The 63,584-nt window shown below is 35.9% G+C and overlaps 1 long non-coding RNA gene and 29 other non-coding genes across 30 annotated transcripts; all 30 read right to left on the bottom strand.

The window, feature by feature from the left end:
- Positions 1-19,970: 19,970 nt before the first annotated feature.
- Positions 19,971-21,598, bottom strand: LOC149821924 (uncharacterized). Its single transcript, XR_016426195.1, has 3 exons — positions 21,498-21,598; positions 21,187-21,298; positions 19,971-20,085 (listed from the first exon to the last, which is right to left on the bottom strand). It is a non-coding gene; the product is annotated as an uncharacterized LOC149821924 (long non-coding RNA).
- LOC149821926 (small nucleolar RNA Z223) lies at positions 20,316-20,407 on the bottom strand. The gene has a single exon (XR_016426304.1). It is a non-coding gene; the product is annotated as a small nucleolar RNA Z223 (small nucleolar RNA).
- LOC149821925 (small nucleolar RNA U36a) lies at positions 20,755-20,839 on the bottom strand. The gene has a single exon (XR_016426294.1). It is a non-coding gene; the product is annotated as a small nucleolar RNA U36a (small nucleolar RNA).
- A 135-nt stretch (positions 21,599-21,733) lies between the features above and the next one.
- Positions 21,734-21,890, bottom strand: LOC149821923 (small nucleolar RNA snoR134). The gene has a single exon (XR_016426273.1). It is a non-coding gene; the product is annotated as a small nucleolar RNA snoR134 (small nucleolar RNA).
- Positions 21,891-22,359: 469 nt separating this feature from the next.
- On the bottom strand, positions 22,360-22,450 carry LOC149821922 (small nucleolar RNA Z223). Its single transcript, XR_016426310.1, has one exon. It is a non-coding gene; the product is annotated as a small nucleolar RNA Z223 (small nucleolar RNA).
- A 334-nt stretch (positions 22,451-22,784) lies between these two features.
- LOC149821921 (small nucleolar RNA U36a) lies at positions 22,785-22,869 on the bottom strand. Its single transcript, XR_016426291.1, has one exon. It is a non-coding gene; the product is annotated as a small nucleolar RNA U36a (small nucleolar RNA).
- Positions 22,870-23,722: 853 nt separating this feature from the next.
- LOC149821920 (small nucleolar RNA snoR134) lies at positions 23,723-23,879 on the bottom strand. Its single transcript, XR_016426275.1, has one exon. It is a non-coding gene; the product is annotated as a small nucleolar RNA snoR134 (small nucleolar RNA).
- A 4,251-nt stretch (positions 23,880-28,130) lies between these two features.
- Positions 28,131-28,221, bottom strand: LOC149821919 (small nucleolar RNA Z223). The gene has a single exon (XR_016426313.1). It is a non-coding gene; the product is annotated as a small nucleolar RNA Z223 (small nucleolar RNA).
- Positions 28,222-28,535: 314 nt separating this feature from the next.
- On the bottom strand, positions 28,536-28,621 carry LOC149821918 (small nucleolar RNA U36a). The gene has a single exon (XR_016426298.1). It is a non-coding gene; the product is annotated as a small nucleolar RNA U36a (small nucleolar RNA).
- Positions 28,622-29,584: 963 nt separating this feature from the next.
- Positions 29,585-29,741, bottom strand: LOC149821917 (small nucleolar RNA snoR134). Its single transcript, XR_016426282.1, has one exon. It is a non-coding gene; the product is annotated as a small nucleolar RNA snoR134 (small nucleolar RNA).
- A 473-nt stretch (positions 29,742-30,214) lies between these two features.
- Positions 30,215-30,305, bottom strand: LOC149821916 (small nucleolar RNA Z223). Its single transcript, XR_016426308.1, has one exon. It is a non-coding gene; the product is annotated as a small nucleolar RNA Z223 (small nucleolar RNA).
- A 335-nt stretch (positions 30,306-30,640) lies between these two features.
- Positions 30,641-30,725, bottom strand: LOC149821915 (small nucleolar RNA U36a). Its single transcript, XR_016426295.1, has one exon. It is a non-coding gene; the product is annotated as a small nucleolar RNA U36a (small nucleolar RNA).
- A 975-nt stretch (positions 30,726-31,700) lies between these two features.
- LOC149821914 (small nucleolar RNA snoR134) lies at positions 31,701-31,857 on the bottom strand. The gene has a single exon (XR_016426278.1). It is a non-coding gene; the product is annotated as a small nucleolar RNA snoR134 (small nucleolar RNA).
- A 472-nt stretch (positions 31,858-32,329) lies between these two features.
- LOC149821913 (small nucleolar RNA Z223) lies at positions 32,330-32,420 on the bottom strand. Its single transcript, XR_016426307.1, has one exon. It is a non-coding gene; the product is annotated as a small nucleolar RNA Z223 (small nucleolar RNA).
- A 348-nt stretch (positions 32,421-32,768) lies between these two features.
- Positions 32,769-32,853, bottom strand: LOC149821912 (small nucleolar RNA U36a). Its single transcript, XR_016426290.1, has one exon. It is a non-coding gene; the product is annotated as a small nucleolar RNA U36a (small nucleolar RNA).
- Positions 32,854-33,852: 999 nt separating this feature from the next.
- Positions 33,853-34,009, bottom strand: LOC149821911 (small nucleolar RNA snoR134). The gene has a single exon (XR_016426279.1). It is a non-coding gene; the product is annotated as a small nucleolar RNA snoR134 (small nucleolar RNA).
- Positions 34,010-36,121: 2,112 nt separating this feature from the next.
- LOC149821910 (small nucleolar RNA snoR134) lies at positions 36,122-36,278 on the bottom strand. Its single transcript, XR_016426280.1, has one exon. It is a non-coding gene; the product is annotated as a small nucleolar RNA snoR134 (small nucleolar RNA).
- A 467-nt stretch (positions 36,279-36,745) lies between these two features.
- Positions 36,746-36,836, bottom strand: LOC149821909 (small nucleolar RNA Z223). The gene has a single exon (XR_016426306.1). It is a non-coding gene; the product is annotated as a small nucleolar RNA Z223 (small nucleolar RNA).
- A 341-nt stretch (positions 36,837-37,177) lies between these two features.
- Positions 37,178-37,263, bottom strand: LOC149821908 (small nucleolar RNA U36a). The gene has a single exon (XR_016426300.1). It is a non-coding gene; the product is annotated as a small nucleolar RNA U36a (small nucleolar RNA).
- A 969-nt stretch (positions 37,264-38,232) lies between these two features.
- On the bottom strand, positions 38,233-38,389 carry LOC149821907 (small nucleolar RNA snoR134). The gene has a single exon (XR_016426283.1). It is a non-coding gene; the product is annotated as a small nucleolar RNA snoR134 (small nucleolar RNA).
- Positions 38,390-38,863: 474 nt separating this feature from the next.
- Positions 38,864-38,954, bottom strand: LOC149821906 (small nucleolar RNA Z223). Its single transcript, XR_016426311.1, has one exon. It is a non-coding gene; the product is annotated as a small nucleolar RNA Z223 (small nucleolar RNA).
- A 336-nt stretch (positions 38,955-39,290) lies between these two features.
- On the bottom strand, positions 39,291-39,375 carry LOC149821905 (small nucleolar RNA U36a). Its single transcript, XR_016426297.1, has one exon. It is a non-coding gene; the product is annotated as a small nucleolar RNA U36a (small nucleolar RNA).
- Positions 39,376-40,346: 971 nt separating this feature from the next.
- Positions 40,347-40,503, bottom strand: LOC149821904 (small nucleolar RNA snoR134). Its single transcript, XR_016426284.1, has one exon. It is a non-coding gene; the product is annotated as a small nucleolar RNA snoR134 (small nucleolar RNA).
- Positions 40,504-40,967: 464 nt separating this feature from the next.
- Positions 40,968-41,058, bottom strand: LOC149821903 (small nucleolar RNA Z223). Its single transcript, XR_016426305.1, has one exon. It is a non-coding gene; the product is annotated as a small nucleolar RNA Z223 (small nucleolar RNA).
- Positions 41,059-41,392: 334 nt separating this feature from the next.
- On the bottom strand, positions 41,393-41,477 carry LOC149821902 (small nucleolar RNA U36a). Its single transcript, XR_016426289.1, has one exon. It is a non-coding gene; the product is annotated as a small nucleolar RNA U36a (small nucleolar RNA).
- Positions 41,478-42,471: 994 nt separating this feature from the next.
- On the bottom strand, positions 42,472-42,628 carry LOC149821901 (small nucleolar RNA snoR134). Its single transcript, XR_016426277.1, has one exon. It is a non-coding gene; the product is annotated as a small nucleolar RNA snoR134 (small nucleolar RNA).
- Positions 42,629-43,029: 401 nt separating this feature from the next.
- On the bottom strand, positions 43,030-43,186 carry LOC149821900 (small nucleolar RNA snoR134). The gene has a single exon (XR_016426272.1). It is a non-coding gene; the product is annotated as a small nucleolar RNA snoR134 (small nucleolar RNA).
- Positions 43,187-43,657: 471 nt separating this feature from the next.
- Positions 43,658-43,748, bottom strand: LOC149821899 (small nucleolar RNA Z223). Its single transcript, XR_016426314.1, has one exon. It is a non-coding gene; the product is annotated as a small nucleolar RNA Z223 (small nucleolar RNA).
- Positions 43,749-44,085: 337 nt separating this feature from the next.
- Positions 44,086-44,170, bottom strand: LOC149821898 (small nucleolar RNA U36a). The gene has a single exon (XR_016426296.1). It is a non-coding gene; the product is annotated as a small nucleolar RNA U36a (small nucleolar RNA).
- Positions 44,171-45,119: 949 nt separating this feature from the next.
- LOC149821897 (small nucleolar RNA snoR134) lies at positions 45,120-45,276 on the bottom strand. Its single transcript, XR_016426276.1, has one exon. It is a non-coding gene; the product is annotated as a small nucleolar RNA snoR134 (small nucleolar RNA).
- Between the last annotated feature and the right edge of the window lie 18,308 nt (positions 45,277-63,584).

Genomic DNA, 63,584 nt, shown 5'->3' with positions numbered 1-63,584 from the left:
ATTTTAGTTTTTTTTAAATTAGTTTGGAAGCATCATAATCTATAAAAAAACGTGTTGACATCTATAACTGCTAAAAAACAAAATTGACCAGTCATTTGGTAGTGAGCTTGTTTTACAAGAAGGTTAACCATTGTGTCAATCCAAATTGGATTATGTTATAAATTGTAAAGGTCAATATAATAACCATTGATTACGTAGGAGGGACCCCAAAACCCAACCTGATGTTCAAAGTTCCAAAACTAGGGCTGTTTTTTTTATAATAAATATTCTACGCAAACAAAGTAAATATGGGTCAGTGACCTAGCCATGCTAGTTCACCACAAGGATGAGGGTCAATAGCGGTGACTCATTAAGGGTGATACAAAAAGTCGCCGCTATTACTGGAGCTGAATTGCTGCAATAACGGTGACTTTATATATTGTCGTTATAGATATGTCTATAAATGTGACTTTATATATCACCGTTAAAGATATGTCTCAAATGGCGATTAATAAATATCGTTGTTATAGATTGTCTTTAACGACGACATATGTGACCGTTAAAATACTTTTGACAACAATATTTAAAGGCCATTAAATGTCATCGTTATTGATCATGTGTGGCCGTTAAATGTTGTCGTTCAACCACTTTTACAACTATATTTAATGGCTACAGAATGTCATCGTTATAAGTTTTACTCTATAAAGATGACATTTAGGTGTCGTCGTTATAAGGTTTATAATTAGGGCATGGTATCAGACCCTAATTTGAACTATCTTTATCTCTCTCTCTCTCTATTACAAGATTGTCGTCGGACTGCCTCCTCCCTCCTCCCTCCTCCCTACTCGGGTGACACCGCCTGACAGAACATCTGATACGTCCACCAAGATTGCCTCCTCTAGTGGCTCAACCACAGCAACGCTCGACAATGCGAGGTAGGTGTTCGGATGATCGGACTCTGTTATATGCTTTCATTTTTTTCTTGATTGATCCACTTTTCTGTTGATAATCTTGGAATTTTCATTCTGAAACGATAGGTTTCTATTTCTTTGTTTTCTGATTTTAGTTGTGTTGTTGGGGTTTGCGTTATTTTTATACGTTTGTTTGTGATCGATCCTTGGTGTGATTATTAGGAGATTCATTCTTTAGGGGTTTTGATAGATCGATTCAATCATGTTACGAATGTAGCCAATCGAAAACCTTACAGGATGAGAGGCCAGATTGGTTAGGACTTGTTTTATTTTTTATTGTGCAGTTTGCTTTTGTTTTCATAGGGTGTTGTATGCACGTCTGATTGTTTAGAGAGTTCTTAATGAAATTTTGAGTAGGATTTATCATGTTTTAGATTATGCACTTGGATTTCGCTTCTTGAGGGTTGAAATTCATTTGATCGTCAGAGTTTTTTTTTGGGTGGGAATGTTTTGGCTTGGTTTTCTTTTTTGTTTTAAGTTGTGCATTTTTCTTTCTTTTATTCAAACTTATTCTTAGCACATTCCACGTTAGTTTTACATTTGTCGGTTTGAAATTTTCCCTTCAGTTTTTGAGCAAACAAGGCAATCTTTTCATGTTTTAACTTAAAATCAGAACTTCATTGTTTGTGAAGTTTCTGAAGCATATCTGGTTGTTTGCAATCTTTCTGAACTGTAGGGAAAATTGTGTTCTCTTTATCAGTTTTAACATTGTTGTTTTGTATCCTTGCATTCGTTCTAGCCGAATCTCTTTAATTGTGTCGTTGGTTTTCTTTTAGGAACCTTCGCTATTGATTAAGGATCTATATCTATTTTTTTTTTACAAAAATAACCTAAAGCATGACTCTGATAACTTTTTATTGCATACGCTAATTGTAGTCTAAGGAGGGTCATTTAGAGAATATGCTCTTTAACATTTGGAAAGCAGCTCATCCTCTAATGATTTCATGGTGGTGTTCAGCCATCTTTGACACAGGCACTCTAGTCCTCCCAAATTGTCTAGTTGACACATACATTATTTTACTTAGCATTATGACTTCATCGTTGTTGAAGATTCTACTATGGTATTTGCCAATAAGACCACCAAAACTCTTTGTAGTACTAGTGCGAAACAAAAGTTCTGTCAAGCTCTATAATAACACTCCTTCGAAAGATAAAAAAATTATAATGTGCCTTTATAGAATGTGTTAGAAGACTTATATATTAAAATTTGAAATTCATTATGGTTGTCTAGATTTGATATTCAAGAAGCATTATTCAAGTGAATTATTGGAAGGCTTTTGGGAAGGCATCTAACATTCCTATCTTCATACCCCTTCTTTGGGATTTCATTGATGCAAGTCATTTTAATGTAATCGGAGACCATAGATGTAATCTGCATTATTCATGTAGTAAAGATCGATATCTAAATTATTGAAATGCCACGTGTGTGCAGGATTTTTTAGCTATTAAAAAAATCAATAGCTGACAAAACACTCAATTTTATAATTTAAAACTTATATTTTTTAACAAAAAATTACGATCCACAACCCTCCACTTAGTTATAATTATGCTTAAACTTGTTTATGTGCACACACCACTTAGTTGCAGATACCTAAGGTTGTTATGATTGCTTATATTGATTGAATCGAAAAATATACACAGACCACTTAGTTGTGGATATCTAGGGCTGTTATGGTTGCTTATATTGGTTGAATTAAAAATTGTGCACACACCACTTAGTTTTGGATATGTAGGGTTGTTGCTTGCTTGCCTATGAGTTTAAATGTGATTTGCTAAGCAGGTTAAAAAAAATGTGATACTTAATGCTAAGTATCTAAATAATGAGGCAAAAAAGCCTAAGCGCATTACAAAAATGCAAGGAGTAAGGAGATCTTGTGAGTGCAAGATAGATTGTTTGAGAATATAAAGTGTATATATATATAAACTATGTAGCCAGGCTAAGCCTGGGGAATGTAAGAGTGGAGATAAGAAGTGTGTGTTGCAGATACCCTTAGGCAAGATTGCATTTTTATCATGTTGGCATATACATGTGAATGATGTTTGTGTAGTAAAATGTTATTTTTAAATTTACATCTTTCCTAAATTACTAATTAGAGGCAGTTTTTTTCTTTTAAAACAGTGCATTTGTGCCCACCCTAGTTTAGATTACTGACTCACCACTGTTGAAAGATTATCTTGTTGAATAAAGCGGGGTCACCATCTATGAATACGGATCAATCGTGGATACACGTTCACGATAAAAGTTCTAAACCTTATGTATCCGAAATTGATCAATTTCTAGAAGTGACATATGCTCATGTTGATGGAGTTGGTAGGGTGTGATGCCCATGTTGGGACTGCAAGAATACAAAATATAGACCCATAGATCACATCAAAATCCACTTGATTGCACGTAGTTCTACCATAGAATATATTCAGTCCTACGTGAGTGTGGCCCAAACCCACATAGATGCAATGCATGTATATATATATATATATATATATATATATATATATGTCATGATGAGAGCGAGGATACAATAGAGGATCATGATCAGGTTAATGAATTATTGGACGACGTTATTATGGGGACAACATTGGATGCAACTCCTGATGATGATAGCGAACACTAGCCCCTTCAAGACTTAATAGGTAATGCTCAAAGAGATCTATATTCAGGTTGTACAAAGTTAACAAAACTAGCTTTCATTCTCATGTTGTTACATATCAAAAGATTAAGTAATTAGAGTAATAGATCGTTTGACATGTTGATTGATTTATTGAAGGAGGTGTTGCTCGAGTGAAAAAGATCGTCAAACTCTCACCGTGAGGCGAATAAATTTGTGAATCACACTAGCTTTGATTACGTGAAGATAGATGCATGCATGAATGACTGCATGCTTTTCTATAAGCAGCATGAGAAGAACTAAACATGCCCAACGTGCAATGTTTCAAGATGAAAACCATACAAAAAAAATGAATGAAAGTTTATCAAAAGGTGTTACGATATTTTCTCATAAAGCCGAGGTTGTAACTCTTGTTTTTGACAATATAAACTATATTAGATATGAGGTGGCACAAGACCAGACGTGCATGCGATAAGAACATACTAAGTCATCCATCAGATTTTGTAGTGTGGAACGAGTTTAACAGAGAACATATATCATTCATGATTGAACCTCGTAATCTTCATCTCGGCTTGGCAAGTGATGGTTTTAATCCATTCGAAAATATGAGCCTGTCATACAGCTTATGACCCATACTATTATTGTCATATAATTTGCCTCCATTGAAGTGTATGAAAGATCCTTTCATACAAATTTCCCTACTCATCCTTGGACCAAAAGCACTTAGAAATGGAATAGATGTTTACATGCAGCCATTAATCAAAGATTTGCAAGAGTTATGGGATGAAAGCATTAGCATGTGTGACACATCAACTAAATATATATTTTGGATACGAGCAACTCTAATGTAGACTATTAGTGATTTTCTAGTATATGCGAACTTATAAGAGTGGTCTATGAAGGGAAGGTTGATGTGCCCAGTTTGCAATTTCCATATAAGGTCGGATAGGTTAAAGTTTGGCAAGAAGGCATGTTATATGACACACCACTGATTCTTACCACAAAAACACTCATGACATCATCAAAAGAAGGAGTTCGACGATAAAGCGAAGCTTAGAGGACCACCAAATGAATTATCTCAAGCTAAACTGGAGGAACAATTAAGTAACATTATCAATGATTTCATCAAAGTATGGGTTGGTGGAAAAAGAAAAAAATGTGCTGACAATCAACAATATCTAAATTGGACAAAGAAAAACATATTTTTCTGACTGCCATATTGCTCATCACTGAAGCTAAGATACAATTTAGATGTGATGCATATTGATAAGAACATATGTGGCAATATCTTATATACATTGCTCGATGTGAAGAATAAAACAAAGGACAATAATGCAACACAAGAAGACTTAAGAGACAGAAAAATACATCGTCACCTGCACTTAGACACAAGTGGTGCAACACCGAAGAAACCACATGCACAGTAAACATTTTTTAGTAAACATAAAAAGGAGTTTTTTGATTGGTTGAAGGATGTGAAGTTTCTCGATGGCTATACATCTAACATTGAGTGATGCATAAATATAAATGATGCTAAATTTTTGGGAATGAAGAGTCATGATAGCCATGTCTTCTTCTAGTGGCTACTTCCTATTGTAGTTCACGAATATCTAAAGAAAATAATCGCATTGTCTTTAATTCATCTGAGCGATATGTTAAGATTGTTGTGTGCAAGGACGTTGAGAAGAGATAAGTTAACGAAGATGAAGGAAAATATTTCAGTAATCTTATGCGCTTTGGAGAGGATATTTTCACCCGTATTTTTTACCATCATGGTTCACCTAGCCATTCATCTACCATATGAGGCCAAACTTGTTGGACCAGTATAATATCGTTAGATGTATTCGATCAAGAGATTCTTTGGTAGATTAAAGCGAACTGCGAGGAACCAAGCACAACCGGAAGCTTCCATTATTAAGACATATATTTTCACAGAGTGTACGACCTTTTGCTCACATTATCTTAGTGGTATTCATACTAGATTTAACCATTCAGATCCGCATGATGATGTGCCCAACATGACAACGACATCTTATTTGTTTCAGATTCAGAATATGCGAGAGCTCATTGGACAACTACGTTGAATGTGAGTCGTATCTAATGAAACACAAATAGATAATTCACAGCTTGTGCGACAATGTCCGGCAAGCTACAATATAACATGAAAGTGAATTCGCAAGTTGGTTTTTACAGAATAACGAGGATGCGTCTTCAGAATTACAAAGTCTAGTAAAATGACCTAAGCATGAATCACAGTATTATCAAACTTGCGAAGGGTTTTAGGTTTTATACATAGTCTCGAGGTCAAGACCGTAGTTCTTAGAACAGTGGGGTGATGCGCTCGTGTGAAGGCAATGTAGGGGAGCCTGATGTAGACTATTGCAATGTTCTAAAATATATTATCATCAATGATTGTACTAACTTGAACTTTTGTTTCTATTAATGGATATTAAAAGTTATTATATACATTTATTTGACTGTGTAATTGTAATTATAATTGTTTGAGTGATTTCATTTGCATTGTTATTGTTTGAATTTTGTTGAATGTAATGTTTGAATTGTTATTGTTGGAGTGATTCCATTTGCATTGTTGTTATTTGAATTTTGTTGAATAAAATGTTTGAATTGTTATTGTTTGAGTGATTTCATTTGCATTGTTATTGTTTGACTTTTATTGAATGTAATATTTGAATTGTTATTGTTTAAGTGATTCCATTTGCATTGTTATTGTTGAATTTTGTTGCATTGTTATTGTTTCATATGCAAATTTTGTATGCCAAAAAAAATTACAGTCTACTAATATAAAAAATTATTTTTGCAGGTTTAAGGCCTATAACTGTGACATTCCTATGTCGCCGTTATAGGTCTTAAACCCGTTATAGCCTATAACGATGACTATGAGATCATCGTTATATCATATAATAGTGACTTCATACTTGCCGTTATAAGCTATAATGGAATTTATTTCTCATTGTTATCTCCTATAACAGCGACTATAAAGTCATTGTTAAAGTCGTGTCACTGTTATAGGCTAAGTCATCGCTATTGGGATGTATCATTTAACAATAACCTATAATTGCCATTGTTATTACTCAACTGAGGTGAAAACTAGATGGCCACGTTTTGTCGCCGTTATAGGTCAATAACGGTGATAAATAGAGCAATAGCAGTGACTTTCATCGCCACTATTGACCCTCGTCCTTGTAGTGGTTTAACTTGCCAAGCTTACTAAATTACACCCTAATGCATAAAACTTATATGTTGGGCAAAAGGTGAGTGCATTTTAGGTAAAACTAGTTAACTTCAAAACTTATCCCACTCATGTTTGTGCAAAGATTTCAAACCACACAATTTTGAGAAATCGCACACACACAAGAGAACATGTTTTACATGGTTTGGTTTATCATAGCCTACGACCATGGAAAAATTAACTCTCTCTCTCTCTCTCTCTCTCTCTCTCTCTCTCTCTCTCTCTCTCTCTCTCTCTCTCTCTCTCTCTCTCTCCTTGATGCATTGAGGGAGATGCTACCTTTATTTAAATAACCACATGCAAGAGAGAGTTTTTTATTAGGTTTCTCATTAGTACAATCTAGCTTGGGAAGGACTCTACAATTCCTAAGTTCCTAGGAGTCCACACAAGATTGATTTTCTTGATGAAAATGAGTTTGATTGGGCGTCCCACCTCGGGGTGGCATCTTTTGGTCAGGAGTCTTCATATAAAGAGACCTCCTACTGCTGAGAATCCTTGTCTCTCTAGGATTCATCATATGGGCTTTGTACTCACGTTAGATCTTGGATCTGGACAAGAGTCTTTTGGATCAACTGAATGCAGGTTCACTTCCTTAACACACCCCTCAAGTTGATTTCTTTGAGATTGAGCTTGTCTCTAAATTGACTGAACTTGGTCATGACAGAGGTTTGGTGAAGATATCAATGACTTGATCTTGAGAAGGAATCACCTCTAGAAACCTTTTTCCAAACAAAGTGATTGTCAATTTCAATATATTTAGTTTGGCATGGAATACATGATTAGCAGCTAAATATATGGCACCCAGATTGTCTCACCATAAATTAGGTGCTTCTTCAGATGTCATGTTTAGCTCTGCCATCAATTGCTTGAGCCAACTAAGCTAAACAACTGCTACAGCCACGTCCTTATACTCAGATTCTGTACTAGATATGGCAATTGTGCGTCATTTGTTGGAGCCTCAAGAGAGTAAATTTGGTCTCATGAAGACCAAGTAACCATTGGTAGATTTGTGATCATATGGGCACCCTACCCAATAAACATCAAAATATGTAGACAAACAAAGAGATTCAGACTTCTGAGTTTGTAGACTCAAATTTAAGGTCCCTTTAAGATATCTCAAAATCCGTTTTACATGTGCCCAATGACCTTCAATAGGATCATGCATAAACTGACAAGCTTTATTAGCCGGGTAGGCTATATCTGGCTTGATGAAGGTGACGTATTGTAAGGCCCCAGTGATGCTTTTATACTAGGTTGCATCTTCTAATAGGGTACCATCATGCTTATAAAGAACCACATTAGGAGTGTCAGGAGTAATCACAAGTTTGTAGTTTGTCATGCATATTTTACCAATAAATCAAGAATATATTTTCTCTGGCACAACACTGTCTCTAAGAGCTCGTGAACCACCTCAATCCCAAGAAAGTAATGAAGATGGCTCAAGTCTTTGACAGAAAATTCATTGCCAAAATCATGGATAACCTATCTAGCATTCTTATATGAGTTCTCTGCAATAATAATATCATCAACATATACGAGAACAAATATATGAAAACTATTCTTATGACAAATAAACAGGGATGCATCAGCTTTGGACTCAATAAACCTTAGTATCTCTAAGTGCACACAAAGTCTCTCAAACCATGTTCGAGGACCCTATTTTAATCCATAGATGGCACGATTCAACTTACATACAAAATTAGGATGCCTCTTATCTTCAAAACCAGGTGGTTGACCCATATAAACTTATTCTTTTAAAATACCATGCAAAAAAAAATATTGTTAACATCTAACTGGTGAATGAGTCATCTCAAACTAACCACAACAGACAAAACCATCCAAACATACGAAGATTTAATGATAGGGCTGGAGGTTTCAAAATAATCAACCCCTGCTTGATTTATCTCTTGGCTACTAAGTGTGCCTTGTAGCAAGCTATGGTTTTATCTGAGTGTCTTTTAATCTTGTAGATCTACTTGCATCCAGTACGATTTGATACTTTATCAGGAGATACAAGGGTCCATATTTTATTTTGGTGAAGAGTTTTGATTTCTTCTTCTATTGCATGACACCACTTTAATTCAAAAACCGCCTAACCAAAGGAAGCCTGGGTTCTTGAATAATCGAGCATGCATCTTTAAAAGATGCAGGCTGAGAGGGGCAAGGGGTAAAACCCTCGCCACTCTCTCTCTCTCTCTCTCTCTCTCTCTCTCTCTCTCTCTCTCTCTCTCTCTCTCTCTCTCTCTCTCTCTCTCTCTCTCTCTCTCTCTCTCTCTCTCTCTCTCGTGTCTCTGACTCCCGTCTCCTCCCCTTTCTCCGCAGCCATCGACGATTGTGCTGATGACCTTCACCCGCAGCATCCCTCAGTGGAGCTCCGGTGAGCCACCCCTTTGCTGACAGGCCCCGTCGCTCCCTTCTCTCTGTGTTCGTTAGCATCCACCTCAGTGACCACCTGTGGCCGGTGGCAGGAAGACGCCAACGACAACATCGTCGTCCCCCTTCCTCTTCTTCTCTTTATCTCCCCCCCCCCCCCACACACACACACACACACCCCACACCCACCCACCCACCCGTGTTCGCTCTGCTAGCATCGACACCCTTCCGTCAGACACCCTAACCCCCCTTGCCCCTTTGTTGGGTATTTCTGTTGTCACCAACCACCCCCGATCTCCCTTTCCCCTTCTCTACTTTCGTTGGTGATCGGCGACAACATCGCCAACCTTCTTATATTGTCGTTTATCAGTAGTTCTTATTTAAAAATGCTATTGTTTTATTAATATTATATAATTTATTATTTTGATCATGAAGCTTATACTTCAACGCCTCAAGCCTTACGCCTTGTTTCGCCTTATCGCATTATACAACCTTGGTGGCAACAAAATTGACAAATGACCTGACTATCCTTCTGATCACACTGAGACATCCTCTGCCATTGCGATCACCATGGCCTAGGTCATACCCTTTTTTAGGGAAAAAAGTAGTGGCAGAAGATTCAACTACTTGAGCAGACTTCATAGTCATTATTTAAAGTCTCTTTTTCTGATTTAGAAATAAAAAATCTCAAAAAACTTAGGCAATTTATTAAGGGTGGATGTGGTAACTATTGTTATAAAACTTTCATAATCTTGGGAGGGACCATTCAGAGTCTATTGACCATGTTTCTATCAGTGAGAGGTTTATCAAATGTGCACAGAGAATCCGCAGGGAACTTAACATGATTCAAATATTTCAACATAGACTTTTTCTTATTTTTCACATTCTGGAAGTCACACTTCAACTAAAGAATATGAATACTCGTGAGATGCATAAGATTGTTCTAACACAATCCATGCTTTCCTAGCAAATAAAACATGTATAATCTGTCCCAAAATAACTTCTATAATTGTGGCTTTTATCCAACCCAATGAGAGTTGGCCAGACTATTTTCATGAAACAAATTTTGGATTTGGTTTTAATAGCTCACCATCTCTGATATACGAACTTGGTGCAGGAAAGAAATCATCCACATATTTGATAAGGTCCTAACTATACATCACGAACTCGATTTGAGAATGCCATAGAAAATAATTGTCCTTGTCCAACTTGATGGACACCAGAGAGAAAAACACCTTCCATTGAATTGCAAGGTGGAGACTTAGGAAAAATGAGCTTACTAGACTTGATGCCATATCAACCAATGACTAGAAGGGTACAGCACGATCACAGCTTCGCATGAGCTAGACTAGGCTCTGATACCATGTAAAGATTCAGACCACACAATTTTGAGAAAGCACACACACACATGAGAATACATTTTACGTGGTTTGGTCTATCGTGACCTATGCCTACGAAAACTCTCTCTCTCTCTCTCTCTCTCTCTCTCTCTCTCTCTCTCTCTCTCTCTCTCTCTCTCTACTTGACGCAAAGAGGGAGGATAATACATTTATTTAAATAACCACATATAAGAGAGTTTTTGATTGGGTCTCTCATTAGTACAATCCATCCTGAGAAGGACTCTACAATTCTTAAGCTTCTTAGAGTCCACACAAAATTTACTCCCTCATGGGAAAGAGTCTTAGACGTCCCACCTGGGGGTGTCGTCTTCTGGTTAGGAATCTTTGTATGAAGAGACCTCCTATTGCTGGGAATTCTTGTCTCTCTTGGATTCATCATATGGCTTTGTGCCCACGTTGATCCTAGATCTGGGCAGAAGTCTTCTGGATCAACTGAACACAGGTCCACTTTCTTAACAGTTTGCCCCCAAAAACTCACATGGAAATAAGTATCGGACATGTTTTCAAAATTTTGTCTACTTTGAAAATATCAAATGTTTATCGCTATATTAATAAAAAAAGAACACAATATAGGAAAATGGGTCCGTGCTAAACCAATTTGGTGCTAAACCCCGTGCTAAATGGTTTTTTCGGGCTTCTTCGGTGCTTTTTAGGTGGTTCTGGCTCCATAAATGTGTTGGTCATGGTCGATTTACTAAGAATTCACACCTGGATCATGTGTTTTAGATGGAAAAAATGATGTTTGGAGCCTTGAAAATTTACAACTATTTTGGACGGTTGATCTTTTGAACTTTATAAAAACCGACCAATGTGTTGGAATCAAACACTTTAAGAGCTGATCCCTCTAAAATCAAGTAAATAGATCACAACTGTACGGTCAGAATTTAAAAATAAAATGAAAATAGCCCGAAAAACCCATTTAGCACATGGTTTAGCACCAAATTGGTTTAGCACGGACCTATTACTCACACAATATATATGGACTTGGGATGGTGGATAGAAAGCTTTCTCCCTATTCCAAGTTCAAGTTCTCATATGAGCACTCCCTTTTAAAAGGTGAAGCAGGAAGTGCTCCTGTGGTTGAGGACAATGCGACCAGGTCTTTGATCTCGGATGCGGTTTCTCCATGTAATAAACTTACAAAAAAAACAAAAAATGAGTTCTTGACCAATAGGACTCATGTTCGATTCTCAAAAAGTCACAATGAATAATCGAAAGGATGAAAGCTAAATGACAGATATTTAAATGCTAAAATATCATGCTTGTTAATTTCATGAAATTAATTGTACAAAACAAGTTTATATTAGACACCAACAGGGCCTCCGCTTGTATGGTAGGAGCAGTTAGAGTACATCACCTTGTGTTGAGGACGTTGCAAGTTCAAAACCCAATGGTATAGTTGTATAACTGTTGGGGTATGCCTAACCCCGTCTTGCCTATAAAAAAAAGTATTATATTAGACATAGTAACATGAGGAAAGTAGTTGGCGCTGCTAGATTCATAAAAAAAGATTATAGTTATATGTGTTTTTTTTGCGAAAATTGAACCAGTTGGTGCATTTATTATAGTTTACTTGGTAAAAAGAAGCATTAGGTTAGGTATTTTTGTGGATCAGGTGTGTTTCTTGAAAAGATAAAAAAGTCACCAACTCATATCGCAAAAAACTTAATAATAGAAGATTTTCAAAAAAAAAATTTGTTGAATGGCTCAATAACAAGCATTGTTAATCATTTGATTCTTATCCGGTGTAGGAGTGCCTTTCACTGGTGGGCTTCATAAGGGTGTGAGTATCGATGACCCTACCCGGAGATTACTTGCTTCAGCAGGAAACTTCATCACAAAAAAATATTGTTAATCATATTTATAAGTTCAGATTAGCGAAAAAAACACTTGTAATTATGATTTTTTTGAAAACACCTAACAAAAAGGGATCGTAATAATCTCATTATGCCATTAACCTAAACATAAACAAGTGAAATGATGCAAAAATACAATAGACAAAGTGACAAACGCGTAAGTGAGGGTGGTTGGGTCTCACCTGGAGTTTTCCTGGCTTCTAAGAGAATTCCTTGTCATAAAAAAAAAAGACAAACTACCAACAGGGCTTCGCTTGTCTGGTAGGAGCAGTTAGTGCACGTCGCCTTGTGTTGGGACGTTGCAAATTCGAACCCCAACTGGTATGATTGTATAACTGGTAGGGGTCAGACTAACCCCAGTTTTCTCTGTCGAAAAAAAAGGAGAAAAAAAAAAGACAAACAATATGTGTTGTAATGGTTCTCCATCATATATCATAACCGTGAGGCCTCGGTCTGAATACTAGAGGGCCAAAAACAAAAAAGTTGCGTCATTAGCATAGTGACCAAAGTCGGACCTGTAAAGAGACCAATGAGGCTTGGGCCTCAGAGCCCCTGGGCCCAAAAAAATTTTAGGGGCCCATTTTTAAGGCCTGAGCTCCCCATTTGTTTAGAAAAGGTTCGGGTAATGGATTAGACCCAGATCCTTTACCTGACCTGGATCCGATTAAACATTAAAAACTCATGCGCCCCCTCGTCTTCTTCAATCTAAAACCCCTGCGCCCTCTCATCTTCTTCAATCTAAAACACCTACGTTGGCCTCTCTTCTTCTTCAATCTAATTCTCCTGCACCAGCCTCTCTTCTTCTTTAATCTAATTCAGATTCGACCAACTCCACACCGATTCAAAGCTCACCCAAACAAAATTAACATCGGAGTTTCGGCTTTCGATGCCACCTGGATTTGATTTCAAATTTAGAACTTCTTTCTTGCTTGATTTCTTACCAGAGTAGTGGCAGCAGAGGTCACTAGATCGACTGAGGTATCTCCCAAAATCTTCATTTGTTTCTTTTTCTGGATTCGTCATTCCATCTGGACTGGTGGAGATTTGGAATTGAACATTTTCTAATACATTCACAAAATCACAGTCAGTCCCACCTGAGCCTTCTCTCCTCGAAATAGTGTGTTTGTTTTCTTTGCTGATAGCAGCTGCCAGTGCCATGCCCAGCTACCTCTTGTTGTCTTGCAAGTTGCAACCTGCATATTGAATATCCCGCACTTCCATGTTCTCTTCTCCGCTGTCATCTCTTTCAGTGCATTGGAGTTGTGATTCTACATAAGGGATTCCACAATCAAGTTTCTTTTCTAATATTTTTCCTATTGCCATAACTTGGATTACTCTGCACATTGTTAAAGTTTTGAAATTAGCGTTTCTAATTCTTCCATGTTCTGAAATTATCATTTCCAATTAGCATTTCCAATTCTCTGCACTTTGTTAAAGTTCTGAAATTAGCATTTCTAATTCTTCCATGTTCTGAAATTAGCATTTCCAATTCTTCCATGTTCGGATGTTCCTTTCCTATTTAAACTCTCTAAGATATGTGCTTAGCTGTCTAATTCTTTCATAAGTCTGATATTTTGCAGATAAGTTCTGGAATTTTATTCAATTGGCATGATAGGTTTATATGAAAGTGATTGAAGTTGTTAAAATTATTGTTTCTTTTGGGTTCTTTTTGTTTTAACTCCTTGATTTGATTCTTTCCAGAAATTCATCGCCTTTTACTCTCTTTGATCTCAGAGTTCCTCTGTTTTCGATCCTCATCTTGCTTTGGTGGCTTAGATTCCAGGAAGAAATCCATTTGGAAAAACATAAGCTCTGGTAAGAAAGTTTCCCACCTTTGGATTTGGAGTTTGCTAACTTCTTTTGACTTTTGGACCTTTGGACCATCTGTTAATTTCTGATTTGTTATTAATTTCTATTAATTAATGTCAGTTAATTTTTGTTAAATGATTATATGTATTTCTGTTAATTTTTTATTTGTGATTTGTTTCTGTTAATTGATTATAGGTCATTCTGTTAATTTTTTATTTATGATTTGTTTCTTTTAATTGATTATAGGTAATTCTTATTTTTTTATTTCTGATTTATTATTTGTTAATTATAGGTATTTCTATTATTAATTTTTGTTAATTGATATTAGTTAATTATAGGCATTTTTTAATTATTTATTTTTAGTTTGTGATTTATTAATTATATGTATTTCTATTAATTGATGTTAGTTAATTATAGGAATTTTTGTTAAATTCTGATTTCTAATTTGTGATTTGTTAATTATAGGTATTTGTGATTTATGATTTGTTAATTATAAGCAACAAATAATGCCTCTTAAGCATAAATTTGGTGCTCAAAAGAGAAAAAGAAGAGAAAGAGAAGCAATATTAATTCAAAGTCAAACCGGAGCTATCAACAAATATTTTAATAGAACTGTGGAACCAAATGAGAAAGCCCATGAAACCGTGGATCTAAATGAAAATGAGGAAGCTCATGAATTCATGGATCTGAATGAAAATGAGAAAGTCTATGAAACTATGCATTTGAATGAAAATGAGGAAGTGAATGAAATTATGGACTTGAATGAAAATGAGGAAGTGAATGACATCTTGTTTCAAGAAACTGAAGATGGAACTCGAACTGAAGAGATTAAAGAAACTGAAGATTCAACTATGAATTTAGAGGATTGTGCAAATTGGAATAACATCGATATGAAACTCTGAGATTTTTTAGTAAAAATGGGTCTAAAGAGAGTGGATGACATCTTGTTTCTTAAATATAGAAACAATAGGCATTTTGATTCATCACATTATACACGTGTACTGACAAATGGGCAGACATCTGATAGAAGATGGCTAATATATTCTATCTCTTTAGATAAAATGTTTTGCTTCTGTTGCAAGTTGTTCAAAACACCATAAATGATGAGCAGAATGGAGCAATTGGGCAATCATGGATACAATGATTGGCATAATATGCATAGAAGTCTTAGAAATCACGAAGCTAATAGAGATCATATGGAATGCATGTTTTCTTAGATTGATTTAAAAAAGAGACTAAAAAAAAAAAAAACAATTGATCAGAGTGTGTAAGTTCAAATCAACAAAGAGATGCAACATTGGAGGCAAGTTTTGACAAGAATAATCTTTATTGTGAAAAGACTTGCCAAAAACACTTTAGCATTTCGAGGAGATAACGAGAAACTCTATGGTGAGAACAATGGCCTATTTTTGCAAATGATAGAAATGGTTGTTGAATTTGATCCAGTAATGGAGGAGCACGTTCGACGTGCTCAAGCACGAGAAATTCAGTATACATACCTTGGACCCAAAATTCAAAATGAGTTAATTTTGACATTAGCCAATGAAGTGAGAAGTGCAATCATTGTGAAAGTTAAACATCAAAATATTTTTCAGTAATTCTTGATTATACTCCTGACGCGAGTCATGAAGAACAAATGTCTCTAGTACTACGATGTGTTGATGATTCGATAGACACACCGAAAATAGAAGAATATTGGATTGAATTTTTGAAGGTGAATGATACATCAGGACTTAGATTGTCAACTGAATTGAAAAATGTGCTAACTACACTTGGGCATGATATTGATGATATAAGAGGGCAAGGGTATGACAACGGCACTAGCATGAGTGGAAGACACAAAGGTGTCCAAAAAAGAATACTTGAACTGAATCCTAAAGCTTTCTACACTCCATGTGGTTGTCATAGTCTTAATTTGATGATTGTGGATATGGTGGAATGTTGTCCTAAAGCTAAATCATTCTTTGGAGTAGTGCAACGCATCTACACATTGTTTTATTCTTCTCCAAAGAGATAAAAAAAATTTAAAGATATGGTACCCGGTCTGACTCTGAAGCCATTGTCACAAACACGGTGGGAAAGTCATGTTGAGAGTGTAAAAGCTATAAAAGATCAAACTACACAAATAAGAGATGCTTTGCTTTTATTGGCTGAAAAAAGTGAAGATTCCAAAACAAAGAGTGAGGTCGAGACCTTAGCAATTTTTGATTTGGAGAATTTTGAGTTCTTACTTGGAATGGTGATTTGGTACAAATTGTTATATGCAATTAATAATGCCAATAAGTTTCTTCAGTCTGAAACTATGGATATTGGCATTGCAGTCAACCTCTTACAAGGACTTATTGTATTTCTTGATGAGTATAGAGAATGTGGATTTTCCAGTGCCATGGATGAAGCTAAGGAATTAGCAAGTGACATAGGGTTTAAACCTAAATTTCGAAAAAAACGCATAACCTGAAAAAAGAAACAGTTTGAAGAAAGTGGCAATGACGATGTAACACTATCAAGTGAAGAATCTTTTAGAGTAGAATATTTTCTGTTTATAATTGATCAAGCTCGATCTTCCCTTCAACTCTGGTTTGAACAATTTAAACAATATGAAGAGACTTTGGATTTTTGTTAAACTTAGAGAAGTTGATCCCTTAAATCGCCTAAAGAAGTATTGTGAGAAGCTTGAGAAATTTTTAAGTCATGATGAACGTTCAGATATTGATGGTTATGATTTATCTACAGGGTCAACCCTGAGGTGTTATTTAACCACTGAAAGAACGATAATTGATGTACTACATTATTTGGCGAAACTGAATGGTTTATTCCCAAATGCTTATATTGCTTATAAGATTTTGCTAACAATACCAGTTATCGTTGCATCAGCAGAAAGAAGTTTCTCAAAATTAAAGTTAATCAAGAATTATCTTAGATGAACTATGTCTCAGCTAGACGAGTAGTGTTTAAGTAGTTTATATAAATATTTTAGACATTGTTATTTGATATATTATAAATATTTAGAATATCATATTTGTTTAGTAAAAATATAAATCTTATCGTTATTTGAATGATGATACTATCAGGTTGTGTCTTATTCTGTAATTTTTTATTTCTAATTTCTATTAGCAGTTAATTTTTGTTAGTTAATTACTACTAATTATTGTTGGTTAATTTCTGTTAATTGATGTTATTGCTAGTTAAATCTAAAAATAATATAAATATTTGTATTAGTTAATCTCTATTATTTAATGTTGAACAACTTCATTAAACTGATTTGATAACTATTTTTGTCACTAAAACAATCAAACGTGTATTGTTTAGGTAGTTTATATAAATATTTTATATATTTTTATTTAATATAATATAAATATTTGGAATATTATATTTGTTTAATGTGAATGCAAATTTTATTGTTATTTTGATTCTTTAAGAAAAATTCGGAGGCATTGCCCCCAAACTCCTATTATTAATAGGGGGCCCATTTTTTCCTTCCGCCCCAAGCCCCATATAGTGACAAACATCACAAATGATAAAATCTCAATTTTCAAAAAATCATGAGAATTTAAAAAAAACATAATTCTTGCATTTTTTTGGCAAAATCTTGGCAATAAAATAAATAAAAATTTTAATTTTATAAGAAATATTAATAAAATTTATTTAAAAATAAAAATACACAATTTTTTCATGATAAATAGCCGTTTAAAAATATCGCATTTAAATCACGATATTTAAGGTTTTTCATAAATCTCGCGATATTTTAAAAATCTTGCAAGAAATTGCCCTTTTAAACTTTCAGGCAATTTATTGTAATATTATTACCACATTTTTATAAATCTGGCGACATTTGTCACTGTGGTTATTAGACAAGGCAACCAAGCATGCTCTCTTTGTTGGGTTAGTGATGTCAATGGATTGGATTTTATTTAGGGTTATTTACAAAAACATGCCAATCCTTTTTTTAACTCAGAATCATATCGGGTCGGCGGGTGAGCATACCTCAACACGAACCCGACCGTTTATTAAAAGGGCCGGCTGTGGGAAACACAAACCCGACCCATTTATTAAACGAGTAACCCAACACGGTTAACCCGTTTAATAAACGGGTTGGGTGGGGTAAACGGGCTGACGGGTTGGTGGGCGGGTTGGCAGGTCAGGTTTGGGTAAACGGGTTGACCCATCCACCTAACCCATTTGGCATACCCCTAACATGAACCCGACCCATTTAATAAACCGGTTAGGCAGGTCAACCTGTTTAAGCCAAACCAGGCTAAGAAGCGGGTTGGAGAGTCGTGTCAAATTTTGCCACACCTAAACACCACGACCGTAAATGGTATTTCAACTATGTACTTCATTTATTCGGTGGTTAACCAAAACCACAACTGTGATTAGTTTCCAAACTTTCCCGGTTCACATTCTTATCTCAAATCTCCCCTTTACAATTATTAAAAAAAACAACTTTAGGTTTTGTTCTTGGGTTATTTACAAAAACATACCCGAATCTCTTTTATATTTCAGATTCATACTCAGAAATTTTAGTAATTTAAATGCATACCTTTTTTATTCAACAGTAACCAGAATCATACCTAGGGTCAATGGAACATATCCTGAAATTTAATTTTTGTATATAACATACGTTTCAAACAAAACGGCAGTTCATAATCTGCATGACTTCCAAATGCATAAAATGATGTGGTAGCGTTAACTGAATAATCATGCAATGCATGAGAAATAATCAACTATGATATTCTCAACAATACATGCCATGAGAAATTTACATTTAAATGCCTAACGGCAAATATACGTTTAACCGAAGTATACAAAGTTTTAATACAGCCGCTTAACTTACTAGGAAATTGCTCATGTCACTGCCCTCGTTTGAATATGATAAGGTACATACTATCAGTTTTAATTACTCATTTTACACTTTACATTTTTGTTTGAATATGACGCGTTGTTACAAGGACACCAGCAACTGAGAAAAGGCTGAGGATTTGATTTTAAGCGAACAACTTTCTACCTCTTTGGAGGGTCGATTATCAGTGTCTTGGATGATGGGTCTGATTATGTTGTGACGATAGTGATGATGAGGGTGATAGCAATTTATTCTAATCCATATTGAACTTCCACAAGATCCCAATTGTGTGTAGCCATTTGATGGAGGATATCATGAGTTATGGAGTTTCTACACACCAATAGAACCCAGTTAGTGCCCACTACGTTGATTTTAGCTTTTTGAGCTTGACCATTCTTTGATGGGTTTCCAATCCATGCACGAGTTGAGCCTGTTTGCTATTTTAAGCAGCTACAAGAAAGGGGTTTTCTTGGGACATCTAATCATTCGACGAAAGAAAAATGGTAAAAATGCTTATTTATATACATAACCGAAAAGCATAACGGGTTAATTAAACATAACTGGAAGTAGGCTAACAGAAGCGCTGATCTGAGAAGTTTGAAAAGTTTGAAAATCCATGCAGTTAAACGTAATTTCACCTTAAGTTAGGTGCGCATATGTAATAAATTTCCTTTTACTTTTCCTTATGATAGCTTATGGCAGTTTTTACGCAATCTACTCAAGCATTTATATTTTCTATTTTACTACTTTTTCCTTTTTTCTCCTCTGTTCTTTAGAAAGTTTCAGATATGACAGCACAAAGCAGCTACATAACCCTGGGCCTGAACTCACCCAATTTTATTAAGTTTCAACATTACGGAAAAATATGCTGTTATGTAGATATTGGTCAAGCAGAAGATTGGAGTTCACTGTGATAAATGGAGTTTGAATACAATAACATGGTTAGATGTGGCACATTTTATGTAGGAAAATCAAATTCAACTGGAATTCGCTGGAATTTTCTGCAATAAAAGGGAAAAACAAAAACTCAGTAAGTCATCAGAGCAAAAAATTGGTTAGTATTGTGCACTTTTATAGCCAAAGGTAAGCATAAAAAAATTGTTTTTTTGCATCACTTTAAAACATTAACAATCAATGATTTGCAGTGGCAACAGTCATGCTCTTTAGTCTCTTCATCTAAACGACATTAAAGATGCAGCCATTCATAAATGCAGGAACTTGTATACAAGACACATGGCTCAGTTATTGATCAGCTGGGTCAATCATGAATTTTCAGAAGCAGAACTGGCATTTATAGCTGTCAGGTAATCTTCATTGCCAAATTACGCACCACAAAAAACAGCACTTGGTGCTGTCAACAAATCTAATAAGGTAAGTGGTACAAACAGTAGCCGTGTAGCATGAATAGAAAATAAAGGCATCATATCAAAAATCAAAAAACTTAAAAAAATGCAAATAATAACTACAAAGAATCAATGTGTGACATCAAAAACTTTTATAAAATGCAGTACAAAACATGAAAATGGATTAGCAACAGCATACATTCACAACTGCCTCAAAATTAACATCACTAAATGGCAGCTGCAGTAATTTCGTCTCAATAAACAAAAAGCATACATATCATAGACCCAACCAGAAAAGTATTAGCTGGTGCACAAAGTTGGCTAAGTTGGCTCATGCTAAGAAATTCAACCATTAAATTTTTATGCTTCATAGTTTACACTCAGAAGCGCGGATAAGTTCAAATCATTGCCAACAGCAACAATGCCCACAGACCGACAATTGCAACCGGGAAAGTAAAGAATAGCATCCGAAGAAAACAGCTATCACAACACCAAAAAGGAAAAAACAGATGAAATTTGAGATATAACCCAGGACAACTGGAAAAAGATTTAGTTACAATTGTTAGAGCAATTGACGCACAGCAGCCGAGCTAGTCACATTCTCATTTTATACTATATGAAACACTTCAACACCGTAACAAAATCAACACATGCAAAATATCTTTATCATCTCTTAAGACCACTTTATTGATAAATCCCTAACCACAAATCACTGCAACAAAAGGCATGAGTTGACAAAAATTACTACTAGAAAAGAACCTGAAAAAGAATACTTTATCAAGAACACCGTATCCGAGCCCCCAGAATCATATAACTTCAGAAGCCAAAGACACCAACCTTGATGCATTGTTGTAACCAAGATAAATTGATACTGCAATCACAAAACCCCGGAAAATAAGCAACTTTATAGCAATCAAAAAGGTTGACTTAGGCCTACATTCCTTTTGCCAATCGTTGAATCCAATGACAAATACAAGAAATTTCATCAAATTTATCAGAATATGCACATATATTAGATGGTTGAAATTTAAAAAAAAAAGTTAAAAGAAAAGGAAGCCCAAAACACCGACCCAAATCTGACGGCCAATGAAACACTTGAGGAACAAATACCTTCTTATCCATGAATTCAACAATAGCCGTGGACAAAAAAAAACGAAGAAATACTATCCATCCGATAATACCAATTATTCACCAAAAATCAACCAACGCTGAATCAACCCAAGGTAACAAGAAAATGTCAAATAATATTACTCTCAGAAATTCACAAAGTACCAGTCTTTCACGGAAATTAAAAGTAAAAGAAATAAACTGTGGGTGCATCTTTGACACAGCTCAGCCATGGAACAAAAGTGTACAAGATCGGCTTAACTGCAACACTCGGCACACAATTGATCTAGCACGGAGCAATGGGACTTCCTTCCTCACGAGGGAATTCAGAGGAGCCCGGGGTTATGCACGTGCGGTCATCACCGAATATAAACGTCAAACCAAAATTGAATAGAATCGAAAACAAAAAAAACGAAGAAAACAACCATTTTTAGGGCTCACAGATCTCACATTCCTCTCAAAAGAACACAAAAAAACAGAAAAGTTCCTGGATTTTCCATGGTTTTAAGGCAATGATTCAATTCTAATTGGAGAAAGGAAGAAGGAAGAAGTCGCCCATGTCAAGCACTCAGGGCAACTTACAAATAAATTATGTAAAACCAAACGTCACCCTACATTTCTTCTCATAATATTAACAAAAAATATTATGGCCCCCAAACAGATCAAACTCGCCAAAACATTTCCAGCTTAGACTAAATCTTAAGAACGTGCTTCACTTATAAAACATATAATTCAAAATGCTTTAACACAATAAAAAAAAGGAAGCCCAAAAATGATAGATGCAATTCCAGGCATTCAGAAATGCAGGAACTTATATACAAAGACACATGGCTCAGTTATTGATCAGCTGGTCAATCATGAATTTTCTGAAGCAGAACTGGCATTTAAAGCTGTCAAGTAATCTTCATTGCCAAATTAAGCACCACAAAAAACAACACTTGGTGCTGTCAACAAATCTAATAGGGTTAGTGGCAAAAACAGTAGCCGTGTAAAATGAATAGAAAACAAAGGCATCATATCAACAATCAAAAAACTTAAAGAATGCAAATAATAACTACAAAGCATCAATGTGGCATAAAAAACTTTTATAAAATGCAGTACCAAACATGAAAATGGATTAACATGAGCATACATTAACAACTGCCCCAAATTTCACATCACTAAATAGCAGCTACAGTATTTTCGTCTTAATAAACAAAAGGCATGCATATCATAGACCCAACCAGAAAAGTATTAGATGGTGCATAGGTTGGCTCATATTAAGAAATTCAACCATTACATTTTTATGCTTCATAGTTTACACTCAGAAGCGCGGATAAGTTCAAATCATTGCCAACAGCAACAATGCCCACACAACGACAATTGCAACAGGGAAAGTAAACAATAAAATATTATGCGAATCCAATGAAAACACCAATCACAACACCAAAAAGGAAAAAACAGATGAAATTTGAGATATAACCCTGGACAACTGTTTGGTGAAAATTGACCAAATGGAAAAAGATTCAGAAACAACTGTTAGAGCAACCGGCACGCAGCATCCGAGCAAGTCTCATATTCTCATTTTACACTATATCTATCAATTCTACACCGTAGCCAAATCCACGCATACAAAAAAATTTATGATCTCTTAAGACGACTTTATTGATAAATCCCAAACCACAAATCACAGCAACAAAAGGCATGAGTTGACAAAAATTACTATTTGAATAGAACGTAAAGAAAAAAAATTCAAGAACACCATATCACCAAGATATATTGATCTTGCAATCACAAAAACCCCATAAAAAGAAACAAGTTTATAGCGCTCAAAAAGGTTGACTTAGGCCTACATTCCTTCGGCAAATAGTTGAATCCAATGACAAATACAAGAAATTTCATCAAATTTATTTGAATATGCACATATATTAGATTGCTGAAATTTAAAAAAAAAAATATAAAAGAAAAGGAAGCACAAAACATCGACCCAAATCTGACGGCCAATGAAACACTCAAGTTACCAATACATTCTTGTCCATGAATTCGACCATAGTCGTGGACAAAAAAAAGCAAAGAAATACAATCCACTAGAGAATACCAAGTATGCAACAAAATCAACCAATGCTGAATCAACCTCCGTTAAAATCTCCAGATGACGACTGGTATCCGAAGTATCAGTCTTTCACGGAAATTAAAAGCAAAAGAAATGAACTGTGGGTGCATCTTTGACACAGCTCAACCGTAGAAGAAAAGTGTACAAGATCGGCTGAACTGCAACACTCAGCATACAATTGATCTAGCACGGAGCAATGGGGCTTCCTTCCTCATGAGGGGTTTCAGAGGAGCCCGGGGTAATGCACGTGCGGTCACCATCGAATCTAAATGACGAACCAAAATTGGATCGAATCCAACACAAGAAAAAAAGCGAAGGAAACAACCATTTTTAGGGCTCACAGATCTGATATTCCTCTCAAAAAGAATGCAAAAAACCAGAGAAGTTCCTGGATTTCCAGGGTTTCAAGGCAATGATTCAATTCTAAATGGAGAAGAATTCTAAGATAAGGGTTTGCTTAATAGGACATAATGAGGAGATTGTAGGTTTTACTTGCCCACTTCCGAAGAATTTGAGTTCTAAGGTTTAGGGTATTCTGGAGAAGGAAACCCTAAACCTAGAAAAGAAAACCTCCGAGCGACACCGAACGCATAAAAAGTGGAAGGGAAAGAGAAGATATTTATAGGCACGCTTAAACCCTAGACCCATAGGAAATTTGCACAAATGCCATTTCGGTTCTGATAAAATTATGAAAATAGTACAGCATGGCTCGCGAACTCTATATTTTGTACTTGGGTCTTGATGTCCTAATGGATCGGATCCGTAGGACCGCTGAGCTCGATTCGATAAATTTTTTTTTTCTGATGTGGGTCTTAAAAATAGAGTGTGATTGTGCACTCAGATCGTATTTGAGCCTGTTAACGGAACGTTGTTTGAAGTTGGATGTGTTTGATATCTTCTGTTGGATCGCCATTCAGATCATTACCTAATCCAATCGTTTCAGTTTCAGTATGGCTGGGAAATGAGACAAGCAGCTCGTTGTTGAGACGGCTCGTGAAAAGCTGCACTCCGCTTGTAATTTGGGTTCGACAAGCAAATCTAGGTGCCAGGTATACAAGTCGAGTACGAACATGGGAAGCTTGGCTTGGTCAGTTAGCATAGGTCATTTTATATTTTAAATATCAATATGTATATATTCTAGTATTATATTATCCATATTATACAGGTTTCATTCATGAAAAAAAAAACTCACTCTTTTTTTTTTTCAAATGATTGATGCTGCTCGTTATCAGCTCGCAACGAGGTGGGGCTCAGCTAGGCTCGAACAGTTGTATACACTTAATTAGCCGAGCCAGGTTTAGCTCGTTTACCAGACCTATTTTAACACATAAACCTTAATAATTTGTTGTAAAATTTGGATCCGGAGTCGATTCTAGTACATGAGGCCTTGTTTAGATCCAAACTCAATATTGAACTTACAGGCTTAAATTTTTTTTATTTGGATTTATGATGATCTGGACTTATCTGCCTTTTTTGCAATCGTGCAGGATGTCACATGTTCGAGTCAGACGAGACAGTCCATTAGAGGATCCCAACAAGCTAAATGAATTTATACTAACAATTATATCCTAAACTCGGAGTTTTACACCACCGGAACGACAACCATATATATGGAAGGTTGACCTAGCATGACCAGGTCTTCATGTCGAGTGCAGTTTCTTCAAGTTATAGATGAAAAAAGCTCTTAGATTATTTTAAAAAAAAAAATAGGTATGCAGCTGCTACAGATGAGAGATGAAATGAGATGCTCATGGGTTGGCCTAGGTTCACTTCACAAAATGCTTGTTCGAACTCAATATATAAACTCGGCAACCTAAACATGAAAAATGAATGTGGGACTAATGTAGATTGATTAAATAGTCAAAAATATATTTTACATATAATTTATATTATGGAGTATGTATAGTTCATGTAATTGGCTAAGCAATAAGTTTAGAGTTCAAATCATGTTGCTTACAACACTGAAATAATGAATTTTATATTATAAATTAGTCAGTTTGAGCCTGGCTTCATAAATGTATAGTTTTGATTTCTATTAACTTCATTTTTGAAAAATATATTTTTTATATCAGCTCAAACTCAGCTCATTTAGCTTGACCTTGAGCTTGGCACATTTCGCCACGAGTAAAGATTGATCACTCTTTATTTGGTTTGTTCGCTCATTTACCACCCCTAGCAACTGATCCTGTCACGTTTAAGTTAAAAGTTTCCCTTAACTTGATGTACAACAAGACACCTATCCGGGTGACTTGAGTGGCAGCAAGCCTGGCAAGAAGGTGCTGACCCCTTTGTCCCATGTTCGATTCTCGCAGGGTGTGTCGGAGCAAGGATGCACACCAGCCAAGATCGAGCAGAGCTTGGCCAAGTAACCTGGTGTACAAGCTCGATTCGAGATCAGCCCGAGTCTGCACCACGGGCGTTCTGAGCTGAGCCCGGATCAAGCTCCGCTCGGTTCAGGCACACTACAACATGATGTCTACAACTGATTAGAAAAAGGTTTCAGGGGTGTGATGCCCGTCATTTTAGAGGGAAAAAATGAGATCCATAGAAGGAACACTAAAAAAAAATTGCACAAAGAGGAAGAAGTTAGGATGGGTAGGGAGAAAAAAAGAGATACGTTCGGTCCTCCACATAAAGACATAGCACCCCATTTAAAAATCACACTTCTTGGTGCCGAGAAATTACCATTACTACTGTAATAGGGGAACCAGCAAATGAGACTTATTTAATTGGATATCTGACCCGCTCTCGACAGCTGTATAATATCAAAATATTTAGAAAACAAGCCGAGTGCCCCAAGAGGTTGCCCTAGTGCGGTGGGGGCGTCGACTGCTTGACGAGCAGTCAAGGTTCCATTCCCATGGGTCTACCCCACAAAGCAAGCCAATGCACAAAATAGATAGCGAGGGCAGGGGTTCTAGCATCACGTTATCAGCACGAAGGTATGGCAGGTTGAGCCAGTGCAATCATGTCTTTGTGACAAATGTTGTTTCTTAAAGTTATAAATAAAAAAATGAGTCGAACCTGAACGAGCTCTCAAGGTCCATCAAGATCGACATGTTACTCATCCAAGTTTTAAATCAGGGTTCAGGTTAATCTCGTATACAGCACAAACACGTTCTAGCCAAGCCTTAGTCGACTCGATTTTTTTTGCATTCCTAGGGGAAATAGCCTCGATGTTTTACACAGCCAGTATAACGACGACAGTATGTAAAGCAAGCTGAGCCAGTGTCACCAGGCTATTGAAACGGGTACGGTTTCTTCAACTTTTAAGTTAAAAAAAAAGACTCGAGCATGACAGGTCGATGAAGCCCGGTTTATTTGCACGCCCGATTTTTAGAACAAGGTTCAGGCTCGACTTATTTACAGCACGAATGAGACCGAGCAAGCTTTAACCATAATGACAGGCAGCACCATACTAACAAACACCCCATAAACCAACCCCTTCAAACCATTGCATTTCACATGAAATTAAACACAATGACATGCAGCAATGCATTCACAAGCACCGCACATACTAATCTCCTCCCACAATTTCATTTCATCAATGAATTTGTCCACGCACCAGAACAATTTTAACAATTTAGTAACCGAAAGAAGAATCACAAAACATGTAACGCAAATAGCCTCAGACAGGATCCAAAATATCAATGGCGTGGACTGGCAACTCCAAGTAGGTTCTCCTGGATATCAAGGACTTGGAACCACTGCTGCTCAATATATGGACAGATCATCGGCCATAAAATTTTGAACTAAACAAAATCTGACAAGAAAAATAACTTAATCAAAGTTGGAGTAATAGAGAACTTTAGAAGGAAAAATCACATAGATATTTAGTTCTTGTCCCGGCGAATGTCTTCTTTCCGTTTCAAATAACATTACAATCACAGAAGTGAACGGTAGATTATCCACTATTGACGGAAGTACTGGAAGACATCACAGAGCAAGAAAGCGATACAACTATCAATCTGCAATAACAAATAACATAATGTTTGTCATCTTAGGTGATTTGGAATCACATGTGATTTCAAACAACTCGTTCAACATCACAATTTGAAGTCACATAAGATTCACAACAAATGTGATATGATTTCATCACTTGGTTTCTTATTTTCATTTCCAAACAAGATTCACTCTCATTTGCATGATATTCACAAACTCATATAAGGTTAACCAACATGCCCTAAAGGCACAAGATATGCATATTCAAAATTCAGGAACAAAACTGTTTAGCCCAGAAATCAGGACACAGTATAAATAAACAGCCAAAATGTAAAACCAAACGTCACCCTACATTTCTTCACAGAATCACAAAAAATACTATGGCCCACAAACAGATCAAACTCCACAAACCATTTCCAGCTCAGACCAAATCTTAAGAACATTTTGCATGCATGAAACATATAATTTAAAATGCTTAAACAAAATAAAATAGAGGATGCCCCGAAATGATAGCGACAATTCCAGGCATTCAGAAATGCAGGAACAACTTATATACAAAGACACATGGCTCAGTTATTGATCAGCTGGTCAATCATGAATTTTCAGAAGCAGAACTGGCATTTAAAGCTGTCAAGTAAACTTCATTGCCAAATTAAGTTAAACAAAAAACAACACTTGGTGCTGTCAACAAATCTAATAGGGTTGTTAGTGGCAAAAACACTAGCCGTGTGTAGCATGAATAGAAAACAAAGGCATCATATCAACAACCAAAAAACTTAAAAAATGCAAATAATAACTACAAAGCATCAATGTGTGACCAAACATGAAAATGGATTAACAGGAGCATACATTCACAACAGCCTCAAAATTCACATCACTAAATGGCAGCTGCAGTAATTTGGCCTCAATAAACAAAAGGCATACATATCAAAGACCCAACCAGAAAAGTATTAGCTGGGGCAGAAGTTGGCCCATATTAAGAAATTCAAACCATTAAATTTCTAATGTTCATAGTTTACACTCAGAAGCGCGGATAACTTCAAATCATTGCCAACAGCAACAATGCCCACAGACCCACAATTGCAATCGGGAAAGTAAAGAATAGCATCCGAAGAAAACAGCAATCACAACACCAAAAAGGAAAAAACAGATGAAATTTGAGATATAACCCAGAACAATTGTTTGGTGAAAATCTACCAAACGGAAAAAAAATCAGCTACAACTGTTAGAGCAACCGACGCGCAGCAGCCGAGCTAGTCACATATTCTCATTTTATACTATATGTACCACTTTAACACCCAAACCAAATCCACGCATGCAAAATACCTTTATTATCTCTTAAGACTACTTTATTGATAAATCCCTAACCGCAAATCACTGCATCAAAAGGCATGAGTTGACAAAAATTACTATTAGAATAGAACCTGAAAAAGAATACTTTTTCAAGAACACCATACCCAAGCCCCAGAATCAAGTAAACATCAGAAGCCAAAGAGACCAACCTTGATGCATTGTTGTAACAAAGATAAATTGATACTGCAATCACAAAACCCCAGAAAATGAAGCAACGTTATAGCGATCAAAAAGGATGACTTAGGCCAACATTCCTTTCGTCAATCGTTGAATCCAATGACAAATACAAGAAATTTCATCACATTTATCTGACCATTAAAATATACTAGATCGTTGAAATTTAAACAGAAAAAGATAAAAGAAAAGGAAGCCCAAAACATCGACCCAAATCTGACGGCCAATTAAACACTTCAGCTACCAATACCATCTTGTCCATGAATTCGTCAATAGACGTCCACAAAAAAAAGTGAAGAAATACTATCCACTCAAGAATACCAAGTATTCACCAAAATCAACCAACGCTGAATCAACCAAAGGAAATAAGAAAATGTTGGATAATATTACGGTCAAAAATTCACAAAAACAAACTCCCTTAAAATCTTTGAGATGACGACTGGTATACGAAGTACCAGTCTTTCACGGAAATTAAAAGTAAAAGAAATGAACTGTGGGTACATCTTTGACACAGCTCAGCCATGGAAGAAAAGTGTACAAGATCGGCTGAAATGCAACACTCGGCACACAATTGATCTAGCACGGAGCAATGGGACTTCCTTCCTCACGAGGGATTTCAGAGGAGCCCGGGGTTATGCACGTGCTGCCACCGCCGAATCTAAATGGCAAACCAAAATTGAATTGAATCGAAAACAAAAAAAAAAGCGAAGAAAACAAGCATTTTAAGGGCTCACAGATCTCACATTCCTCTCAAAAGAACACAAAAAAAACAGAAAAGTACCTGGATTTTCGATAGTTTTAAGGCAATGATTCAATTCTAATTGGAGAAAGGAAGAAGGAAGAAGTCGCCCATGTCAAGCACTCAGGGCAACTTACAAATAAATTATGTAAAACCAAACGTCACCCTACATCTCTTCACATAATATTAACAAAAAATATTATGGCCCACAAACAGATCAAAATCGCCAAAACATTTCCAGCTCAGACCAAATCTTAAGAACATGCTTCACTTATAAAACATATAATTCAATATGCTTAAACACAATAAAAAAAAGGAAGCCCCAAAATGATAGACGCAATTCCAGGCATTCAGAAATGCAGGAACTTATATACAAAGACACATGGCTCAGTTATTGATCAGCTGGTCAATCATGAATTTTCTGAAGCAGAACTGGCATTTAAAGCTGTCAAGTAATCTTCATTGCCAAATTACGCACCACAAAAAACAACACTTGGTGCTGTAACAAATCTAATAGTGTTAGTGGCAAAAACAGTATCCGTGTAGCATGAATAGAAAACAAAGGCATCATATCAATAATCATAAAACTTAAAAAATGCTAATAATAACTACAAAGCGCCAATGTTTGACATCAAAAACTTTTAAAAAACGAAGTACCAAACATGAAAATGGATTAACATGAGCAAACATTCACAACTGCCTCAAAATTCACATCACTAAATGCCAGCTGCAGTAATTTCGGCAAAATAAACAAAAGGCATACATATCAAAGACCCAACCAGAAAAGTATTAGCTGGAGCATAAGTTGGCTCATATTAAGAAATTCAACCATTAAATTTTTATGCTTCATAGTTTACACTCAGAAGCGCGGATAATTTCAAATCATTGACAACAGCAACTATGCCAAAACACAGACAATTGCAACAGTGAAAGTAAAGAATAAGATATTATGAGCATCCGGAGAAAACAGCAATCACAACACCAAAAAGGAAAAAACAGACGAAATTTGAGATATAACCCAGGACAACTGTTTGGTGAAAATCAACCAAATGGAAAAAGATTAAGTTACAATTGTTAGAGCATCTGACGCGCAGCAGCCGAGCTAGTCACATATTCTCATTTTACACTATATGTACCACTTCAACACCCTAACGAAATCCACGCATGCAAAATACCTTTATGATCTCTTAAGACCACTTTATTGATAAATCCCTAACCACAAATCACTGCAACAAAAGGCATGAGTTGACAAAAATAACTATTAGAATAGAACCTGAAAAAGAATACTTTTTCAAGAACACCAAACCCAAGCCCCAGAATCAAGTAAACATCAGAAGCCAAAGACACCAACCTTCATGCATTGTTGTAACCAAGATAAATTGATACAGCAATCACAAAACCCCAGAAAATGAAGCAACGTTATAGTGATCAAAAAGGATGACTTAGGCCTACATTTCCTTTGGCCAATCGTTGAATCCAATGACAAATACAAGAAATTTCATCACATTTAACTGAACATTAAAATATATTAGATCGTTGAAATTTAAAAAGAAAAAGATAAAAGAAAAGGAAGCCCAAAACATCGACCCAAATCTGATGGCCAATTAAACATTTGAGCTACCAATACCATCTTGTCCATGAATTCGTCAATAGACGTCCACAAAAAAAAGTGAAGAAATACTATCCACTCAAGAATACCAAGTATTCACCAAAATCAACCAACGCTGAATCAACCAAAGGAAATAAGAAAATGTTGGATAATATTACGGTCAAAAATTCACAAAAACAAACTCCCTTAAAATCTTTGAGATGACGACTGGTATACGAAGTACCAGTCTTTCACGGAAATTAAAAGTAAAAGAAATGAACTGTGGGTGCATCTTTGACACAGCTCAGCCATGGAAGAAAAGTGTACAAGATCGGCTGAAATGCAACACTCGGCACACAATTGATCTAGCACGGAGCAATGGGACTTCCTTCCTCACGAGGGATTTCAGAGGAGCCCGGGGTTATGCACGTGCGGCCACCACCGAATCTAAATGGCAAACCAAAATTGAATTCAATCGAAAACAAAAAAAAAGCGAAGAAAACAACCATTTTAAGGGCTCACAGATCTCACATTCCTCTCAAAAGAACACAAAAAAAACAGAAAAGTACCTGGATTTTCGATAGTTTTAAGGCAATGATTCAATTCTAATTGGAGAAAGGAAGAAGGAAGAAGTCGCCCATGTCAAGCACTCAGGGCAACTTACAAATAAATTATGTAAAACCAAACGTCACCCTACATCTCTTCACATAATATTAACAAAAAATATTATGGCCCACAAACAGATCAAACTCGCCAAAACATTTCCAGCTCAGACCAAATCTTAAGAACATGCTTCACTTATAAAACATATAATTCAATATGCTTAAACACAATAAAAAAAAGGAAGCCCCAAAATGATAGACGCAATTCCAGGCATTCAGAAATGCAGGAACTTATATACAAAGACACATGGCTCAGTTATTGATCAGCTGGTCAATCATGAATTTTCTGAAGCAGAACTGGCATTTAAAGCTGTCAAGTAATCTTCATTGCCAAATTACGCACCACAAAAAATAACACTTGGTGCTGTAACAAATCTAATAGTGTTAGTGGCAAAAACAGTATCCGTGTAGCATGAATAGAAAACAAAGGCATCATATCAATAATCATAAAACTTAAAAAATGCTAATAATAACTACAAATAATAACTACAAAGCGCCAATGTTTGACATCAAAAACTTTTAAAAAACGAAGTACCAAACATGAAAATAGATTAACATGAGCAAACATTCACAACTGCCTCAAAATTCACATCACTAAATGCCAGCTGCAGTAATTTCGGCAAAATAAACAAAAGGCATACATATCAAAGACCCAACCAGAAAAGTATTAGCTGGAGCATAAGTTGGCTCATATTAGGAAATTCAACCATTAAATTTTTATGCTTCATAGTTTACACTCAGAAGCGCGGATAATTTCAAATCATTGCCAACAGCAACTATGCCAAAACACAGACAATTGCAACAGTGAAAGTAAAGAATAAGATATTATGAGCATCCGGAGAAAACAGCAATCACAACACCAAAAAGGAAAAAACAGATGAAATTTGAGATATAACCCAGGACAACTGTTTGGTGAAAATCGACCAAATGGAAAAAGATTAAGTTACAATTGTTAGAGCATCTGACGCGCAGCAGCCGAGCTAGTCACATATTCTCATTTTATACTATATGTACCACTTCAACACCCTAACCAAATCCACGCATGCAAAATACCTTTATGATCTCTTAAGACCACTTTATTGATAAATCCCTAACAACAAATCACTGCAACAAAAGGCATGAGTTGACAAAAATAACTATTAGAATAGAACCTGAAAAAGAATACTTTTTCAAGAACACCAAACCCAAGCCCCAGAATCAAGTAAACATCAGAAGCCAAAGACACCAACCTTCATGCATTGTTGTAACCAAGATAAATTGATACAGCAATCACAAAACCCCAGAAAATGAAGCAACGTTATAGTGATCAAAAAGGATGACTTAGGCCTACATTTCCTTTGGCCAATCGTTGAATCCAATGACAAATACAAGAAATTTCATCACATTTAACTGAACATTAAAATATATTAGATCGTTGAAATTTAAAAAGAAAAAGATAAAAGAAAAGGAAGCCCAAAACATCGACCCAAATCTGATGGCCAATTAAACATTTGAGCTACCAATACCATCTTATCCATGAACTCGTAAATAGCCGTCGACAAAAAAAGCGAAGAAATACTATCCACTAAAGAATACCAAGTATTCACCAAAACCAACCAACGCACACAATTGATCTAAACCACTCAAGAATACCAACCCAAGGCAATAAGAAAATGTCGGATAATATTAGGGTCAGAAATTCACAAAAACAAACTCCCCTCAAAATCTCGAGATGACGACTGGTATCCGAAGCACCAGTCTTTCACGGAAATTAAAAGTAAAAGAAATGAACTGTGGGTACATCTTTGACACAGCTCAGCCATGGAAGAAAAGTGTACAAGATCGGCTGAAATGCAACACTCGGCACACAATTGATCTAGCACGGAGCAATGGGACTTCCTTCCTCACGAGGGATTTCAGAGGAGCCCGGGGTTATGCACGTGCGGACACCAACGAATCTAAATGGCAAACCAAAATTGAATTGAATCGAAAACAAAAAAAACGAAGAAAACAACCATTTTTAGGGCTCACAGATCTCACATTCCTCTCAAAAGAACGCAAAAAAAAAGTACCTGGATTTTCCATAGTTTTAAGGCAATGATTCAATTCTAATTGGAGAAAGGAAGAAGTAGCCCATGTCAAGCACTCAGGGCAACTTACAAATAAATTATGTAAAACCAAATGTCACCCTACATCTCTTCACATATTAACAAAAAATATTATGGCCCACAAACAGATCAAACTCGCCAAAACATTTCCAGCTCAGACCAAATCCAAAGAACATGCTGCACTTATAAAACACATAATTCAAAATGCATAAACACAATAAAAAAAAGGAAGCCCAAAAATGATAGATGCAATTCCAGGCATTCAGAAATGCAGGAACTTATACAAAGACACATGGCTCAGTTATTGATCAGCTGGTTTAAAGCTGTCAAGTAATCTCCGTTAACAAATTACGCACCACAAAAAACAACACTTGGTGCTGTCAACAAATCTAATAGTGTTAGTGGCAAAAACAGTGGCCGTGTAGCATGAATAGAAAACAAAGGCATCATATCAATAATCATAAAACTTAAAAAATGCAAATAATAACTACAAAGCATCAATGTGTGACATCAAAAACTTTTATAAAACGCAGTACCAAACATGAAAATGGATTAACATGAGCATACATTCACAACTGCCTCAAAATTCACATCCCTAAATGGCAGCTGCAGTAATTTTGTCTCAATAAACAAAAGGCATACATATCAAAGACCCAACCAGAAAAGTATTAGCTGGTGCATAAGTTGGTTCATATTAAGAAATTCAACCATTAGGAAAATATATTAGTTAAAAGAGGTCGGGGTAGGCTTAGGAAGACTTGGATGGAGATGATAGGAAAGGATATGAATGCTTTGAACCTCACCGAGGACATGGCGTTGGATAGAAATGATTGGAGGAAAAGGATTCATGTGGAAGACCCAAAATGAATTTCTTTTTTGGTTCATATCGCTGACCCCAATTGTTTTGGGATGAAGGCGTAGTTGTTGTTGTTGTTGTTGTATAGTTTACACTCAGAAGCGCGGATAAGTTCAAATCATTGCCAACAGACACTATGCCTAATAATTGCAACAGGGAAAGTAAAGAATAAGATATTATTAGCATCCGGAGAAAACAGCAATCACAACACCAAAAAGGAAAAAACAGATGAAATTTGAGATATAACCCAGGACAACTGTTTGGTGAAAATCGAACAAATGGAAAAAGATTCAGTTACAATTGTTGGAGCATCTGACTCGCAGCAGCAGAGCTAGTGACATATTCTCATTTTATACTAATTGTACCACTTCAACACCCTAACCAAATCCACGCATGCAAAATACCTTTATGATCTTTTAAGACCACTTTATTGATAAATACCTAACAACAAATCACTGCAACAAAAGGCATGAGTTGACAAAAATTAACATTAGAATAGAACCTGAAAAACAATACTTTTTCAAGAACACCATATCCTAGCCCCAGAATCAAGTAAACATAAGAAGAGAAAGACACCAACCTTGAAGCATTGTTGTAACCAAGATAAATTGATACTGCAATCACAAAACCGCAGAAAATGAAGCAAGGTTATAGCAATCAAAAAGGATGACTTAGGCCTACATTCCCTTTGGCGAATCGTTGAATCCAATGACAAATACAAGAAATTTCAACATATTTTTCTGCAAATTAAAATATATTAGATCGTTGAAATTTAAAAAGAAAAAAGATAAAAGAAAAGGAAGCCCAAAACATCGACCCAAATCTGACGGCCAATTAAACATTTGAGCTACCAATACCATCTTATCCATGAACTCGTCAATAGCCGTCGACGAAAAAAGCGAAGAAATACTATCCACTCAAGAATACCAAGTATTCACCAAAACAAACCAACGTTGAATCAACCCAAGGAAATAAGAAAATGTCGGATAATATTACGGTCAGAAATTCACAAAAACAAACCCCCTTAAAATCTCGACATGACGACTGGTATCCGAAGTACCAGTCTTTCACGGAAATTAAAAGTAAAAGAAATGAACTGTGGGTACATCTTTGACACAGCTCAGCCATGGAAGAAAAGTGTACAAAATCGGCTGAAATGCAACACTCGGCACACAATTGATCTAGCACAGAGCAATGGGACTTCCTTCCTCACGAGGGATTTCAGAGGAGCCCGGGGTTATGCACGTGCGGACACCAACGAATCTAAATGGCAAACCAAAATTGAATTGAATCGAAAACAAAAAAAAACGAAGAAAACAACCATTTTTAGGAGTCACAGATCTGACATTCCTCTCAAAAGAACACAAAAAAAAAGTACCTGGATTTTCCATAGTTTTAAGGCAATGATTCAATTCTAATTGGAGAAAGGAAGAAGGAAGAAGTCGCCCATGTCAAGCACTCAGGGCAACTTACAAATAAATTATGTAAAACCAAACGTCACCCTACATCTCTTCACATATTATTAACAAAAAATATTATGGCCCACAAACAGATCAAACTCGCCAAAACATTTCCAGCTCAGATCAAATCCAAAGAACAGGCTACACTTATAAAACATATAATTCAAAATGCTTAAACACAATAAAAAAAGGAAGCCCCAAAATGATAGCGACAATTCCAGGCATTCAGAAATGCAGGAACAACTTATATACAAAGACACATGGCTCAGTTATTGATCAGCTGGTCAATCATGAATTTTCTGAAGCAGAACTGGCATTTAAAGCTGTCAAGTAATCTTCATTGCCAAATTAAGCTAAACAAAAAACAACACTTGGTGCTGTCAACAAATCTAATAGGGTTGTTAGTGGCAAAAACACTAGCCGTGTGTAGCATGAATAGAAAACAAAGGCATCATATCAACAACCAAAAAACTTAAAAACTGCAAATAATAACTACAAAGCATCAATGTGTGACATCAAAAACTTTTATAAAACACAGTACCAAACATGAAAATGGATTAACATGAGCATACATTCACAACAGCCTCAAAATTCACATCACTAAATGGCAGCTGCGGTAATTTGGCCTCAATAAACAAAAGGCATACATATCAAAAACCCAACCAGAAAAGTATTAGCTGGTGCAAAGGTTGGTTCATATTAAGAAATTCAAACCATTAAATTTCTAATCTTCATAGTTTACACTCGGAAGAGCGGATAAGTTCAAATCATTGCCAACAGCAACTATGCCCACCCACCGACAATTGCAACAGGGAAAGTAAATAATAAGATATTATGAGCATCCGGAGAAAACAGCAATCACAACAACAAAAAGGAAAAAACAGATGAAATTTGAGATATAACCCAGGACAACTGTTTGGTGAAAATCGACCAAATGAAAAAAGATTCAGTTACAATTGTTGGAGCATCTGACTCGCAGCAGCAGAGCTAGTGACATATTCTCAATTTATACTATATGTACCACTTCAACACCCTAACCAAATCCACGCATGCAAAATACCTTTATGATCTCTTAAGACCACTTTATTGATAAATCCCTAACAACAAATCACTGCAACAAAAGGCATGAGTTGACAAAAATTACTATTAGAATAGAACATGAAAAAGAATACTTTTTCAAGAACACCATACCCAAGACCAAAATCAAGTAAACATCAGAAGCCATAGACACCAACCTTGATGCATTGTTGTAACCAAGATAAATTGATACTGCAATCACAAAACCCCAGAAAACGAAGCAACGTTATAGTGATCAAAAAGGATGACTTAGGCCTACATTCCTTTGGCCAATCGTTGAATCCAATGACAAATACAAGAAATTTCATCACATTTTTCTGAACATTAAAATATATTAGATCGTTGAAATTTAAAAAGAAAAAAGATAAAAAGAAAAGCCCAAAACATTGACCCAAATCTGACGGCCAATTAAACACTTGAGCTACCAATACCATCTTATCCATGAATTCGTCAATAGCCGTCGACGAAAAAAGCGAAGAAATACTAACCACTCAAGAATACCAAGTATTCACCAAAATCAACCAACGCTGAATCAACCCAAGGAAATAAGAAAATGTCGGAGAATATTACGGTCAGAAATTCACAAAAACAAACTCCCTTAAAATCTCTAGATGACGACTGGTATCCGAAGTACCAGTCTGTCACGGAAATTAAAAGTAAAAGAAATGAACTGTGGGTGCATCTTTGACACAGCTCAGCCATGGAAGAAAAGTGTACAAGATCGGCTGAAATGCAACACTCGGCACACAAATTATCTAGCACAGAGCAATGGGACTTCCTTCCTCACGAGGGATTTCAGAGGAGCCCGCGGTTATGCCCGTGCGGCCACCACCGAATCTAAATGGCAAACCAAAATTGAATTGAATCGAAAATAAATAAAAAGCAAAGAAAACAACCATTTTTAGGGCTCACAGATCTGACATTCCTCTCAAAAGAACACAAACAAAAAAAAACACACAAGCACCTGGATTTTCCATGGTTTGAGGACAATGGCTCAATTCAAATTGGAGAAAGGAAGGAAGACGTCGCCCATGTCAAGCACTCAGGGCAACTTACAAATAAATTATGTAAAACCAAACGTCACCCTACATCTCTTCACATATTATTAACAAAAAATATTATGGCCCACAAACAGATCAAACTCGTCAAAACATTTCCAGCTCAGACCAAATCTTAAGAACATGCTTCACTTATAAAACATAAAATTCAAAATGCTTAAACACAATAAAAAAAATGAAGCCCCAAAATGATAGATGCAATTCCAGGCATTCAGAAATGCAGGAACTTATATACAATGACACATGGCTCAGTTATTGATCAGTTGGTCAATCATGAATTTTCTGAAGCAGAACTGGCATTTAAAGCTGTCAAGTAATCTTCATTGCCAAATTACGCACCACAAAAAACAACACTTGGTGCTGTCAACAAATCTAATAGTGTTAGTGGCAAAAAAAGTAGCCATGTAGCATGAATAGAAAACAAAGGCATCATATCAATAATCATAAAACATAAAAAATGCTAATAATAACTACAAAACATCAATGTGTGACATCAAAAACTTTTATAAAACGCAGTACCAAACATGAAAATTGATTAACATGAGCATACATTCACAACTGCCTCAAAATTCACATCATTAAATGGCAGACGCAGTAATTTCATCTCAATAAACAAAAGGCATACATATTAAAGACCCAACCAGAAAAGTATTAGCTGGTGCATAAGTTGGCTCATATTAAGAAATTCAACCATTAAATTTTTATGCTTCATAGTTTACACTCAGAAGCGCGGATGCGCTCAAATCATTGCCAACAGCAACTATGCCAATACACCGATAATTGTAACAGGGAAAGTAAAGAATAAGATATTATGAGCATCCGGAGAAAACAGCAATCACAACACCAAAAAGGAAAAAACAGATGAAATTTGAGATATAACCCAGGACAACTGTTTGGTGAAAATCGACCAAATGGAAAAAGATTCAGTTACAATTGTCAGAGCATCTGACGCGCAGCAGCCAAGCTAGTCACATATTCTCATTTTATACTATATGTACCACTTCAACACCCTAACCAAATCCACGCATGCAAAATACCTTTATGATCTCTTAAGACCACTTTATTGATAAATCCCTAACAACAAATCACTGCAACAAAGGGCATGAGTTGACAAAAAATACTATTAGAATAGAACCTGAAAAACAATACTTTTTCAAGAACACCAAATCCTAGCCCCAGAATCAAGTAAAAATAAGAAGCCAAAGACACCAACCTTGATGCATTGTTGTAACCAAGATAAATTGATACTGCAATCACAAAACCCCAGAAAATGAAGCAACGTTATAGCGATCAAAAAGGATGACTAAGGCCAACATTCCTTTGGCCAATCGTTGAATCCAATGACAAATACAAGAAATTTCATCACATTTATCTGAACATTAAAATATATTAGATGGTTGAAATTTAAAAAGAAAAAGATAAAAGAAAAGGAAGCCCAAAATATCGACCCAAATCTGACAGCCAATTAAACACTTGAGCTACCAATACCATCTTATCCATGAATTCGTCAATAGCCGTCGACGAAAAAAGCGAAGAAATACTATCCACTCAAGAATACCAAGTATTCACCAAAATCAACCAACGCTGAATCAACCCAAGGAAATAAGAAAATGTCGGATAATATTACGGTCACAAATTAAAAAAACAAACTCCCTTAAAATCTCGAGATGACGACTGGTATCCGAAGTACCAGTCTGTCACGGAAATTAAAAGTAAAAGAAATGAACTGTGGGTGCATCTTTGACACAGCTCAGCCATGGAAGAAAAGTGTACAAGATCAGCTGAAATGCAACACTCGGCACACAAATGATCTAGCACAGAGCAATGGGACTTCCTTCCTCACGAGGGATTTCAGAGGAGCCCGCGGTTATGACCGTGCGGCCACCACCGAATCTAAATGGCAAACCAAAATTGAATTGAATCGAAAATAAATAAAAAGCAAAGAAAACAACCATTTTTAGGGCTCACAGATCTGACATTCCTCTCAAAAAAACACAAAAAACAGAAAAGTACCTGGATTTTCCAAAGTTTTAAGGCAATGATTCAATTCTAATTGGAGAAAGGAAGAAGTCGCCCATGTCAAGCACTCAGGGCAACTTACAAATAAATTATGTAAAACCAAACGTCACCCTACATCTCTTCATATAATATTAACAAAAAATATTATGGCCCACAAACAGATCAAACTCGCCAAAACATTTCCAGCTCAGACTAAATCTTCAGAACGTGCTTCACTTATAAAACATATAATTCAAAATGCTTAAACACAATAAAAAAAAAGGAAGCCCAAAAATGATAGATGCAATTCCAGGCATTCAGAAATGCAGGAACTTATATACAAAGACACATGGCTCAGTTATTGATCAGCTGGTCAATCATGAATTTTCTGAAGCAGAACTGGCATTTAAAGCTGTCAATTAATCTTCATTGCCAAATTAAGCACCACAAAAAACAACACTTGGTGCTGTCAACAAATGCAATAGGGTTAGTGGCAAAAACATTAGCCGTGTAGCACGAATAGAAAACAAAGGCATCATATCAACAATCAAAAAACTTAAAGAATGCAAATAATAACTACAAAGCATCAATGTGACATCAAAAACTTCTATAAAATGAAGTACCAAACATGAAAATGGATTAACATGAGCATACATTCACAACTGCCTCAAAATGCACATCGCTAAATGGCAGTTGCAGTAATTTCGTCTCAATAAACAAAAGGCATACATATCAAAGACCCAACCAGAAAAGTATTAGCTGGTGCATAAGTTGGCTCATATTAAGAAATTCAACCATTAAATTTTTATGCTTCATAGTTTACACTCAGAAGCGCGGATAAGTTCAAATCATTGCCAACAGCAACTATGCCAATACACCGACAATTGCAACAGGGAAAGTAAAGAATAAGATATTATGAGCATCCGGAGAAAACAGCAATCACAACACCAAAAAGGAAAAAATAGATGAAATTTGAGATATAACCCAGGACAATTGTTTAGTGAATATCTACCAAATGGAAAAAGATTCAGCTACAATTGTTAGAGCAACCGACGCGCAGCAGCCGAGCTAGTCACATATTCTCATTTTATACAATATCTATCACTTCAACACCCTAACCAAATCCACGCATGCAAAATACCTTTATGATCTCTTAAGACCACTTTATTGATAAATCCCTCACCGCTAATCACTGCAACAAAAGGCATGAGTTGGCAAAAATTACTACATGAATCGAACCTGAAAAATAATACTATTTACCTGAAAAATAATACTTTTTCAAGAACACCATATCCTAGCCCCAGAATCATCTAACTTCAGAAGCCACAAATACCAATCTTGATGCATTGTTGAAACCAGGACAAATTGATACTGCAATCACAAAAGCCCAGAAAACGAAGCAACTTTATAGCGATCAAAAAGGTTGACTTAGGCCTACATTCCTTTGGCGAATCGCTGAATCCAATGACAAATACAAGAAATTTCATCACGTTTATCTGAATATTCACATATAATAGATAGTTGAAATTTAAAAAGAAAAAGATAAAAGAAAAGCAGAACAAAAAATTGACCCAAATCTGACGACCAATGAAACACTTGAGTTACCAATACCTTTTTATCCATGAATTCGAAAATAGCCATGGATAAAAAAAAGCAAAAAAAATACTATCCACTCGAGAATACCAAGTATTCACTAAAATCAACCAACACTGAATCAACCCTAGGAAACAAGAAAATGACTGATAATATTACGGTCGAAAATTCACAAAAACAAACTCCCTCAAAATCATCACGTCTGGTATACGTAGTACCAATCTTTCACGAAAATTAAAAGTTAAAAAAAAACAAACAAACTGTGGGTGCATCTTTGACACAGCTCAACCGTGGAAGAAAAGTGTACAAGATCGGCTGAACTGCAACACTCAGCATACAATTGATCTAGCACGAAGCAATGGGACTCCCTTCCTCACGAGGGATTTCAGAGGAGCCCGGGGTAATGCACGTGCGGTCACCATCGAATCCAAATGACAAACCAAAATTGAATAGAATTGAACACAGAAAAAAAAGAACAAAACAGCCATTTTTAGGGATCACAAATCTGATATTCCTCTCTAAAGAACGCAAAAAGGCTAGAGAAGTTCTTGAATTTTCCATAGTTTCAAAGCAATTATTCAAATCTAATTGGAGAAGAATTCTAAGGGGTTTTCCTGATAGGAAATAATGGGGTGATTGTAGGTTTTAATAGTCCACTTTCGAGGAATTTAAGTTCTAGGGTTTAGGGTAATCAGGAGAAGGAAACCCAAAACCTAGAAAAGAAAACCTTTGAGCGACGCCGAAAGCAAAAAAAAGTGAACAGGAAAGTGGGGTAGGACCTTTGGAAAATTGCACAAATAACCTTGCACAGAAATGAACTGTGGGTGCAACTTTGACACAGTTCAGCCATGGAAGAAAAGTGTACAAGATCGGCTGAACTGCAACACTCGGCACACAATTGATCTAGCACGGAGCAATGGGACTTCCTTCCTCACGAGGGATTTCAGAGGAGCCCGGGGTTATGCACGTGCGGCCACCACCGAATCTAAATGGCAAACCAAAATTGAATTGAATCGAAAACAAAAAAAGTGAAGAAAACAACCATTTTTAGGGCTCACAGATCTGACATTCCTCTCAAAAAAACACAAAAAATAGAAGTACCTGGATTTTCCATAGTTTTAAGGCAATGATTCAATTCTAATTGGAGAAAGGAAGAAGGAAGAAGTCGCCCATGTCAAGCACTCAGGGCAACTTACAAATAAATTATGTAAAACCAAACGTCACCCTACATCTCTTAACATATTAACAAAAAATATTATGGCCCACAAACAGATCAAACTCGCCAAAACATTTCCAGCTCAGACCAAATCTTAAGAACATGCTTCACTTATAAAACATATAGTTCAAAATGCTTAAACAAAATAAAAAAAAAAAAGAGGATGGCCCAAAATGATAGATGCAATTCCAGGCATTCAGAAATGCAGGAACAACTTATATACAAGACACATGGCACAGTTATTGATCTGCTGGTCAATCATGAATTTTCTGAAGCAGAACTGGCATTTTATGCTGTCAAGTAATCTTCATTGCCAAATTAAGCACAACAGAAAACTACACTTGGTGCTGTCAACAAATCTAAAAAGGTTAGTAGTATAAGCAGTAGCCGCATAGCATGAATAGAAAACAAAGGCATCATATCAATAATCATAAAACTTAAAAAATGAAAATAACAACTACAAAGCATCAATGTGTGACATCAAAAACTTTTATAAAACGCAAAAACAAACATGAAAGTTGATTAACATGAGCATACATTCACAACTGCCACAAAATTCACATCACTAAATGGCAGCTGCCGTAATTTCATCTCAATAAACAAAAGGCATACATATCAAGGACCTAACCAGAAAAAGTATTAGCTGTTGCATAAGTTGGCTCATATTAAGAAATTCAGCCATTAAATTTTTATGCTTCATAGTTTACACTCAGAAGCGCGTATAAGTTCAAATCATTGCCAACAGCAACTATACGCACACACCAACAATTGCAACAGGGAAAGTAAAGAATACGATATTATGAGCATCCGGAGAAAACAGCAATCACAACACCAAAAAGGAAAAAACAGATGAAATTTGAGATATAACCCAGGACAACTGTTTGGTGAAAATCGACCAAATGGAAAAAGATTCAGTTACAATTGTTAGAGCAACTGCCACTCAGCATCCGAGCTAGTCACATATTCTCATTTTATACTATATGTACCACTTCAACACCCTAACCTACTCCACGCATACAAAATATCTTTATGATCTCTTAAGACCACTTTATTGATAAATCCCAAACCACAAATCACTGCAACAAAAGGCATGAGTTGACAAAATTACCTATTTGAATAGAACCTAAAAAAGAATACTTTTTCAAGAACACCATATCCCAGCCCAAGAATCTTGTAACTTCAGAATCCAAAGACACCAACCATGATGCATTGTTTTAACCAAGATATATTGATCTTGCAATCACAAAACCCCAGAAAAAGAAACAACTTTATAACGATCAAAAAGGTCGACTTAGGCCTACATTCCCTTGGCAAATCGTTGAATCCAATGACAAATACAAGAAATTTCATCAAATTTATTTGAATATTCATATATATTAGATCGCTGAAATTTTTTAAAAAAAAGATAAAAGAAAAGGAAGCCCAACCAATAAAACATTTGAGCTACCAATACATTCTTATCCATGAATTCGACCATACTCGTGGATAAAAAAAAGCAAATAAATACTATCCACTCGAGAATACCAAGTATTCACCAAAATCAACCAATGTTGAGTCAACCCAAGGAAACAAGAAAATGACAGATAATATTACGGTCGAAAATTCACAAAACAAACTACGTTAAAATCTCCAGATGACGACAGGTATACGAAGTACCAGTCTTTCACGAAAATTAAAAGCAAAAGAAACGAACTGTGGGTGCAGCTTTGACACAGCTCAAACGTGGAAGAAAAGTGTACAAGATCGGCTGAACTGCAACACTCGGCATACAATTGATCAAGCACGGAGCAATGGGGCTTCCTTCCTCAGGAGGGGTTTCAAAGGAGCCCGGGGTAATGCACGTGCGGACACCACCGAATCTAAATGACAAACCAAAATTGGATCGAATCGAACAAAAAAAAAAGCGAAGGAAACAACCATTTTTAGGGCTCACAGATCTGATATTCCTCTCAAAAGAATGCAAAAAATAAGGAGAGAGCACTACGGCTGCACACACAGCAAGACAACATAGCAAACTTCGCTCTCGCATATGAGGGACGAAAATCAAAACGCGAATCGATAACCCGATTGCGAAAAATCAAAAAGTAGTGTTCACAAGCCCACACAAAACTGGGCAGCCCACACAAAAAAATGAAATATTCAGATAAGATGCAGTGGCTCAACAGAGTTCACCGGCTCAGCAGGGACAGACGATTGAGGGTCGATTGCAAACAGTATTCTGAATGGAGGCAGTTCTCGAACCAGGGGAGGCACCTCCGATGGTGCTCTGCGAGAGAGAGAGAAGGGAGAATCCGGCGAAGGATGGGGCTCGACTGGGTCAGCAGGTGACGGCAGTCCGTCGTTGTCCTCCGGCGATAGGTGCCCGAACAAGGGAGGAATGAAGGTGGCGACGGGAGATCCAGGCGGTGGCGACGGGAGATCCGGGAGGCGGCGACGAGACACGGAGGTGCTTCCGGTCGGCGCCTGAACGGAGGAAGATTACCGGCGAAAACAGAGAAATGAGACGGACAGAAGAAAAGCAGGGGAAAGAAGAAGGGATGGGAAAGAAGAGAGGAAGGACGAAGAGGGGATGTCGGCGAGGTGGGGGTTGGCGACGGCACCCGACTCAAGCCGGTTCCGGAACGGGGAAAAGGAAGGAGGAGGAAGATGCTTCGGAGGCTGTGCACAGCGAGGGAAAACAAAAGAATGGGGAAAAAGGGCTTCGCATTAGGTTTTATGGGGGGTTGAAACGTCGGGTCCGGATCGGACCCGGTTTGGGCCCGACCCAAGGAACCAAAGAAAAAAACGCGAAAAATCGTTTGTACTTTAACTAAAAATAGAATTTTTAAATTAAATGGGTCGAGTAAAATACAGTGTAATTAATTTAATTAGAGGCTAATAATCCTGGACAAAAAAAAAATTGTTTTAAAGATAATACTCTATTAAATTAAAATATTTCTCAAACTAATTTTATGAATAAAATTCCCTTTTTACGAAAAAAAAACTCTTAAAACCATTAAAATATGTCCCGTTAATTTCAAAACACATCAAAAATGCCTAAATGGGTTTGAGACTCATTAAAACGATTAATTGAATATTTTAATAATATTTTATTTATAGCAATGGTTGAAATAACGATTTTACCCTTCTTTGACAGAAAGTTATAATTAAACTTATAAAACACACAAAATTGACAATCAAAGATAAATCATATTTTTAACTCAAAATAATGCTATTTTTTATTTTTTCTTCTTTTAAAAATTTACAGATTTTACACCATCCCCTATGCCATCTCCAAAAACTACATCAAAACCAAAAAGAGTAGTAGTGTAATCACCAAACATCATCAACCCAATTTTGGACTTGTAGGCATTAGAAAGCTAGCCATGGAAGCTCAAGTACACAAGAAACTTATACAAACTTATAGTGTGTGCTATATTCACCAACACAATTCAACAACCTTTTAGCGCCATTGGTGCCAGTGCTAGAAAGCACTATATATGGATACTAGTCAATGGATTTTTTAGTCTTGTAATCATCACAATGTTGCCAATTTAAAAAAAAACAAAATGGATGTGCTTTCGCTCGGACTAGATGAAGGCCAAAATGTTGCCAATTAAAAAAAATACAAAATGGATGTGCTTTGGCTAAAACAGATGAAGGCCAACCATAGTTTTAGTTTTTTAAATATATAGCTTTGGCTTAGGGCGTTCATTGACCAAAAACAAAACAAAAATTCAATATGAAATTCCACTAGAGGGGGGTGAATAGTGAATTTGATTACAGATCGAAAAATAAAAATTAATTGCAGTCAACACACAAAGAACATGGGATTTATACTGGTTCAGTCAAACACCTGACCTACGTCCAGTCCTCAAGTCTTACCACTTGAGTATTTCACTATTTCCTCTTTGTCAAACTCAACAAGGATAAATATTACAACACTCTCATACAGACAACCCCGTAGAGGTCTTCTTCTCAATCCTGAGAAGGATCAATATTGAAAAACTGAAAGATTACACACTTTCTCTATAAAACCTTCAAAACAATATGCAACAGATGAATGCACTTTTTAGAATATCTCAAGTTTTGAAGATTCACTCAGAATGCTCTCTTTTAAAAATAGAAAGAATAACTACTCAAGAGAACGAATTTTTCTTTTTGAGTTTTCTCAATACGAATTCGTTTTTTTGACAATATACTAGATTTTTCTCTTTTGACGCCTTTTTGTTTGTATATATAGGTTTACAAAAAGACGTGTCTATTTTAAACACTATTTCAAATGAGTGTACTTTTTGATATAAGACACCTTGTCTCTCCAAGTCATCCTTTCTTTTATGAAAAAGTTATGTACTTTAGACTGTAATAATTTGTGTAGCATTTCACTTTTTCATAAGTCATCATTTCTTGTTTAAACAATAAATATTTGTATATTATAAAAATAATGCTTTTACTACAAATCATCATTTCTCAATTAAATGATTTGAAGTACAATAAATGTCTGAGTATTTAAAATAATGATTATTTTATAAATTGTCATTTCTTGAATAAATGCTTTGTTTAAACAATAAATGTTTGAGTATTATAAAAATAATGCTTTTACTATAAATCATCATTTCTCAATTAAATGTTTTGAAGTACAATAAATGCTTGAGTATTTAAAATAATGATTATTTTATAAATCGTCATTTCTTGAATAAATGCTCTTATATCATGAGCTATTATATCTTTTCAATAGTTGTCTTTTACATAAATGCTTTTGAAATCATGAGTTATTATATCTTATAAATAATTGTCATTTTCATAAATGCATGTAGGAAGTACACTGATTGTTCTAAAAGGTTTGATTTAACCTTTTTGAAATAATTGAAAAACATACTCAATGACTATATTTAAAATTTGACTTTTTGAATTTATACGACTCATACGTTAATGTGTGATTTTTGAAACATATATAGAAGTATGGATTATGCATGCTTTTTGAAGGTTCTGTTACATATGACTATAAGAAGGAAAAATGACATTCTTGAAGTGGTCGATCATCTCCATCTTGAAGAGAGACTTTATGAAGATTGAGCCAATCAAGCTTTCCTTCAAATATCCGAGTATGATTGCTTTAAATGTTGCACGTGATCACATAATCTTCACTATTCTTTATTGAAAGAACCTTGCATCAAATACACTTTAGATACATAAAAAATCATATCATATCAAGTCATAATATAATATTTCACATATCATCATGTTAAGCATAAGCATATCATATTATCTCATATCACTTATTCAGCATCAAAATATTGTTTCTCAACATTCTCCCCCTCTTTTAAGATGACAATATAAGCTCCCCCTATCAATATGCCATACACTCCAAGATCATTAAGATAATAACAATATGCACAAGTAAGAAATAATTCACAGAAAGTAAATAAGTAAAAATCAGACAATGATCCAGAATGTGTGCGCGTATCAAAACACACATAGCGTTTAGAGTTTGTTGTATTCACATCACATGTGCACATAAGTTTTTCTCCCCCTTTGTATCAACAAAAAAGGAGACAAAAGTATCATCATAAGAATCATTCTGAGTGAGATGGCGAATGCAGATGTTGGAGAATAATGTCTTGACCAATCTTTAAAGATTGAAACGTTGACAATAGAGATGCTTGATTCTGTATGAGAAGATCCTGCGTTGTTTGGACATCCACCAGAACAAAGAATATATTTGATTGGGACGTCTGTTCAGAATCTACACCATCATAGTCTTCATCTTCATTTTGTTGCTGCGGTGAACATACTTGAGAAATAGTGAAGCGTCAAAGACTTTAGTAGAGTAGCATACGACTTCGTCTTGCAGCAACACATTGAAGTATGTAAGAATGAAGGTGATGAAGCAGCCAAAAGGGAGGAGATGAAAAGCTCGAAAGTTTATCATATTATCAAAGACAATGGACGACCAGTTGATAGGAAGTGGACAGAAAATCATATACAACAAAAGAGATATCTCATTTGCCACGAATCCCTTGGAATTTTGTTTGGGAAAGATATTATGAAGTAGGATCCGTGAGAGAAGTCTCACATGCGGTTTAAGATTACTGGTGTGCCACAAAAATTTGGTTGATATTGTGGAGTTAAGAATTTTATTGAACATAGTACGTTCAATATGTACTATGTTGGATAGTTTGATGTCATAGGAAGAGAGGTTTAGAATGACTCCTAATGAATGAGCATCAAAAGAGATAAGTTGACCACGAATCATGGTGGTGATGTTCTTGTGGTCACGATCGACTACCATATTTGTGTAGAATAACTTGATGAAATCAGGGTAGTAGGAGGCATTGTTCGAGGATCCTAGAATATAAACAAAATCTTGAATGAAGTTTCTAGGTCAAAAAACATGAAGTCTTCAAAACACACGAGCCTACTAGGATAGATTTGGAGTGAGTTGACATAGTTATGATGTTGTAGCAAATCCGGATAGCGAAGCTCTGTTGTGTCAACCATATCAATTTCGGCATTATATGATTGAGAAGAGGAGGCCATAGTGAGAATTTTGGAAGAAAATAGAGTAACAAAACTTTAAAACTTGTGAGAGTAAAAAGAATTTCTCGTTTTAGAGAAGTCTAAGTGCAATGTCTCTTTAAATAAAGAAAATTGCATTATTGAATAGTATAGTGTAATGTAATTTTAAAAGTGGAAAATGCAACTCATGAATGGGTGGAATGATAAGTCATATCAAACTTTTTGAAGAGTGTGACTTGAGTGAGTTGACACAAGGTAATCGATAAGGAGTTAGATTTTTTTAGTAGAAGATTCAAGGTTTACATTGAGCGAGACATAGTTTTGCAACAATATGAAAGATAAAGAAGTCAACTCGATTTACGTGTGTGTGGAAGAAAAGAACATAAGGTCTAATCAATAATAAATGTCAAGCTATGACATAAAGGAATGACTAAGGGACTACTAGTTGGGCGTGAAAGAAGAGATGACATAAGGTAAAGTTTAATTATGTTATATTGAGACAAAGGTCAAGTGGTGAAGATTGAATTGACATAAGGTTGAATCACATCATGTCATAAAAAGATAAAAATTAATAGCATGAAGTAAATGGGGCATGAAAAATGAGTAGACATAAAGTATACATCAAATCAAATAAGTAATATAAAGATGTATATTCAATATTAAGAGAGAATTCGTATGTGACAAGAACATAAAATCGTGAAAGATGATTTGACTAGATCAAGCAAGTTAGTAAGTATTAATGAAGATTTATAAATCATTTAATTTATAGATGCCTAATTCACGTCTAATGCGTATAAAATCCTCATTTTTAAGAGATTTAGTAAAAATATATGCTAATTGATGGTTTGTAGGCACAAATTCAAGTTTAATTACATTATTAAGAACTTGATCACGTAGAAAATGATGTCTAATTTGGATATGCTTTGTACGAGAGTGCAATATAAGATTTTTTGAAAGATTTATTGCTCTTGTATTATCATACAATATAGTAGTATTTTCATATTTTAATCCAAAATCATTTAAAGTTTGCTTCATCTAGATAACTTGAGTGCATGCTAGACTTGCTGCTATATATTATGATTCAATAGTTGGCAGAGATGCGCAATTGTGTTTCTTACTGAACCAAGAGACTAAGGAGTGTCCTAACAAATGACATGTTCCACTTATACTCTTTTTATTAGATTTACTATCGGCAAAAATCAGCATCATTGTAAGATATTAAGTCAAAATTAGATGATTTTGAATAAAATAATCGAAAATCAACTGTTCCTTTTAAGTATCTCATAATTCTCTTAACATCTTTTAGATGTGATTCTTTAGGATCAGATTGAAATCTACCATAAAGACATACACTAAACATGATATCTGGACATATAGCAGTTAAATATAGAAGTGATCCAATCATATTTTTGTACAACTTTGTATCTACAGTCTTACCATCTTCATCCTTGTCCAGTGCAGTAGATATACTAATAGGTGTGTTCTTTGATGATGATGAGTCCATATTGAACCTCTTTAGAAGCTCATTTGCATACTTTATTTGATTGATGAACACTCCATCCTTAGTTTGCTTTATGTGTAGGCCAAGAAAGTAAGTGAGTTTCCTCATCATACTCATCTCAAACTCTTTCAGCATAAACTTAGAGAAATCTTGACAAAGACTATCATTAGTAGATCCAAAAATGCTATCGTCCACGTATATTTGAACGATTAAGGTATGAGCACTCACTATTTTGAAAAAAAGAGTTGAATCTGATTTTTTAGTTGAAAAGTCATTATTTTAAAGAAAAGTCTTAAGACGATCATACCAAGCACGGGGTGCTTGTTTTAAATCATATAAAGCATGATTCAATTTGAATACATGATCTAGAAATGTTTCATTTTCAAAACCTGGAGGTTGTTTTACATAAACTTCTTCATTTATAAATCTATTTAGAAAAGTACTTTTGACATCCATTTCACTACAAAAAAATAGTTGATTAGCGACGGAATTTAGCGACGGAGTTATATCGTCGCTACTTAGCGACAGATTAACGAGAGAAATGAATCCATCGCTATATTTGTAGAATTTTACGAAACTAGCGACAGAAAACATTCCCTCGCAAAATCCGTCGCTAAGTAGCGACGGATTTTGCGAGAGAATGTTTTGTCGCAATAAATACGACAGTTAGCGACGGAATTGCGACGGCTAAGATTCCGTCGCAACATAGCGACGGCCTAGGCGACGAAATATTTTCTGTCGCCTTTTTTGTTTTTTGAATTACGATGGCTTAGCGACGGAATTAATCCGTCGCTATATGTCGCATTACCCCTAATCCCAGCCCTCTTTTTCCTTTCTCCTTTCGCTGCTCCCGCCCGCCGCCCTCTCCCTCCTGCCGCCCTCTTCCTTCCGTCAACCTTCCGCTGCTGCCGTCGCTGCCCGGAGCAACCGCAGGTACGTAAATGGATTGGAGGTCGACCCCCTGCTTTTTCCGGCAGGGGGTCGACTCTGCCAGGCGGTCGACCCCCTGCGTTTTCCGGCAGGGGGTCGACTCTGCCAGGCGGTCGACCCCCTGCGTTTTCCGGCAGGGGGTCGACTCTGCCAGGCGGTCGACCCCGGTAGGTGGTCGACCCTCTGCCGTGTCCGGCCGGGGGTCAACCCTGGTAGGGGGTCGACCCCCTGCCGTGTCCGGCCGGGGGGGGGGGGTCGACCCCCCGCCATGTCCGGCCGGGGGTCGACCCCCCGCCGTGTCCGGCAGGGGGTCAACCCCGGCAGGGGGTCAACCCCTTTTGATGTCCGGCAGGGGGTCAACCCCCTGCCTTGTCCGGCCGGGGTCGACCCCCTTGCCGTCTCCGGCCAGGGGTCAACCCCCTGCCTTGTCCGGCAGGGGGTCAACCCCTTTTGATGTCCGGCCGGGGGTCGACCCCCTGCCGTGTCCGGCCGGGGGTCGACCCCCTGGTTTCTTGCTCTTTTTTTTCTTTTTTCAGAAATTAGGGTTTTTATTTTATTTTTATTGTTTAGTTTTCTTTGATTTTCATTGATTAGGATTTTTTATTTTGATTTTCATTTATTAAGCAATTGAATCAAATTTCTTAAATTAAGGCTATTTGTAGTTAATTTAATTAGGGTTTTTTATTTGATTTTGTTTTATTAGGGCTTTGAATCAAAATTTAAAAATTAGGGCATTTTATAGTTAATTTGATTAGGGTTTTCTTGGATTTGATTAGAGCTTTTATTTTTATTTTCTATGATTAGGGATTTGAATCATAATTTTTTTAATTAAGGATTTTTAGTTAATTTGGTTAGGACTTTAAATCAAAATTTTTTAATTAAGGCTTTTATAGTTAATTTGATTAAGTTTTTTTTATTTATTTAGAGTTTTTATTTTTATTTTCTATAATTAGGGATTTAAATCACATTTTTTTAATTAATACTTTTTAGTTAATTTGATGAAGGATTTTTTTGTATTTGATTTTGGCAGGTTTTTTCCTTGTTTGATTAAGGTTTAAATTGTGGCTTTTTTATTTAATTTTATGGTTTATTTTTCTTATAGTTTATGATGTTTTGGTTTATTTATAATTTATTTTCTTGTATTTTAAGGTTTTATGATTTAATATGGTCGAATAATTTCATGGTGACTTCATTTTAAAACATCATTTTTTTTTGCAGATTTCTCAACAGAACTTGCTTGTGCCCCGCCACCCGTGGTAAGTAAGTGACAAAAACAATGCAAATCGGGTAAATACCCGTGGTGAGTAAGTGATGCAAGCGCATCACATGTTATTTAATTTATTGAATATAACACTTTATTGTTCACACACTCACTTAGTTGTTGATATCTATGACTACTTTGTTGGAGTTCGGAGATCATGCTGAGCATGATTTTAATGTATGAATATGGAAGTGTTCTTATTTTTGGAGTACGGAGTCCATGCTTTGCATGGTAGTAGTTAGTGGGATATTGAAGTGTGTTTGCTGCAGGTACATGTTTGATATTTGTTTGATATGAATTATTTCGATGTATTGCAATGTTTGATGTGATTGTATCCATGCTTACATGTAGTTACTTTCAATTTGATTATGTCTTCCATGTGAAATTGTATACTGAAAGCATGCTTCAAATGAATGTATCGTGTCATGAATAGTTTGCACATGAAAATATTAAGTTATCAATGCATGCATCATAATTCTTGTGATTGTATGACATCATATATTGCATGATAAATTTGATATTTTCTTCATCATAGTATTCTGATGGTTCTCTTTTAACTGGTTAGGATACTATTCGTAACATCATACGACAGAATGACTGCAAACCGTGAATGGATGTACCGTAGGATAGTAGACAATGAGTTATCGCATGAATATATGGATGGTGTCGACAGTTTTATTGAATTTGCAACGGCAAGTGTCAGTACGGTAGATCCCACAGGTCGGATTAGGTGTCCCTGCAAGATTTGTAAGAATAATCGATTTGTAGAACCTCATGGCGTTAGACATCACCTATACAGGAAGGGTTTTGTGAGTGATTATCAGAACTGGACGTTTCATGGAGAAGAATTTAGAAACGATTTTGATGCACGGGTGAATGTGGTGCACGATAATCCATATACGAATTTGATATTTGATGCTGCAGGAACAGAACTGGGTTCTGCTATGAGTTCTAGTGATGTAAGAACTGTCGTAGATGAAGAATCACCAAACGATGCAGCTAGTAGATTTTATGATTTACTTAGAGATGCTGATGAGCCACTTTGGAACGGTTGTGAGAGTCACACTATCTTGTCTGCAGTTCTTCAACTAATGAATTTGAAGTCCGAGTATAATTTGAGTCAATCATGTTTTGACCGTTTGTGCATGATTGTGAAGAGTATGTTGCCTAAAGATGAGAAATTGCCACAAAATTTCTATCGTGCGAAAGTTATGGTCAACGCTCTAGGTATGGGTTACAAAAAGATTGATGCTTGTCCAAATCACTGCATGTTGTATTTCAAGGAGCAGGAAAATGACATATCATGCTCGTCATGTGGGCATCCTCGGTTCAAGCCAAAGACAAGAGGCAATGGTAGCACGAGATCAAAGGAAGTTTCATACAAGTCGCTCCGCTACTTTCCTATCACTCCTAGATTGCAGCGATTGTATATGTCTTCAAAGACAGCTAAACACATGAGATGGCATGCAAATAAAGTTCGACACGATGAAAACAAGATCACGCATCCTGTTGACGCTGAAGCTTGGAAGCACTTTGATCGTACTCATCAGAACTTCGCAATGGAAGTGCGAAATGTTAGACTCGGTCTATGTACAGATGGATTTAATCCATTTGGGGGTAGATCAACTCCATACTCATGCTGGCCAGTATTTGTAACTCCATACAACCTTCCACCAAGCTTGTGTATGAAACGTCCAAATCTTTTCTTGTCTCTGTTGATCCCTGGTCCGACCTCACCTGGCCAAAATCTTGATGTATATCTAAGGCCATTGATTGATGAATTAAAAGTACTGTGGGATGACGGTGTTACCACGTATGATGCCCACAAAAAACAAAATTTTAACATGAAGGCCGCTGTTCTATGGACAATCAGTGACTTCCCTGCATATGGTATGTTATCTGGTTGGAGCACACATGGGAGGTTGGCTTGTCCGTACTGCATGGAGGATTCCAAAGCTTTTAGATTGAGGCATGGAAGGAAGCCTTGCTGGTTTGATTGCCATCGTCGATTTCTACCCAGCGATCATCCGTTCCGACGTCAAAAGAATGCATTTACAGCAGGCACAACTGAAATGGAAGGTCCATCCTCAAGATTGTCTGGCATAGAGATTTTAAGAAGATTGCGATACTTTCCAGATGTATTAACAGATGCCCGCAGTCCTACACCCTTCCGTGGATTTGGGAAGGAACACAATTGGACGAAAAAATCTATTTTTTGGGAACTACCGTATTGGCCGACCCTATTGATACGACATAATTTGGATGTGATGCATGTAGAGAAAAATGTGTTTGATAATGTGTTCAATACAGTAATGAATATTAAAGGAAAAACGAAGGATAATCCGAAGGCCCGTATGGATTTAAAATTAATATGTAAAAGACCAGAATTGGAACTCAAAGAGTATAATGGCAAAGTACTGAAACCAAAGGCGAAGTACGTGCTCGGACCTGATCAAATAAAACATGTATGTCAATGGTTGAGACAACTGAGATTTCCAGATGGATATGTCTCTAACATTGCTCGGGCTGTGAAGATTGACGATGGACAGTTATATGGGTTGAATAGCCATGATTGTCATATCTTTATGCAACGATTGATACCCCTAGCATTCCATGATATGTTAGACAAACCTATATGGGGGGTATTGTCTGAGTTGAGCGGATTTTTCAGAACATTGTGCGCATCGGAGGTCATTGTATCAGATGTAAAGAATCTCGAGGACTCTGTCATCACCACTGTTTGTCTGTTAGAAAAGATATTTACGCCAGCATTTTTCGATGTTATGGAACATTTGATCATACATCTGCCATATGAACTAAGGGTTGGTGGCCCTGTGCAATATCGATGGATGTACCCATTTGAAAGGTATATGTTTTTTTATATTTGTCTCTTTAATGACAGATATTTAAAATTTGAAATGTATATTCTTGTCAGATGCATGTTCGACCTAAAAAAAAAGGTTCGTAATAAAGCAAGAGTAGAAGGCTCTATTTGTGAGGCGTACACTTTAGAAGAGATTTCAAATTTCTCATCTATGTACTTCGAACCTCATATTTCAACACGTTACACATGCCCGCCCCGTAACGATGATGGAGAACAAGTAACTGTAGCTGACAAGCTGTCGATATTTCAACGACTTGGGCATGCATTTGGTAGTTGCCGATCAAGGCTATTGACAGATCGAGAGCAAGATGCAGCACACATCTATATTCTTTTTAATTGTTCAGCGATCGACCCATACATCGAGTAAGTATATGTATATGCAACTCAATTATAAATCCTTTTATGTTCTATATGTGGATACATGGCTCGGTAATATAAGTATTTGTGGTTTGCAGACGATTTGATCTGGAGTTGCAAAGCAAAGTTTCACATCTCACTAATGCAGAAGTACAAAAAGAACGTGAAACTAAGTTTGTGGAGTGGTTGAAACAGTTGGTAAAGAAGCTAACATAAATTTTGTACTTATAAACAACACTAAGTTACTTAATTGATCGTGATCACAATAATTGTTTATGTCTGTGCGTAGGTTCGCCATGGTGATGTTAAAGATCAAGGAATATGTGATTTAGAAAATGGTCCGACCAAAGTTGTGCAATGCTACAACGGGTATATCGTAAATGGTTATCGATTCCATACAAAAGACTACAGTATAAACAAATCAACGATAAATAGTGGCGTGTGTGTCAAGGGTAGCAGCTACGGTGAAAATGAACATGATTACTACGGTGTTATAGAGGAAATAATGGAGTTGACTTACTTAGGCATGAATAACAGGGTTACGGTATTCAAGTGTCATTGGTTTGATCCAACTGCAACAAGACTCGACAAAGCTTCAGGCATTGTGGAGGTGAATCATAAATCCAGGTTTGGAACATATGAACCATTCATATTAGCCTCGCAAGCTCAACAAGTTTATTATACTTCATATCCGAGTATAAAAAAGTCAGATAGAAATGAATGGTGGGCAGTTTGCAAGGTGAAATCCAAACTATACCCCGAGTATGATCAGTTACAAGAAGATGAGTTAGCTGAAGACAGTGATTACTATCAATCAGATGATGTCTGTGACTTCGCTTATGGTCACGATGTTGCGCATGATATGCATGTCATATCTCCATTGGCTGATGAAACATTCATAGAGGAATGTGATCCAAATGATGTACCAAGTGGATGGGCAAACAATGAAGAAGAAGAAGAAGAAGAAGAAGAAGAAGAAGAAGAAAGTCAAACTAGTGACGAGGAAGAATTCTCAAGCTAGTGAAAAAAATCTTATACTACAAACCTCTATTTAAATGCATTGTAATACTTGATGTGAGTTGTATTGCAATACTTGGTGTGAATGATTAAAAATTTTATTTCAATGTATTGTAATACTTGATACGAATGATTCAAATGCATTGTAATTTATCTGAATGTATTATAATTTATGCAATTAACGAATGATTTGAATTAGTGCAATACTTGATGTCAATGATTTGAATTATTTGAATGCATTGCAATGCTTGATGTGAATGACTTGAATGCATTGTAATACTTGATGTGAATTATTTGAATGTATTGTATGGCATATGTTATTTGTTAGAATATGGTTCGTGGAGGTTATAGTGGTCGCTCATCCAGTAGTAGCCAGGCTCAACCTTCATCTTCACGGGCTCCTGTGATAGGTATATCATATAACTAATTAGATGCTTGATTAGTTCAAATGCACATTCTGAGAACTTGGTGTGTATTTTTTTACAGATGATGTTGCGCCTGTATACGACCCACCTACACCAGTTGATCGCACAAGTCAACAGCCAACACAGGAAACAGGGTCTTCACAGGCTGGCACAAGAAGACTCATTCGAATAGTGTATATCGATAATCGACCGTAAGTATTTTGTTTTCAATTATTGCATATCTTTTAAATATTTTATATTGATATTTACTGTGTAACAATTCATGTGCAGCACGAGGTTTGAGCCACAAGAAGTAGTACGGGAGATTAGGAATTCACTTCTTCAACATCTACCAGGACCAGTTGCTCAATGGAAAGAGTACCCAAAGGAGGTATTAGACAGATTGTGGTCCTCATTCATGGTATACAGTTGTTCCTCATAGTTAATGTGTTTCATATTTAATTTATTTAAGCAATGTCTACTAACTTTCTGAAAATATTTGTAGGCTTCGAATCGCTTTGCAACTACGGTGGAAGAAAATGATGCAAGGAAGGTGTGGCAGAAGGTGGCTGCCAATCGATTTGCAGACATGCTGCACACTATGAAGACTGCAGCAAAAAAAGCATCTGGCGTAGTAGATGATCCATTACTGTGGAAGGGCCATGGTCCTATTACTATCAGGAGAGATTACTGGGATGAAATGTGCGATATGTGGGCGGGAGATGCATTTAAAAATCGCTCTGCGAAGGCTTCACAAAATCGATCGAAGATGCCCGAAGCCCATCTACACACAGGTGGATCTAAGACATTTGGGAGCCACCTAAAGAAAATGGTAACTCATCAATATATAATATTAATTTTATAAGTATAGTTGCAAATTTGTGTACTAAATCTTTTGTCATTTAACTTCGCAGGAAGCAGAAAAAGGAGGCAGTGTACCATATAAGGATGTGTTTGTAGAAACACATAAACGGAAGACCACGGGAGTCTTCGTATCAGAGAAGGCGAGAACGACAACGGTATGTATTAATTCTATTAATAATCATTGCAATATATATGCAAGTCATCATAATGTTATCATTAATTATTAATGAATACTTTAAACATTATTTTGTAGGAGGCATATGAGCAACAAATGGTAGAGCGATATGGTGAAGACGCTACTCAGCATCCATCATTTGATCCTACAGCATGGGTGACTGCAGCAGGTGAACCCAAAAAAGGTCGCGTGTTCGGGTTTGGGAGTAATATGAACACTTCACCAGTTATTGGTTCTTCCAGTTACGGCTCACCAACTTCTTGCGCCGACATAAGCTCCAAGCAACCGACTATTCTTTCCGGTGATGATGTACGCGAGATCATTAATGAATCACTGAATAACTACTTCCAATACACCGTCGCCCCCTTTCTCCGAAATGAGATCAAGGCCGCTGTTCAGGATAGGGGATCTTCGATTCCAGGTCCCTCTCAGGTATAATCACATATATAATTTTTTTGACTATCTTAAAGCACATCTGAGCATGGTAGAATCACATATAGAGTTTTTCTAGATGCCTTAGAACACATATGAACATGCTATAATCACATATTCAATTTTTTTACTGCCTTAGCACACATATGAGCATGATAGAATCACATATATATATATTTAACTTTTTGTCTGTCTTAGAGCACATATGAGCATGATAGAATCACATATAAAGTTTTTTTGATTGCATTAGAACACATAAGCATGCTATAATCACATATTCAGTTTTTTTACTGCCTAAGAACACATATGAGCATATTATAATCACATATTCTGTTTTTTGACTGCCTTAGCACACATATGAACATGCTATAATAACATATAGAGTTTTTTAACTGCCTTAGAACACATATGAACATGTTATATATCATTTATGATAGAATCACATATAAAATTTTTGGCTTTGCCTGCCTTAGAGCACATATGAGCATGCTATATTCACATATTCAATTTTTTTACTGCCTTAGCACACATACGAGCATGATCGAATCACATATATAGTTTTTTGCTTGCCTTAAAGCACATCTGAGCATGGTAGAATCACATATAGAGTTTTTTTATATGCCTTAGAACACATATGAACATGCTATAATCACATATTCAATTTTTTGACTGCCTTAGCACACATATGAGCATGATAGAATCACATATAGAGTTTTTTTATTGCCTTAGATCACACATGAGCACATGATAGAATCACATATAGTGTGTAATTTATTTCATTATATTTTGTTTATCAATACTGACTGTTCTTTTCTTGTGTAGGCTGCTAGCGATAATCAGGGTAGTGGAGCTGAAGGGACAGATAAAGACAATGAACAAGAAGACGCACAAAATCTTGGCGATGATTAGAGGACTGTGTTGAAGAAGTTCTATTTTTTTTAATTTTCCTAATTGTAATTGTTGAATTGTAAATAATTAAACTTTTTAGTTTTAAGGTGGAACGATTAATTATTATAGATACTTGTTATATGAATTTTTTTGTGTGGTTTGTTTTTTATTTACAGGAAATATAAATTGTACAGGAAATATAAATTGTACAGTTCTCCGTAATTAATTTTTAAATAAATTTTTTTTGATTTTTTTTCGTTTTTGCGACGGATTAGCGACGGATGATTCCGTCGCTATTCATATTAATCTAGCGACGGCTTAGCGACGGAATTAAATCCGTCGCCACGCCGTGGTCGCCGTTTAGTACCGGCGGATTGGCGACGGAATATAGCGCTCGTTATTCCGTCGCAATTAGCGACGGACTTGGCGACGGAATAATTCCGTCGCCAGTTAGCGTCGAAATATTCGCGACGTAAGCATACTGTCGCCGCGTTGTCGCTAATCCGTCGCTAACATGGTTAGCGACGGATTAGCGACGGATTAGCGACGAAAGGTGGTCGTCGCTAATCTACTGCTCTGTTGTAGTGTTTGATATAATTTAAAATCCATATAGCTAGCATAAGCTAAAAACATACGAATGGATTCAAGTCTAGCAACAAGAGCAAATGTTTCATCAAAGTCAATACCTTCCTCCTGGTTGTATCCTTGAGCCACAAGCCTTGCTTTATTCCTAATTACATTACCTGACTCATTAATTTTATTTGTGAAAATCTATCTTGTTTCAATGATTAAATGATCTTTTTGTTTAGGAACAAGATCTCAAACATCATTCCTTTGGAACTGACTTAGTTCTTCAGTCATTGCAAGCAACCAGAATTCATCCAAAATGACTTCATCAGTCCTTTTAGGCTCTAATTGTGAAATGAATGCCATGTTTGCAATTCATTTCAGTTGGGCCCTTGTCTGAACTCCTTTAGATAGGTCTCTCAATATCTGTTTCTGTGGATAATCTTTAATTTCAACAAATATTCTTTGTTGACCATCTTCATTATGCTTTGCTGCATTATCTATAGGAAAATCTGTTCAAATAAAGTCATCATCATTAGTATCATTAAGAATAGATTGGCAAATAGATTAATCAAATCTAACATGCAAGGATTCTTCAATAGAGTTAGTACTTTTATTGAAAACTCTACATGCGTTACTACGACTTAAATATCCTAAGAATATCCCTTCAACAAATTTAGCATCAAATTTATCAAGACAATCTTTAGTATTCAAGATAAAGCATTTACAACCCAAAACTTTAAAATAGTCTATTCCTGGAGTTTTGTCATAGAATATTTCATAGAGAGTTTTATTTAATAAAGGCCAAATCAGAATTCTATTTAAGATATAGCATGAAGTATTTACAACTTCAGCCTATAAGTATTTGGCAAGATTATTATGTTGAAGTATTGTTCTGGCAGATTCTTGTAAAGTTCTATTCTTTCTTTCTACTACACCATTCTCAGGTGCAGCCCTAGGAAAGGCAAAGTTATGAGAAATGTCATGTAAGTTATAGAAATTAATAAAAAGTTCATTATCCAATTCTCCTTCATGGTCACTTCGAATTTTGACAATTGTAGAGGAATTTTTATTTTGTAATTTTTTGCATAAAATCTCAAATTCATAAAACGTGTCACTTTTATTTTTTAAAAATATTACCCAAGTGAATCTTGAGTAATCATCAACAGTGACAAAAGCATATCTACTATGATTAGGACTAGCTAGTTACCCTAGAAGGACCAAAAAGATCCAGATGTAGAAGCTCTAAAGATCTTTTACTTGACGTCATATTTTTTTATTTAAAATATGATTTTGACAGCTTTCCAAATTGACATGCATCACAAAAATATTTTTTTTAAAAGACATTTTAGGCAACCCACAAACCAAATTATTTTTGGCAAGTTTTGAGATATATTTAAAGTTGACATGTCCCATCCTCATATGCCACAGATTTTGAGAGTCATTATTGGCAATGAGACAATGTTCAGAAATACTATCTAGATATAGTTCATAAACATTATTTCTTCTTAGCCCTTTTAAAATAATATTTTTGTTTGAGTCAAATATAAGACATGCATCATGTTTAAATCTGACATTATATCCTATGTCACACATTTGACTGATGCTTAAAAGATTATGCTTTAAACCTTTCATAAGAAGAACGTCTTTAATAAGTGAATGACCGATATTACTGATATTACCAATACTGATTATTAATCATTTGTTGTTATCTCCAAAGGTGACGGTCCCTCCTTCTTTGTACTGAAGAACAACAAATAGATCTGAATGTCCCGTCATATGCTTTGAACATCCACTATCTAATATCTACCCGTTCTTCTTTTTGAAAGCCTACATCAAATCAAGTGAATGTCTTTTTTGGTACCCAATCGGGTCCTGTTTTGTTAGATTTAGGAACCCAGATCCATTTAGATTTGGGTTTCTCTTTAATCAGAGAAGAATACATAGTATTTGTTTTATAAGAATGATAACTCAGTTTGAAATTGAAAGAACTTTTAACAAAAGTAGTTTTCTGATTAGTACAAGATGGTCTATTGAAATGAGAGTAACCAATGCCATTTCTGTAAAAGGAAACTCTTTGAGAAGCTAGAAGTTTATCTAGGTTCTCTTTTCTTTTGGTAAATTTGAAAACCGTTTTCATCAGGTTTTCAATTTTACTTCTTAACTTCGAAATTTCTATTTGAAGACTTTTGGTCTTTGCACTTGTAGAATTAATTTCAGAAGCTATCCTTAGATTTTTCTCCTTTAGATTAGAATTTTTAATAGTACATTTTTCATTTTTCTGAGAAAGATCTAAGTTTTTAGATTTAAAAACTTTATTTTTATGACTCATTTTTCTAGATTCTTCAAATAGTTATTGAAAAGCACCTGAAAGTTC

Source organism: Nuphar pumila, chromosome 11, assembly GCF_984573655.1.
Source record: "Nuphar pumila chromosome 11, dmNupPumi1.hap1.1, whole genome shotgun sequence".
In the NCBI taxonomy this organism is placed as follows: domain Eukaryota; kingdom Viridiplantae; phylum Streptophyta; class Magnoliopsida; order Nymphaeales; family Nymphaeaceae; genus Nuphar; species Nuphar pumila.
This window is presented reverse-complemented; position numbering and strand designations above follow the sequence as displayed.